The sequence below is a fragment of the Carassius auratus genome, chromosome 34 (assembly GCF_003368295.1).
Source record: "Carassius auratus strain Wakin chromosome 34, ASM336829v1, whole genome shotgun sequence".
Lineage (NCBI taxonomy): Eukaryota > Metazoa > Chordata > Actinopteri > Cypriniformes > Cyprinidae > Carassius > Carassius auratus.
In genome coordinates, this window is record NC_039276.1 from 14,766,528 (window position 1) to 14,838,616 (window position 72,089).

The 72,089-nt window shown below is 37.7% G+C and overlaps 1 protein-coding gene across 1 annotated transcript; it reads right to left on the reverse strand.

Moving 5' to 3' along the window:
* Positions 1-11,552: 11,552 nt before the first annotated feature.
* Positions 11,553-59,791, reverse strand: LOC113053280 (interferon alpha/beta receptor 2-like). Its single transcript, XM_026218182.1, has 7 exons — positions 59,564-59,791; positions 35,792-35,885; positions 31,325-31,445; positions 25,292-25,461; positions 24,957-25,114; positions 20,199-20,358; positions 11,553-11,760 (listed from the first exon to the last, which is right to left on the reverse strand). The coding sequence occupies exons 2-7, from the start codon at positions 35,841-35,843 to the stop codon at positions 11,711-11,713; spliced, it is 711 nt and encodes a 236-aa protein (XP_026073967.1). The 5' UTR covers positions 35,844-35,885; positions 59,564-59,791; the 3' UTR covers positions 11,553-11,710.
* Positions 59,792-72,089: the final 12,298 nt, after the last annotated feature.

Here is a 72,089-nt window from a genome sequence, read left to right on the forward strand (position 1 = left end):
AGGGGGCTTACATATAAACCCAGTGTAAACCAGACTCAAAGCCAGCAACAGCAAACCTAACCCTGACACTGCTGCTCCTAGTGACCAACTCATTAAATAGAACACTGTAGAGAGACAAAAGTACAAAACAATCAATTACAACACAATGCACAAAAAGTATACATACTGTAGCTCTACTGTTTTTCTTCTGGATAAAATTCCATGGCAGGCCACAGAACCATATGGTAAAAAAGGGTACACTGACTGGGACGGGTCTATATAGACCGCAATAGTTTCTCACTAAAACCTTATAGCATCACATATAGCACAACTTTTGCCTCATGCTAAATTCACAGCTTGCCTTGCTATTAGGGGTGCTACTTGCTATGATGAGATGTTTTGTCTTTTAATGTCACCAGTGTTATATTCCTATCCTATTCATGAGCTTGACAAGAGCATTTTACTCAGAAAATCCATATGTCCACTTTAACTTCATTAAAGTTATCAACATATGTTTTTAACACTGCTGCTGAGATGCAGTACAGTTATTTGAATTTGTGACATATTTTGAACATATGCTCTTCTACCATAATCCATTTCTTTTGGAAAGTTGTGAAATCACAATAGTGGATTAATACATATATATTTAATTACATTTTTACAAGTAATAATGAATTTGATGAAATCTGTAGTTTTATTTAGGCTACTCAATTTCACGTTTAATTTTTTTTTTCATAGATACTTTTCTAAAATCCAAATAATAGTCACAGATCTTTAGAAAGGGTTTAAACAATTTGTTTCATTCTTGTTCAATAAACCATTAACTATTCCTGCACATGCTAACTGTGGAACAGTTCGTAAGACATTTATAGTTTACAGGTGGCAGGCAATTAAGGTCAGTTACAACTTTAAAGTAAAGAGACTTTTCTACTTCTGCAGGAAGCATGATGACTGCAGATGTGGCCAGAGCGATAAACTGCAATGTCTGTAATGTAAGAGGCCTTAGATCTTCTTTGCAGTGGCAAACCACAGTGATCATGGTAACATCTCATAGTAAAACAGTTTGTAAACTTTATTTTTTTTGTGTGCGTGTGTGTCTGTCCCCTGAGAACAAATGTGCGTGCTCTCAGTAGATAGTCACGTGGAATGAAGCAATTTCTAAAAGAAAACAGAAGCATTACTCTCCTCCAGCTCCTGCTGTAATATATAAAGTTTATGTTCAGACTGTCTCCACGACTTCATCCAGACCTTTTTCTTTTTTTCCCGCGAACTTTCGGTAAAAAGATATCCAGTTATTATAATCACCATTTCTTTTTGCAAATCGTCCATCATTTGTTTACTCTGAAGTCACGTTTGTCCACGCAAGATTTCCCGTGTTTACAGTTATAATTTGTGATTTTGACATGAACGGAATCTGTTAAGTGTGTACTGTCACACTGTAGGAACAAAACTATTAAATCTGTTTTTGTGTGTTTTGTTTTGTTACTGGTATGCCTTAATCATGTTAATGTAACAAGACGGATAGAGGAATGCAGCGTTTTATTGCCAGGTAATATTAAGACAGCGGGAGAGATGCAGGTACGTGGATACTTTGATGAATGGATGTGAAGAGAGGAGGCGATAAATTAAATCTAGTGTATCTTCTTTTAGAATGGGGGTTGCCGTGTGATAGGGCTGCCGCGTGATAGCATACACCTCAGTAGGAGTTGGATATGGAGACTTGGAGGGATCGTTCGTTGGAGAATCACAGGAGTCACTAGGAGGTGAGGAGAGATTCGCTGGAGAGAATGTAACCACAAAGAGGTAAGTTAGAGGAGTCAATCCAGGTAACTATGACAGAGGAACGTTCCGCTGTGTAGCCACGAGATTAGACAACTTGGTGAGTGAGGTGTGTGCATTTATGTGCTGGGGAATTGAGTTGAGAATTGAGACTCAATTGTGAACAGGTGCCGGTGATCAGTATTCAGGTGAGGGAGTGCACTGTGATGAGCCTGGCCTGATTTGTCACTGTTAATAAACAGTCTACATATATAAGTTATAGTGAATCTTTAATGTGACTCGGGAAGAACGAGTCATCTCGGGGAGTGATTTGTTCAGTCGCTCATGTGCAATATTCTATAGGTTCTGTTCTGCTAGTAATTCACCTGTGTCAGTCAATGTAATCTTGATTGATTGATTAGTTTATCTTTCGGGATTTTGACTCGTTCCTTAATCACGTGACAGCCCCATACGCTAAACCAATGCAGTCTCAGCCAGAAAGAGAATCGATTAGTTCATAGTACGGGTCTTCGTGTTGTTCATTATTTTGTCACGTGACGTGACTGTCAGGGTTTGCAAGGGAGGAACTCAAGTGCAGACAGGATTCAACACAAAAGGGTTTATTAAATACAAAAAAGGGAAAACAAAAACCCACGAGGGGGAAAACAAGGGCTAGGGTAAGGACTAAATAACCAAACAAGACAGGGCTGACCAGATAAAGACACTAAACACTAACTATAAACAAACACTCACGGTATACAGGATACAATCACAGTCACCAGTGTGGAACACATCTGAGAAGCACATAAGTAACACAATGAACCGACGCAAGACAGAGCACACTAGGAGATCTAAATGGGGTACTAATCAAGACACGACAGGTGTTACAGATAGGACAATCAAGACACGACTAGGTTAACAAGGGGGGCGGGGCAAGGGAACGAGACAACACAAGCACATGGCCCAAAGACAAGGCCATGCGCTTGTACACAAAACATGGGTCTGTCATGATCCTGCCTCAAGACTAGGAAAAATCAAGGACACGAGGGCAGAATCATGACAGAACCCCTCCCTTAAGGAGCGGCTTCCAGACGCTCCTCAAGGGAACATCAAACACGGGACACGACTGACATGACAGACTGGGACACAGACACAAACCAACAGGACATGACAAATAACAACAAAGGCAAACATGAGTACACAACGGCAGGGTTGGGGTGACAAATCAAAAAAAACAAACAGGGAAGGGGAGGGGGCGGGACCACAAAGTTCATGGGGGACAGACCAGGGCGGGTGGGAGGGGTAGGAATCCTAGGAGGACAGGACAAAGGCTGACGACGGGGGGTACGGGCAGGTCTGGGTGGTGAGGGACGGGGAGGGGTCTCGGGACAACTGACAGGGGACATGACAGGACCAGACAAGGGACGCGGGACAACACTTACAGGACGCGGGGAGACGACATCTACTGGACACGGGGGGACCACAGGACACGGGGCCACATCAACAGGACACGGGGAGACAACGGCTGGACACGGGGAGACCACATCTACTGGACACGGGGGGACCACATCTACTGGACACGGGGGGACCACATCTACTGGACACGGGGGGACCACATCTACTGGACACGGGGGGACCACATCTACTGGACACGGGGGGACCACATCTACTGGACACGGGGGGACCACAGGACACGGGGGGACATTAACGGGACACGGGGCCACATCAACAGGACACGGGGAGACAACGGCTGGACATTTGGGACTTCTGGGGACAGGGTCAGGGGACAAGACAGGACTGACGGGGATTTCTAAAATTTGGACAAGACGGGACAAATAATCAGAAAATGCTTTAGCAGCTAGGACAATTGGCATCTCCTTATGAGATGAAACCGACTGTACAAGAGTCTTTGCTGCAGAGTCGGCCGCGGCTCTCTCCTCCGCTCTCACGACTGCCGACTTGCATACAGCTTTCTTTCCCGGCTCGGGCACGCTAGCGCTCACCGCTGCTGACTCGGACACGCTCACTGCTGCTGGCTCGGGCACGCTCACTGCTGCTGGCTCGGGCACGCTCACTGCTGCTGGCTCGGGCACGCTCACTGCTGCTGGCTCGGGCACGCCAGCGCTCTCCGCTGCTGGCTCGGGCAAGCTCACCGCTGCTGGGTCGGGCACGCCAGCGCTCACCGCTGCTGGCACGGGCACGCCAGCGCTCACCGCTGCTGGCACGGGCACGCCAGCGCTCTCCGCTGCTGGCACGGGCACGCCCACCGCTGCTGGTACGGGCACGCCAGTGCTCTCCGCTGCTGGCACGGGCACGCCAGCGCTCTCCGCTGCTGGCACGGGAGGAAACGGGGTCACAGGACCGGCAGGCCCCCTCTTCCTCCTCTTCCTCCTTGGGCGCGGTGCAGAGACCACAGCTGGGTCAGAGGCGGGTTGGGGGAGTTCGGTCTCTGGCAGGGCTGACTCCGACGATTCCGAGGCAGACTCCCACGATAACCGTCTCCCTCGCTTCCCGGGGAGACCGACAGGTGTGGGAGGCACCTCAGGACTCGGTGAGGGATGTGCCTGATCCCCCAGAGTGGCCACGGCCAGGATACGACCCTCTGGAACCGTTGGCAGCTAGGTAGGTGGGGACCTCTGGGGCTCCTCCTCTCGCCCGCTCGCTCCGGAACGACCTCCCCTGGTCCCCCGGAACACCACAAGGCGAGAGCCCTCAAAACAATCTCGCTTGCTGGCTGACAACATCCAGTATTGCCTCCTGTCTGCTGAGTTCCCTTTTGGTCGGTTCATTCTGTCAGGGTTTGCAAGGGAGGAACTCAAGTGCAGACAGGATTCAACACAAAAGGGTTTATTAAATACAAAAAAGGGAAAACAAAAACCCACGAGGGGGAAAACAAGGGCTAGGGTAAGGACTAAATAACCAAACAAGACAGGGCTGACCAGATAAAGACACTAAACACTAACTATAAACAAACACTCACGGTATACAGGATACAATCACAGTCACCAGTGTGGAACACATCTGAGAAGCACATAAGTAACACAATGAACCGACGCAAGACAGAGCACACTAGGAGATCTAAATAGGGGTACTAATCAAGACACGACAGGTGTTACAGATAGGACAATCAAGACACGACTAGGTTAACAAGGGGGGCGGGGCAAGGGAACGAGACAACACAAGCACATGGCCCAAAGACAAGGCCATGCGCTTGTACACAAAACATGGGTCTGTCATGATCCTGCCTCAAGACTAGGAAAAATCAAGGACACGAGGGCAGAATCATGACAGTGATAACATTGGCTAGATTAATTAGTTAATTTACAACCTTCCTTACAAATGGGTGCATAGTACTTATTATTATTTTGTATTATTATTATTGGTTATGCTTTAAATGTTGTCCACATGATGGTGAAATCACTCTGATGAAGATTTTTTTTTTTTTTTCAGTGGATTCTATTCTTCAAAAATGACCTTGTTGTATGATTTATGTCTTTTGGATTCACCCTTCAGATTAGACTATAGAACTGTAGTGTTACTTGTTTAGGATTCAAAATGTTATTTGCTTTTAATTTATGTCATTATGTTCTTTTTGAGCAATATTCTTGCACATATATTAGACCAAAATGTCAGGTCTGCCTAGGAATAGCAATTATTATACCAGCAAACTCAAAATTGGATTAAAAATGAACAAACTAGGCTATAAATACTTTGTAATGTAGGCTTGGATTATTATATTATTATATAGCCTAGTGTTTATTTACTGATAGACAGTAAAAAAAAAGACAAATTAATCAATATTTTATTTATAACAGGGTTTTATTTATTTATAAAAATAATAACACACCACAGATCCTGAAGAAACTGTAACAAAAACACAGTGACAGAAATGTCAGAAATAGTGCATGGGTCTGTCACGTGATTAAGGAACGACTCGACCTGAAGACCCGAAAGATGAAATAATCAATTCTCTTTCCGGCTCAGACTGCATTGGTTTAGCGTATGGGTCTGTCACGTGATTAAGGAACGACTCGACCCGAAAGATGAACTAATCAATTCTCTTTCTGGCTCAGACTGCATTGGTTTAGCGTATGGATCTGTCACGTGATTAAGGAACTTGAAGACTTGTCAGACAAGAGATGAGGTGTGCTTATCACAGACTGAAGACCCAGGTAAAAAAATTTATTAATCTTTTCTGTATCTTATAGCATTTTTAGTTTTGTATTGTTTGTAGTGTGATCAAAGTTTGCATAAGTACTAGATGTTTTGGGAAGTACCACATCAATTTTTTTATTACATTTTGCTATAATGAACAAAATGACTCGAAAAAAGATTTGTTTATTTTGCTGAACGAGACTCAAAAGTCTGTGACGGTTGGGTTTAGGATAAACACAAGGAGAGGGTAGGATCCAATTGCAAGTATGGGTTTTATTAACAGAAGGGAAAAATACAAAATAAACAGTCATGGGAGACAAACCAAACAAAAAAGGGAACCGGATGAAACAGATAAGAACTCGGAGGAACAAGAAGTTAACGGGAAGACTCGGGAGACGAGCACAACTCACACATAGGGTAAGGACTCAATACATATGAGAGAGAAAGACAGCTATACATAGGGAGACTAATGACAGAGGATTGTCAGCACCTGTGCGATTCTAATTGGAGTGCAATTACTGTGAAGACAGAACCAGACTAGAGGAATTAAAGTGCCTATGGTGAAGTGCCTAAGGAGAAGTGAGCTCACTAGGGAACACCCAGGAAAACAGAGACTGACAGCGTGACATTACCCCCTCCCCTACGGAGCAGCCCCCAGATGCTCCACCTGAAACCCCGGAAAACCCAACAGAAAAAGAGGTAGGAGGGAGGTGAAGCGGCGGACTAGGGGGAGGGACGGAGGGTCAGAAAACAGGGACAGGAGAACCAGATAGAATGGACAGAGACAAACAACCAGGTGGAATGGAGAGACAAAGACAGGACAACCAGGTAAAATGGAAAAAACAGAGACGGAACAACCAGATGGGATGGAAAGGCAGAGACAGGAAAGTGTAACACAAAACAAGGAGTCCAGGAGGGTGGTGGACCGGCGGAGGGAAAAAGGGGAGGGACGGAGGGCCAGGTCCAAAGGAGGAAAATAGACAAACAAATGCAAACAAAAACATGGGTAAATGGAGGACATTAGGTGATTACCACCCGGGTGGAACAGAGGGCCATCACACCCATGTGGTCAAGGCAGAAGCCCCCCAGGGCGGAGCGGAAGACCACCACATCCTCGTAGTCAAGGCCAGAGTCCCCCAGGGCGGAGCGGAAGACCACCACATCCTCGTAGTCAAGGCCAGATTCCCCCAGGCCGGAGCGGAAGACCACCACATCCTCGTAGTCAAGGCCAGAGTCCCCCAGGGCGGAGCGGAAGACCACCACATCCTCGTAGTCAAGGCCAGAGTCCCCCAGGGCGGAGCGAAAGACCACCACGTCTTCGCGGTCAAGGCCGGAGTCCCCCAGGGCGGAGCGGAAGACCACCACATCCTTGTTGCCGACCCCATGGGAGGACGAAGATCACCGGTGACTTGACTCAGTCCTTGAAGATCACCGGTGACTAGCCTTGTCTCTGGAGAGTTCATGGGAACCTGAGTCGACTCTGAAAGGTCAATAGTGACAAGCCCTGACTCTGGAAGGCCATCGGTAACTAGCCCTGACTCTGGAAAACCATCTGTGACTAGCCCTGACTCTGGAAGGCCATCTGTGACTAGCCCTGACTCTGGAAGGCCATCTGTGACTAACCCTGACTCTGGAAGGCCATCTGTGACTAGCCCTGACTCTGGAAGGCCATCTGTGACTAACCCTGACTCTGGAGGGTCCACGAACACCTGACTCGACTCTGAACAGTCAATGGGCACCTGACTTGACTTAAGACTGCCTGTGGAGACGTGAGACACCTCTGCTTCGTGCACTGCCTCTGGAACGGCCTCGGGCACCGCCTCAGTCACCACATCGGGAACGGCCTCGGTCACCGCCTTGGCCTCCGGAACAACAGCGGGCACCGCCTCGGCCTCCGGAACAGCAGTGGGCACCTCCTCGGGAACGGCGTCGGGCACCGCCTCGGCCTCGGGAACGGCATCTGGCGCCGCCTCGGGAACAGCATCGGGCACCGCCTCTCGAACAGCATCGGGCACCGCCTCGGCCTCTCGAACAGCATCGAGCGCCTCCTCGGGAACGGCCTCGGGCACCGCCTCGGGAACTGCATCGGGCACCGCCTCGGGAACTGCATCGGGCACCGCCTCGGGAACTGCATCGGGCACCGCCTCGGCCTCTCGAACAGCATCGAGCGCCTCCTCGGGAACGGCCTCGGGCACCGCCTCGGGCTCTCGAACAGCATCGAGCGCCTCCTCGGGAACTGCATCGGGCACCGCCTCGGGAACTGCATCGGGCACCGCCTCGGCCTCTCGAACAGCATCGAGCGCCTCCTCGGGAACTGCATCGGGCACCGCCTCGGGAACTGCATCGGGCACCGCCTCGGGCTCTCGAACAGCATCGGGCACTGCCTCGGGCTCTCGAACAGCATCTAGCGCCTCCTCGGGAACTGCATCGGGCACCGCCTCGGGAACTGCATCGGGCACCGTCTTGGGAACTGCATCGGGCACCGCCTCGGCCTCTCGAACAGCATCGAGCGCCTCCTCAGGAACTGCATCGGGCACCGCCTTGGGAACTGCATCGGGCACCGCCTCGGGAACTGCATCGGGCACCGCCTCGGCCTCTCGAACAGCATCGAGCACCTCCTCGGGAACTGCATCGGGCACCGCCTCAGGCCCTCGAACAGCATTGGGCACCGCCTCGGGCTCTCGAACAGCATCCTGTGCTGTGGCGCTGGGCTGGCGGCCATCCTGTGCTGTGGCGCTGGGCTGGCGGCCATCCTGTGCTGTGGCGCTGGGCTGGTGGCCATCATGTGCTGTGGCGCTGGGCTGGCGGCCAATCTGTGTCTCCCCTCTCCTCTCGGGACCTCCTGGGGAAATGGCAGTCCCCAACCGAATCCCGGTTCGACGGGAGCCCACAGTGGCGATCGCTGCCGGACCTCCTCTCGACCACTTGCTCCGGAGCGACCTCCCCTGGTCCCCCGGAACACCACTAGGCGAGAGCCCTCGAAACCATTTCTCTCCCTCTTGCTGGCTGGGGAGGGAATGGTATTCAACATACTGCTGGATCCAATGTGGATGGAGTCCTTCTGTGATGGTTGGGTTTAGGATAAACACAAGGAGAGGGTAGGATCCAATTGCAAGTATGGGTTTTATTAACAGAAGGGAAAAATACAAAATAAACAGTCATGGGAGACAAACCAAACAAAAAAGGGAACCGGATGAAACGGATAAGAACTCGGAGGAACAAGAAGGTAACGGGAAGACTCGGGAGACGAGCACAACTCACACATAGGGTAAGGACTCCATACAGATGACAGAGAAAGACAGCTATACATAGGGAGACTAATGACAGAGGATTGTCAGCACCTGTGCGATTCTAATTGGAGTGCAATTACTGTGAAGACAGAACCAGACTAGAGGAATTAAAGTGCCTATGGTGAAGTGCCTAAGGAGAAGTGAGCTCACTAGGGAACACCCAGGAAAACAGAGACTGACAGCGTGACAAAGTCTGAGTCGGTAAAATGATTCGAGCTTCCCATCACTAGACATCAGTTAATGTTGGACTAGTGTAAACTTTACAATAAGTTTTACAAATTAATTCCCTTAAATAATGGTTTGTTAGTAATAAGTCGTGTTAATAAACAGTCTACAAACATGAGAAGCATTATCAGTTGATGTTTAGATGATTTCCAAGTTTACCAATAGCCCAAATCAGTGTCCAATTGGGCAGTTAGTATTGTTTATTCATTGTGTGTGTTAGCTGCTCAAGTCAAGTCTAAATAAATGTATGTGTACATACTGTATTATAATTAAATAAAGCTTATTAAATAAAGCTATCAACAGGCATAGTTCATTGTTAGTTCATGTTAACTAATACATGAACTAAAGCATTAGTATACAAATTAAACATGAGCAAAGATAAAGTAATGTTGAACAGATGCGTTGTTCATTTATAGATCATTGTAAATAATGCTTTAACCACAAAGTTAACTAGTTAATGTTAATGTGAATAAACTTGTAAAGTTAACATTAAAAAACATTAAGTAATCCTGAACAGTGTAGTTGTTCATTGTTAGTTCATGTTAACTAATGTAATTAACTAATACATTAGTAAATAAATAAGTTAACATGAAGAAAGATTAAGTAACATTGAGCAGATGCGTTGTTCATTGTTAGTTCATGTAAACTAATGCATTAACTTAAGTTAACTAATACAACCTCATTGTAACGTGTTGCCAAGAAAATGCCATTGCCATCAAAATTTCTGAAGACGTCAGATTTTATTTTATTTATTTTACTTTATTAGTTTATTTGACAGGGACCGTGCACAGTTCAAGCCCTGTACCAGAGTTAGCTGTAAAGCTAATTTACATCTGTGGTCCCTGGGCAAGGAAGATAAAAATAAATAATAAATAAATAATAAAAAAACAAGAACAATACAGACAGTGTAGACAATACTATCAAAACAGATAAAAACAAACAGCATGTGACAAACAGTACTCGGATATAAACCAAAACACAGATATAGATACTCATTCCATGGATTAATGATCACATAATTGATTTGCCTTCAGCCAAGTTTTTAAGGATATTTTAAAACTGTGAAAGCTTTCACAATCTCTAATATAAGGTGGAATTAAGTTCCACCTTTTTACTACAGAAAAGGAAAAAAATGGTTTTCCAAATTTTGTCTTTCTAAACTGGGTGTAAGAGTCACCTGTTACAGAAGCCCTGGTGACCCTTACATTTTCTATGCAAAATGACACACATTGCTTGAGTGGGGGTGGTGCAAGATCATGGATCAATTTATACATCAGGCACATGTCTGCAAAACAGAGAAAACTATCAAAGGTTAATAAATTGTATATTTTTTTTTTAATGGAGCAATGGTGATAGTTTCTTGGTTTTTTGTAGAGAACTGTCACAGCTTGTTTGTAAAGGGTACATAAAGGTTTTAGTGTGGTCCAACCCACCTGGGACCAGCTTGTCGAATAGTATGATAATTGTGAAAAAATCACTGAATGCAAAAACAGTTTAGCTGCGGCTATTGGTAACTGGTGTCTTATATGTCTAAAATTAGCCAAATTAGCGCTGACACAATTGGAGATATTTTTTATGTGTTTTTTAAATCTTAAATTAGAATCAAGAATTATGCCCAGATACTTGAAATGATCAACAATATGTATCAACTCTCCCATAATACAGATATCGGGTTGATGTTGTGTAACATTCCTCTTAATAGAGAAATACATACCCACTGTTTTGCTTACATTAAGAGTAAGACAATTGAGAGTTAACCAGTCTTATACTTTGGTCAACACTGCAGTAAGTTTTGCTGCAGCTTGTTCTCTAGTTTTCGCATGGGTGTAGATAACTGTATCATCAGCGTACAATTGGATGTGAACTTCTGGGCAAATCAATGGTAGGTCATTAATATATAAACTAAATAAAATTGGTCCTAAAATTGATCCCTGAGGGACTCCAGTAGTGCAATTAGCAAAGGAGGAGCATCTATCATTAATCCTGGTGCACTGCTTTCTATAATCTAAATAAGATCATTTTGGGATAAATTATATAAACCTCCACTACCACTTTATTATTTATTTTTCCTTCCAGTATTTTGCATAATGAACAGTGAGATTGCTCTGCATGATACAGTATTTTATCATCGTTGCTTTAATCTTAGACTTCTGTGAGAGTCCTGTTTAAAAGACAAATCCGGTTCCAGACAAATCTACAGCATGATTTTGGCTTCTTGCCCGTTGCCTTTGTCTAATTGTACAGGAAGAGAGCTGAATTGGATGATGACTGGAATTATCTGTTTTTATCCTCTTGCATTATTGTCAAACAGTTTTTCTGTTTGACACTGTAAAGGTGACTGTCCCAGTAGTTCCTGAAAATAACTAACAAATACAGGTTGGCCACCACTGGACTAAAATATTAAAATATCAGAACTGTATAATGTCTTTGCCAGTGCTATACTTATTTTTTCCCATAAGAACTGGCGTGGCAGTTTGTAAATTTAATGTGTAATCTTTCGTTGTCATCTGCATCCAGCTATTTTTATAACAGAGTAATCATAATTTTAATTCTTCTCATTATTTCCCTAGAGCAGCTAAGGAAATGGAAGTCTTGCACATTCACAGAAAACAGCTTACTTCCGTGTTGAAAAATTAGGTGGATATATTTTCACACATCACACAAAAAAAAAACAGATTGAATTGAAAATTGACAAGAAATTATGCCTGTTGATGCTTTCCTGTTTGGAAGAATTTGCAAAGGTCAGTGGTTGTAGATATGAGATCAGATCATAGGCATAGGGCAATGTCAAGCACACATCACTTTTATTTAGTAAATCTTTTTGAAAATAGACACTTAAGCATTTTATGTCCTAATATATATGTTTAGGTTTTGTGCTATGTAAATTAAATAACATTTTGATGTAAATGGTCCTCCACCTGACATAAATGTACTGGGCTACTACAATCGGTCCTGTGGATCAACTGTATCAGAATGTCAAGGTACAGAATGAACATCATGAGTATCTTAATTTGATGTTTTATTATTATTTTTTTTTAGAGTAAGGTGAAAACTTTTTTGTAATAATGGATGTTGTCAAAAAATGCTGAAAATCCATTTATTAACAGGCAAATAGTATATTCCTTAACCCATTATCCATGAAAAATGCTGATTTATCACAGGACAATGTCTTACATAACTGAGTCTGCAGAAGTATTAGTAAGTTTGATTTGATTTATAAATTTCTTTACAAAATAACCCTACAGTCCTGTTTTGTGTTGTACATGGTGTCAGGGTTTTCCACTGTATTATTATATAACGCAATTATATTTATCAATTAGAATGATATATTTTTAATTCTTGTTTTGTTCTGATAAATTTGTTAAATTTAAAGGATTCGTTGTAAAGTGAAGGGAACTAAAAATATCCTGTTGGCACATTTTAACATTATTAGGCCAGCCATTATTATTTCTGAATGTAAAAAAATGCAACTTATAAATGACTTATATATACTTTATTTATTTTTTAGTGTCTTTAAAAAAAACCAAAAAAAAACCAAAGCAAATGAAAACAGGCTATTAATCAGTTACAATTTGTTATTGTGGGTTAACAGTAATTATAATTATGAAATAGGCTACTTAGGAACAGTCTGGGACTAAGCTAGGCTATCCAGGTTTTTTATTTTTCTCATTGCATCTGAAAATGACTTTGTGCAGCAAATTCACTTAATGCGGTCTGTCGCAGATTCGCCTCTTGCATTGCTCAGCTGTGGACGTTTTAAAAATGTTTGATATAAAGGTTGCTGTCCCATTTTATACAGAAATTGTTTATTTAACACCCCTTTACGGTCAAGGATCGTCAAAAGCCCCAGATTATTATTGTTTCACATTCACAGCATGTTAAACATCACTCTTTTACTTGATCTGGACAAACTGTGCATCAGTTGAAAGTTTAAAGACTCTAACTTCGATATTTGATCAATGTTTTGATAAAACATTGTTGCAGTGACGGTTTAGTAATTTATGTCAGGAGTACAAAATAATGAATATGTATATTTTTAGAACAGAAATTCACCAAGCATTCATATTCAGTCATGTCTGCAGAGGTTTAATTGTGTTTACATAGATTCACTGAACAGCGTCAATAAGGGTTTATAGTCCAAAGTTGCATATCTGCTGAGATATATGGATATATTTACTGCTGTTTACTTCATATTTCTTCAGACAGAATCATAATTTCTATTCATGTTCCACTGATTTACATGATCTGATCATAATGATCTGCACCCAGTGCTGTCTATGTGTGTTAGTGAGCCTTGTGCACGCTGCCGCTGACAGAGACCTGATTCGTCCATGTCTTGTCCATCATAACTGTGCTTCGTATCCCACCCCCTCAGATCCGCTGATGTATTTCCTGTACACTTCAGTGTTGATATCTGCCCACAACAACACAGATAAACCTCTTTACCCATGAAATATCCAAATAATAAACACACGATTACGATAGAAATGGTTGGTATTTGATTTTCTTGAGATTTGGGGCATTTGTTTGAAAAAATATTGAAAATGTACATCTGAAATGCTAACTTGTGCAGCAATGTAAAAGGCTATAAATAGCATATTTTTACAACAGTAAACGGCCAAATTCCACCCGTGATCACTGTTAACGCGCGAAACGCTCAATTGAAACGGGTAAACTACATGATAAGACGAGATCTAACGTGTGACCATGCTGTGACGAGTCTCTCTATTCTTCTTGCTACAGCTGGTTAGTGGGTGTGGCTAGGAGATTCGTCAACGGAATGATGTCCACCTGTTCATCCCTCTGTAAAAGTTTAGGCTGGCTAGTGTAGGAGTGGGACTTTCTCTGGGTTTATTTTGTGTTTGCTTTAGGCTCTGGTTTGTTATTTGATTTAGTATTTTGTTTCTGTAGCTATTACATTTACACCCATGCACCTGACAGACATTACAGATGACCACGTTTTCTTGTTTAGATATATATTATTTTATTTGCATTAATAAATGTTTATTTCTTTCAATCCAGTCACTGTGTTCTCCATTTCATTTGCCACGGCTTCGAGCCGGTCGTGACAAATGTGGGGGCTCGTCCATAACTTTGTTTGTTTGGTTAAATAGTTAAATAGAAATTTCGTGGAGGATTATAATGATTGGTTTGGATTTTTGGGGTTTGGTCTACTTTACGGGAGTCTGGATTTGGTAAGTGTTGACTATATTTGTATGTTTGAGGGGAGGTTTCTTGGATATGCTTTCCCTGTTCAGGTTTAGCGGGGTATCCTTAACGGGATGCTCAGAATTTTTTTTTATTTTAGTTTGTTTTGTTTGTACGGTGAAAGCAGCTAGGGCAGTTGTCTCGGGAACACGTCCGTGTTTTGTAATGGTGACTTGTTAATCGGTTGCCATTTCAAACACTGGTTTACAGTGTATAAAAACCCGCTGCAAGTAACTGTATGAAGATTAGGGATCAGTTTAAATAGTTTGGAAATTTAGGTAGAGGGAATTGTTTATCCAGTTTTTACCCCCTCAAATATATATATTTTTTGGAAATCAAGTAGCCGTACGCTTACCTTTTACCATGGATTCAAAGGTTGAGGAATTTATTAGTGCTCCATCTGAAGATCTGTTGAATGGGTTTTCTAAAAAGAAACTGGTAGAACTTGCAACTCATTACAAAATTAGTTTGTCAAGTCAAGATAAACGTCTAAAAGATAGTATTAGAACTATGACTAAGACTGAGTTGTCTGAACGTGGAGTTTTGAAGTCTCAATCTTTGGAAGATGCTTCAGCGTTTGTTAGTGCTGCATCAATGTCTCATCTAACATTTGAACAACAAAAACAGTTGTTGTTAATTCAAACCGAAACGAAAAAAGAAACCGTAGAAGGATCGCATTGAGATGTTTAAACTACAGTTACAACAACAACAGCTTGATCTGGAATGTTATCGGTTAGATCTGATCAAAGACGGTAAACTTAATTTAACGGAAGGTGTAGAACGTGGTTTGGCTTTGTGTAAATTTGATGTTGCGACTAATATGAGCTTGATCCCTAGATTTGAAGAGGAAGATGTGGAACGTTTCTTTTTATTGTTTGAACGTGTGGCAAAAGCGCGAAAGTGGCCAGATGAGGAATGTACGCTTATGTTACAGTCTGTTTTTACAGGAAAAGCTCAAGAAGCGTATTTGTCTCTGTGTGGAAGATGCTAAGGACTATTTGACTGTTAAGAATGCAGTATTAAGGGCATACGAGTTGGTCCTTATACTGTTACTCTTCAAATTTCTGAGCTTAACTATTTGATTAATACGCCAGATCGGAAAAAGAAGACTAGAGTGTGTCATGTAAATTTGCTAAAGCCTTTTTATGGTTCTGAAGATGTTGACACTAAAATAAATCAAGTTAACATCGATATATCCAATTCTGGTATTAAACCTGTGTTGCTTACAGGTTCATTTGGCTGTGATGCTGAATTGTCAACTAATTCAATTCTGATAGGAGGGGATCAGGATGAGATTGATCCTGGAGATTCTATTCTTCAGGGTCGTTTACACAATTCAGAATCGTTAAGCTCTTTGCCTGATCGTTTTAGTCACTTAATAGAGGTGCAGCGTACCGACTTGATTGATTTGATTTCTGAATATATTACATTGTTTGCCGATACTCCGTCTCGTACAAGTCTTATTGAACACGACATTGATGTGGGAGATTCAGCTCCAATTCATCAACGCTACTATCGAGTATCTGCGACTAAAAAGCAACAATTAGGGAAATAAACTATATGTTGGAAAATGATATCGCTGAACCTTCCTTTTCAAGTTGGGCTTCTCCTTCATTGCTGGTAAATAAATCTGATGGATCATTCAGATTTTGTACTGATTACCGAAAGGTAAATGCTATAACAAAACCGGATTCATTTCCATTACCTCGAATTGAGGACTGTATTGATCAGGTGGGAAACGCTAAATTTGTTAGCAAGTTTGATCTGCAAAAAGGTTACTGGCAAGTGCCTTTAACTGAAAGAGCTCGAGAAATTTCTGCTTTCATTATACCATCTGGATTATTTTCGTACAACGTTATGAGTTTCGGGTTGCGCAATGCTCCCGCAACTTTTCAGCGTTTAATGAATAAAGTTATTTCTGGTTTGAAGGGATGCACTGTGTACTTGGATGCAATGTTGTTTTCATCAACGATGACGACAACAAAATGATTTCGTCGACGTACCTTTTTTTATGATGATAAGGCGACGATGACTAGCTAAAAATGGCTATAATGTGACTAAAACATGATGAGATGTTTTCGAGATTTTGTTGACGAGACGAAAATGATTATAAGTCTGACGTTCACAATGCATATCATTTCTGCCTGTTTTGGAGAAGCACCCGGCTGCAGCCTGCAGATCGAGGCAGGGCTGCACGTACTTTTAAATGCACACTTGAGCAGCGCAGCGCACTGTGACTCCATGTTGCTTTGAGCACATCATTCTGCACCCGCGATGTGCATATGCGCTTTGTGCACTCTGTTTTGAAGCGTTTCATATTATCATGGTTTTGCGCACTGAAAGATTATTAAAAGCCTATATTTTTATACCTAGCCTACACAATACATTTAAAATGAGCATAATTTAATTGTATATTATTTGTGTGTAGTGTAGGCTATATAAATACATACACTTCTTAGCTCTTGACATCCATATATAAATATAAAATTGTGATATTTGCTGCGGGGTGAGGGCTTCGATAACTCTCTCTTTTTTGACCATACATGTGTTTGCATCCCTGAATGTTTGTGTCACTTTTATTAGACAGGGTTGTATGGTGTTTGTGTTTACAAATAATATGCATCTTGTTGTTGCACTGGCAGACAAGTTGAAGCACAAGTTGTAGAGCATAAGTATGTGTTCCTCAATAGCTTATATTTTGGGCACATTGTTCATTGCACTTTAGCAATTTCTCAAATAAAGCCACAATTGCCAAAGTAAGAATGTTTTTATTCCTGGATTTTTTTGGAGTAAAACAGTGATTCCACTGTTACCACTTTATCTGTGTGTAATGTTGTAGTAGCTCAAAGTTTTTTGCTGTTTAAACTTTAAACCATTCCTTTATAACTGTGATTACTGGTGAAAATAGGCAATGTGCTGAAATCTCCATCAATGAGAAAGTCTAGTTTATTATGCAAAGCTTTTAAGGTTAACTGTTGTTTTAGGAATTGCAACACTCGTTACAACCTGTCAAACATAAGTCAACTTCCAATACTTTTTAATCTAAATTAATTTGCTAAAGACTACTTTTTTGTTTTTTACTAAAATTGACTAAAACTTGACTAAAACCTTTTTGTGTTTTCGTCGACTAAAATTTCACTAAAACCCTTTTGTGTTTTCGTCGACTAAAACTTGACTAAAACTATCAAGTTTATAAGTGACTAAAATGTGACTAAAACTAAAAAGCATTTTCGTCCAAAAGACTAAGACTAAAACTAAAAGGGCCGCCAAAAACAACACTGACGTCGTCGTGTATAGTCAGACTTGGGAAGAACATATTGTTCAAATTAGAGCACTATTCGATCGATTTGTGGGGGCAAATTTGACCGTTAATTTGTTAAAATGTGAGTTTGCCAAGGCCACAGTAGTTTACTTGGGGAAAGTGGTTGGGCAAGGCCAAGTGTGCCCTGTCCGTGCAAAAGTAGAAACGATTGATAACTACCCTACTCCTACCACAAAGAAAGAACTTATGCGATTTCTTGGAATGGTAGGGTTTTATAGTTGTTTTTGTAGTAATTTTTCTACAGTGGTGGCCCCCCTGACAAGTTTATTGTGGGGCGGAGTAGACTTTTGTTGGACATCGGTTTCTCAGCAAGCCTTTGAAAAGGTAAAAATCCTTCTTACAGGGGATCCCGTTTTGAAAGCTCCAAAATTTTATCAGGCGTTTCGTTTCGTGGATGCCAGCAATGTGGGTGCTGGTGCCGTGTTGTTACAGACTTATGAAGATGGAATTGATCATCCAGTTGGATTATTTTCTAAAAAATTTAATTCTTATCAACTTAACTATTCTGTGATTGAGAAGGAGGCGCTTGCTCTGATTTGGGCTTTGCAACACTTTGAAGTGTATGTGGGTTCCTCTGAGGGACCCCTGGTGGTTTTTACTGATCATAACCCTTAGTTTTTCTTCACTCGTTGCAGAACCCAAACCAGAGGTTAATGAGGTGGTGCTTATTTTTACAGGGATACCTATTAGATATTCGCCACATTAAAGGTTCAGAGAACATAACTGCTGATGCCTTATCTCGTTGCAGAAATTGATATTAAAATCGCCAATAATTAAAATCCTGTCATAATTTGCAGAATTCCAGAACAAAATTCCTAAATTCCAGACAAAAAGTCAGTAAAGTCATTGTTGTACTTGATATTGTGGTTGTGGTTGATATATCACAACGCAAAGCACTGGCTGGAAACGACACAGTTCAGAGATAATCAACTCAAAACTGGAATTATTGTTTAAAAGACAGTTGGCGACAGTTAAAGGTCCCATTCTTCATGATCCGATGTTTCAAACTTTAGTTAGTGTGTAATGTTGTTGTTAGAGTATAAATAATATCTGTAAAATTCTAAAGCTCAAAGTTCAATGCCAAGCGAGATATTTTATTTAACAGAATTCGCCTACATCGAACGACCCGTTTTGACTACATCCCTCTACTTCCTGTAGGAATGACGTCACTAAAAACATTTTTTTGACTAACCTCCGCCCACAGGAATACACAAACAAGGGGGCGTGGTCTTGTTGCGCTCAGACGGAGAAGAAGGAAGAGTTCCTTTTGTGTTTGCTATGTCATTGAAACGTTGAAACAATTTATGTTTAACTCGGTTCCCGAAAATTATAATCCACATGTAAAACTATGTGCAGCACTTTTTTCTGGGGACAGCTTCCTCAATCTCAATCAGTTTAATGCCGGGTTCGCACAAAGATTATTCATGAAAGATGGAACAGTTCCCTCTTTGTCTGGAGAAGGCTTTATTTATGGATCACAACCGGTATGTGTATTTTATTATTTAAGTTGGTGCGTTTAACAGTTTCTGTAACTTATTACACAAATGTCAACACTGTTTAGCTTTGTTAACTAGACGTTAGGGCTGTGCAAAAAAATAAAATGTGATTTTCATGCGCATCTCGTCAGTAAAGGCTGTGATTAGAAGTACACTTCAGCATGTGCGTTCAGATCAGGATTCATCATAACACATGTTATATTGAACAATGTAAACATAATCAAAGCTTCAAAAAAACACAAAAACGTGACCTTTGAATTGTTCTTTAAAAGTAGTCGCTATTCCTCCTCCTTGTCCAGAAGACCTCGGAGAGTTAAAATATGTGCAGTCTATAGGTAAAACCTCCGAGAATGTGCTTTAATCACTCCCATTAAACCAAGTTCCAGTTTCATCTGTGGGCATTTAGCGAGATTAATTTTCATTTTCATCAGCATTCCCCTCCGCTTACCCCAGTGTCTGTTACGCCTCCTCTGGGAAAGAGGAACTGGCGCATGCTAGAGCTCCAAAGGAATGACATTTAAAAATGGAGATGATTTCTGCTGTCCATCCTGTTCATACTGTATCAAGTTCTTTGCATCAAATCCAATATTTAGCAGTGCTTGGCGATCATATACCAGTAGAGAATGGGTATTCTTACAAATAATTGACAAAAACAGCACAAATGGGACTAGGAGCAGCAGACAGCATGCCACTGGCACCATCTTGCCATTTTGTCAAAAAGAATAAAAAAATAATACAATGCTATGGTTAAAGGTATTTTCTTACTTCCTCTTGGCTCTTCTTTACTGGTGTATCCACACTGCCAAGCAGAAGGGTGAGTGTTGAGGTTAGAAATGATTTGGGGAAATACTCTAACACAGTACTGTTCACCAGGCTGAAGATTCTGCAAGACATACTGTTTACCGGATATAGAGATCTGGTTGGCCTAGGCAAAAAAAGAACATAATCAAGGAATATGCAAGCATTCAGTTATCAACAGTAATTAAATGAATTAAATTATAAATATTAAATCGAACATTATTTCATTGTTAAATTATTTTATAATATCTTAAAATCCACATTCATTTTTGAGCAAGAGTAGTATTTATTCTGTACAAAGTGATCTCAACCAGCCTAAAGCAAATTCTAAATCCATAAATCTCATGAAAAAAATAAATTTGTAAATAAATAAATGTGATAATAAACAGTGATTAAGAGGTGTGGTGGCCAATGCTGATCATACAACCTTAACTTTCCTTGTTACACGTAATAAATCAAAGTAATGTAAATTAACATAAATGAGAATGTCAGCTGACCAGTCTGAAGGATTTGTGAGATATACACTGACACAAGGATAAAAAATGCTAACACTTTAGAATAATGGTCCATTAGTTAATGCTAGTTAATGTATTAATTAACATGACCAAACAATGAACAGTACATTTATTACTGTATTTATTAATCTTTGTTAATGAAAATATAGTTATTCATTGTTAGTTCATGCTAATTCAAAGTGCATTATCTAATGTTAACAAGCACAACATTTGATTTCAATAATGCATTAGTAAATGTTGAAATTAACATTAACATCAACTAAAATTAGGAAATGCTGTAGAAGGATTGTTCTTGCTTAGATCATGTTAACTAAAGTAGTTAACTAACATTAACCAATGGAGCATTATTCTAAAGTGTTACCTAATTTTAATCTACAAATCAGAGAAATTGCATAAAATGGATATATGCAAGTGATAGAGTTGGACGTTGATATGGCAGTTACATTGTATTTGTTGTCAGCTGATCCCCTTGAAGAAAACCTGAGATTTTAAGCTAATATTACAATTCCTTAGGTTTGATGGATTTCCTGTCAAGTCTTTATCATGGTCAAAAATATGGGTCTGCTATCTGATAGCAATTTATTTAAAACCTAATTTCTAGAATTTGTAAAATAGTTTTTCAATGTGAAAAACATCTCTAAATTACAACACATTCTCTCAATCTCAATTGCAGAAATGTAAGACCTTTAAGATCTCAAGGCTACATAACTGTAATGCATTATGGGCGGTTACCCTATAGCCTTTATAAACAAACTTTTGCTTGAGCAACCAGAAGCTGTACGTTACAGTTTATAAAGTTTTAATTATCTATATTTTTCTTAAATTAATGCATTGTTTTGCTTCAGAAGGCCTTTATTAACACCCCAGAGCCGTGTGGAGTAGTTTTATGATGGATACTTTAAAAAAAAAAAATTATTCAGAAACAAGGACAAGATTCAATGCAATTATACAGACTGGAACAGACAAGACAATGACAAATATAACTTCAAATGTGTTCATCTGAAAGATGAATGTCAGACAAGCCTAGGATGCCATGAGGGTGAGTGAATCTTGGACTAATAAACATTTTTGGGTGAACCATCCCTTTAACTGTTAGTATCAAACATCTGCAATGTTCGTGTTGGTGTTTTTTTTTTAACAACTTGACTGTTGGTGTGCTGAAGTTTGCAGTTTGAGGGGGGCTGATGGTTGTTTGTTTATCATTCTCTCCTCCTTTGATGTCTGTTTTGCTATCTCAGCAAAAAGAGAGTGGGTCTGCATTTCTCTTCACAAGCTGCAATTAGAGCATTGTCCCAACAACCACAGCAGAACTGCCTCAACAGACAATGGTGTCATTCACTCTCAGCAGTGGTGCTGCTAGTGGTGGGGGTACAGATGCTATCCACTGTGCGCACATGAAATGCAGTGCCTGCATCAGTGAGCTGCTGCTGACTTGCATTTTACGAATTAACAAGCACTATGGATTCAGCTAAAAATCATATTTACTGTTGTAGTCAAGAAAAAAAAGTCAGCCATCTTGGATGGTTGGAGGGTGAGTTCATTAACAGCAAATTTTAATTTTTGGGTAAACTATTCCTTTAAAATTTTGTATTATGAGTTTAAATATTTTTATTACAATTAAGCACATTTTCCCCTACATTTCCTTTATGCTAATTATTTATCATAAAAATGTCACAATGCTAAATGAATAAATGATTTGTGAATGATTTGCATTTTATGAATCAACAAAATCAACAAGGCCTTTGCCTGAAAATAATAAGGAACAACATATATTAATATCCCCTATTGGGATTTGTAGAGCAGTGATTTATATACAGTATTGTTCAAAATAATAGCAGTACAATGTGACTAACCAGAATAATCAAGGTTTTTAGTATATTTTTTATTGCTACGTGGCAAACAAGTTACCAGTAGGTTCAGTAGATTGTCAGAAAACAAACAAGACCCAGCATTCATGATATGCACGCTCTTAAGGCTGTGCAATTGGGCAATTAGTTGAAAGGGGTGTGTTCAAAAAAATAGCAGTGTCTACCTTTGACTGTACAAACTCAAAACTATTTTGTACAAACATTTTTTTTTTCTGGGATTTAGCAATCCTGTGAATCACTAAACTAATATTTAGTTGTATGACCACAGTTTTTTAAAACTGCTTGACATCTGTGTGGCATGGAGTCAACCAACTTGTGGCACCTCTCAGCTGTTATTCCACTCCATGATTCTTTAACAACATTCCACAATTCATTCACATTTCTTGGTTTTGCTTCAGAAACAGCATTTTTGATATCACCCCACAAGTTCTCAATTGGATTAAGGTCTGGAGATTGGGCTGGCCACTCCATAACATTAATTTTGTTGGTTTGGAACCAAGACTTTGCCCATTTACTAGTGTGTTTTGGGTCATTGTCTTGTTGAAACAACCATTTCAAGGGCATGTCCTCTTCAGCATAGGGCAACATGACCTCTTCAAGTATTTTAACATATGCAAACTGATCCATGATCCCTGGTATGCGATAAATAGGCCCAACACCATAGTAGGAGAAACATGCCCATATCATGATGCTTGCACCTCCATGCTTCACGGTCTTCACTGTGTACTGTGGCTTGAATTCAGAGTTTGGGGGTCGTCTCACAAACTGCCTGTGGCCCTTGGACCCAAAAAGAACAATTTTACTCTCATCAGTCCACAAAATGTTCCTCCATTTCTCTTTAGGCCAGTTGATGTGTTCTTTGGCAAATTGTAACCTCTTCTGCACATGCCTTTTTTTTAACAGAGGGACTTTGCGGGGGATTCTTGAAAATAGATTAGCTTCACACAGACGTCTTCTAACTGTCACAGTACTTACAGGTAACTCCAGACTGTCTTTGATCATCCTGGAGGTGATCATTGGCTGAGCCTTTGCCATTCTGGTTATTCTTCTATCCATTTTGATGGTTGTCCCGTTTTCTTCCACGTCTCTCTGGTTTTGCTCTCCATTTTAAGGCATTGGAGATCATTTTAGCTGAACAGCCTATCATTTTTTGCACCTCTTTATAGGTTTTCCCCTCTCTAATCAACTTTTTAATCAAAGTACGCTGTTCTTCTGAACAATGTCTTGAACGACCCATTTTCCTCAGCTTTCAAATGCATGTTCAACAAGTGTTGGCTTCATCCTTAAATAGGGGCCACCTGATTCACACCTGTTTCTTCACAAAATTGATGACCTCAGTGATTGAATGCCACACTGCTATTTTTTTGAACACACCCCTTTCAACTAATTCAACTAATTGCCCAATTGCACAGCCTTAAGAGCGTGCATATCATGAATGCTGGGTCTCATTTGTTTTCTGAGAATCTACTGAACCTACTGGTAACTTGTTTGCCACGTAGCAATAAAAAAATATACGAAAAACCTTGATTATTCTGGTTAGTCACATTGTACTGCTATTATTTTGAACAATACTGTATATATATATATAAACTTGGACATTGACTTGGACATGTTTTCATCAGATTCAGTAAAAAAAAAAAAAAGCTGTTTTGCTATCTCAGCAAAAAGAGAGTGGGTCTGCATTTCTCTTCACAAGCTGCAATTAGAGCATTGTCCCAACAACCACAGCAGAACTGCCTCAACAGACAATGGTGTCATTCACTCTCAGCAGTGGTGCTGCTAGTGGTGGGGGTACAGATGCTATCCACTGTGCGCACATGAAATGCAGTGCCTGCATCAGTGAGCTGCTGCTGACTTGCATTTTACGAATTAACAAGCACTATGGATTCAGCTAAAAATCATATTTACTGTTGTAGTTCAAGAAAAAAAAGTCAGCCATCTTGGATGGTTGGAGGGTGAGTTCATTAACAGCAAATTTTAATTTTTGGGTAAACTTTCAACTAATTCAACTAATTGCCCAATTGCACAGCCTTAAGAGCGTGCATATCATGAATGCTGGGTCTCATTTGTTTTCTGAGAATCTACTGAACCTACTGGTAACTTGTTTGCCACGTAGCAATAAAAAAATATACGAAAAACCTTGATTATTCTGGTTAGTCACATTGTACTGCTATTATTTTGAACAATACTGTATATATATATAAACTTGGACATTGACTTGGACATGTTTTCATCAGATTCAGTAAAAAAAAAAAAAAAAAAGTAAACTAAGCAAAGTCTTTATCTTTTCATCTTTTTCTTTTTCTGTTTGAGTATACAAAAAGACTCACAGGAATACTTACCTCTTTCTGTCCAGATTTCTTCCAACTTATATCGAAGGACACAGAATTATAAAACGGATGCAGATGATCTATCTTCATTGATTCACTGGGTAGAGAGATGCTGATATTCAGACAATCTCCACAGCCAGACATAAATATAATGGGTGGACCTATAATAGCTAAAATAAAAATAAATAAATAAATAAATAAACACAAACATACATACATACAAATAAAGCCATTTTAAAAGACTAAAAACTAGATCTTGACACATGCATATTCAAAATGACGAAGAAAAAATTGGTCTAATTAAGTGCATTAACTGTAAAACTAGCTTCAGATATTCAAGTACTTACTGTCTTCATAAGGTGTAATACTTTTATTAACTATTGATGATGTCATGTTGTCAATCGATGCCCAAAGAAAGAATGTGCAGGATGTATAGATGTCTTTGAATGTTTCAGAGACATCTACTGCCGTATTTCTAATGTTCAGTTGCAGATGTTCAGGTTTTCTGTTACCACAGCTATGAAAAAAAAAATCAGTCTCTTTAGTAAGATGGATATAAAGGGAAAATAATGTGATTGCCATTTTTCACAATAGAAACTGCCTCAAATTTGTGCAACACTGACAAAAGGAGAGTTGTCTTTTACAGTTACAGTGGGTTCAGGATGCATTTCTGCATTTGAAAATGTTGGTGTGAACTTTCCAAACTCGATGGAGAGTATTGGTGGAAAGTGACATCTGGATTAATCTAAGATACTGAACTTTCTCTAAGCTCCTGCTGGGAAATAATCATGAAAGTAAATGCTAGGAAATAATGACTCTTTCAGGACACACCTATATTTGGCTCTATCCAAGTTGCAACCCCCCAGGGCATAATGTTGCCACTAGGGATGCGCAATATATTAAAATAGAATCAATATTGCAATATGCCTTGTTGCAGTGATCAAATCACAATGTATGGAATTTAAAAGCACCACGGGTTTCAAAGTGAACTGTGTGCCACGGTGTTCATTTATAAGTACGTAACTCATTATACATTTTTGAGAATCTCAGAGCAGCTCAGTTCATTTACTATAAAATAAGCCGCTCTGCCTAGTTCTCAAACAAATTAATTCTCAACCAGAGCTTTTCTGAATTGCTTGAAAAAATTGTGTCTCAAGTTAGCATTTCTCGAGTCAAAAGTACACTTAATAGATCCTGGCTCTTTCAGATAGATGTGGTTTTATTAACAAAGTTCGGAAGGAGCACGATCAGATAATCATCCAATTTGGCACCGGTGCATCTCGTTTAGCTAATCATCTTAACTAGCACACAAGCGTGTATATATCCAGTCTTCCTACCTCCTTTCCCACTACAGTTTTTCCGCATGGACGGTTTATCAGCATTCAGTTCGCTCTGTCTGTCATCTTATCACAGACCCAATTTGCCTTCCAACGAAGAGATCCAGGGGTGTAGATTACGCGGGGGACGTATATATATATATATATATATATATATATATATATATATATATATATATATATATATATATATATATAATTCCACATGTGTTAATTCATAGTTTTGATGCCTTCAGTGTGAATCTACAATTTTCATAGTCTTGAAAATAAAGAAAACTCTTTGAATGAGAAGGTGTGTCCAAACTTTTGGTCTGTACTGTATATATGCCATATATATGCGATATTGAGCCACTTAATTCCCGCAAAGGTAATTAATTCACCGCAACAATCAATCAATCAATCACCTTTATTTATATAGTGCTTTAAACAAAATACATTGCGTCAAAGCACTGAACAACATTCATTTGGAAAACAGTGTCTCAATAATGCAAAATGATAGTTAAAGGCAGTTCATCATTGAATTCAGTTATGTCATCTCTGTTCAGTTTAAATAGTGTCTGTGCATTTATTTGCAATCAAGTCAACGATATCGCTGTAGATGAAGTGACCCCAACTAAGCAAGCCAGAGGCGACAGCGGCAAGGAACCGAAACTCCATCGGTGACAGAATGGAGAAAAAAACCTTGGGAGAAGCCAGGCTCAGTTGGGGGGCCAGTTCTCCTCTGACCAGACGAAACCAGTAATTCAATTCCAGGCTGCAGCAAAGTCAGATTGTGCAGAAGAATCATCTGTTTCCTGTGGTCTTGTCCTGGTGCTCCTCTGAGACAAGGTCTTTACAGGGGATCTGTATCTGGGGCTCTAGTTGTCCTGGTCTCCGCTGTCTTTCAGGGCAGTAGAGGTCCTTTCTAGGTGCTGATCCACCATCTGGTCTGGATACGTACTGGATCCGGGCGACTGCAGTGACCCTCTGATCTGGATACAGATTGGATCTGGTGGCTACGGTGACCTCGGAATAAGACAGAAACAGACAAATATTAGCGTAGATGCCATTCTTCTAATGATGTAGAAAGTACGGTGTTATGTGAAGTGCTTCCGGTTCCAGTTTACCTAATTAATGCAGCCTAAAAATCCTTTAACGGATTTGGATATTAAAAGCATATTAGTATGTTATGTGTATGCCAGGTTAAAGAGATGGGTCTTTAATCTAGATTTAAACTGCAAGAGTGTGTCTGCCTCCCGAACAATGTTAGGTAGGTTATTCCAGAGTTTAGGCGCCAAATAGGAAAAGGATCTGCCGCCCGCAGTTGATTTTGATATTCTAGGGATTATCAAATTGCCTGAGTTTTGAGAACGTAGCGGACGTAGAGGAGTATAATGTAAAAAGAGCTCATTCAAATACTGAGGTGCTAAACCATTCAGGGCTTTATAAGTAATAAGCAATATTTTAAAATCTATACGATGTTTGATAGGGAGCCAGTGCAGTGTGGACAGGACCGGGCTAATATGGTCATACTTCCTGGTTCTAGTAAGAACTCTTGCTGCTGCATTTTGGACTAGCTGTAGTTTGTTTACCAAGCGTGCAGAACAACCACCCAATAAAGCATTACAATAGTCTAACCTTGAAGTCATAAATGCATGGATTAGCATTTCTGCATTTGACATTGAGAGCATAGGCCGTAATTTAGATATATTTTTGAGATGGAAAAATGCAGTTTTACAAATGCTAGAAACGTGGCTTTCTAAGGAAAGATTGCGATCAAGTAGCACACCTAGGTTCCTAACTGATGACGAAGAATTGACAGAGCAACCATCAAGTCTTAGACAGTGTTCTAGGTTATTCAGTGGTGGAGGAAGTACTTAAGTTTAGTACTTAAGTAAAAGTACAACTACCCTGCAAAATATATACTTAAGTAAAAGTATAATTACTACATCAACATCTTACTTAAGTAAAAGTCATAAGTACATACTTTTAAATTTACTTTAAAGTATTTTTTTAAGTAAAAGTACAATCAGTTGTCTCAATGTCTGGGCTGTTCAATTGTAACAATCACAAACAATATCTATTGTGTACTGGAAAGAGTTGTTGTGCAATACTGACACTGTAAAAATCTGGTTATTTACTAATTACTCATTAAATAATAATTAGGCTAAGCCAATTATGACGTACAATTTATTATGACATACAATTTTTTTTTTTTTTTTTTTACTATACTATTAAGAGCAGTAAAAAAAACTCAAAAGTACACAGGTGAGTGTTATTCTGAACACTTTAATCAAATTTGTATGACCAGTTTATTCTGCACAATATTATTCTGCTCAATATTACATTTATTTCTGTATTTTTGATCAAATAAATGCAGGCTTGATAAGAAGAAGAAACTTGTGTCAAAAACATAAAAAATAGTAATGTTTCCAAACTTTTGGCCTGTACTGTATGTATGTATATATATATATATATATATATATATATATATATATATATATATATATATATATATATATATATATAATATCATGATATTGACGAAAAACCACTGTCATAGTTCAAAATTGTTCACAATCGAATCAAACCAAGATATAGTTTTGCCTGCATGCTTACTTGTGAATGTCAAATATATACCCAATGTTGTATGGTAAAGAAGCTAGGAGCCGACGACGTATAAATAGTTTGAACATTTTTTCATCGAGTCAAAACAAACAGCTATTTTAGCCAACTACGAATGTACAGATATAGCAGTAGTTTGCTCATCTCCAAAAATGTAACGTACTAGCAAGCTATCGTCCCTGCTGTGCTAATAACCAGCTAAAGAAGTTGCCCTGTTAGGGTAACAGTTACCACTAACTTACGTCAAACAAATATTATAATATCTTCGATTTACATCAGTTCCGCTTGTGTTGTTTCAAAACACGCGCTGAGCGCGTGAGTTCTTTGGCCAATTAGATCTCCGATCTGTTTCAACGTGCATTGGCCAGCAACGCCAAAACGTCAGTCGACCAAAAAAAAATGTATGCAAGATTCGGAAGGATGTAACGACACGCATTTTAATAATGTAGTGGAGTAGAAAGTACAGATAATTGCTGAAAAATCTACTTGAGTAAAAGTATAAGTATGCATTATTTTTTTTACTTAAGTAAAGTATAGATACGTAAAAATTTACTTAAGTACAGTAACGAAGTACAAATACTTCGTTACATTCCACCACTGAGGTTATTACAAGCAGAGTTTTTAGGCCCTATGATTAACACCTCTGTTTTTTCTGAATTTAGCAGTAAGAAATTACTCGTCATCCAATTTTTTATATCGACTATGCATTCCATTAGTTTTTCAAATTGGTGTGTTTCACCGGGCTGCGAGGAAATATAGAGCTGAGTATAATCAGCATAACAGTGAAAGCTAACACCATGTTTCCTGATGGTATCTCCCAAGGGTAACATATAAACCGTGAAGAGTAGCGGCCCTAGTACTGAGCCTTGAGGTACTCCATACTGCACTTGTGATCGATATGATACATCTTCATTCACTGCTACGAACTGATGGCGGTCATATAAGTACGATTTAAACCATGCTAATGCACTTCCACTGATGCCAACAAAGTGTTCAAGTCTATGCAAAAGAATGTTGTGATCAATTGTGTCAAATGCAGCACTAAGATCCAATAAAACTAATAGAGAGATACACCCACGATCAGACGATAAGAGCAGATCATTTGTAACTCTAAGGAGAGCAGTCTCAGTACTATGATACGGTCTAAATGATACATCCCTAAAGGTGATACATCCCTAAAGGTGAATGATATGAATGCGAATGTGGTGTATTTTTGCTTATTTTGTTTTGCACATTTGCAATGTAACAAAAAAATGTCTGAAAACACACAAGTAAATAAATTGTATTAAAAAAAGAAGAAAATATGTTTTCCTGTGCCCTGACCTCATTCAGATGATGCTATCAAAACAACTCAATTATTTACAATTGGAAACAGTAGGGAGGGATTCCATTAAATTGGTCAAAAGTTTTAGGAGCAATTACCAAAAAAAAAAAAAAAAAAAAAAAAAAATGATCTAATAATAATTTATGTTTGGAGGCAGGTTGCTTTTAGGATCTTGAAGTAAGTAAATGCAGAAATCCAGATAAGGGCTCACAATCTTAGTTTTGCAACTGTATATAAAGAACACAAGAATTGTTTAAATGCAGTAATTATAATGCACATACAAGCTGAACTAAGAACTGCACACTTGAGTCATGAGTTTGAGTTTACACAATGTCAAAATGTCGAGATTATGGAATGAAATTAAAATAACTTAAAAACAAACATTTTGAACCAGTTAACAAACAAACCATTTGAAAGAACCAGTTAAGACTCAGTACAGACAGTATAATAAGTTGCATGTCCGCACGACACAGTTCGGTGTTTTAAAACCTGCAGAGCATTTATTTATCTTGAAGTACATAGTTTGATCATTTAAAAATTAAAATGGATTTTCAAATACATAAATATTATTATTGTAGCTTGACAGATTTAACGGCTAATTACTCTTCTATCTAATTACTTTTACAAGGTGGTAACTGAGTTACTAACTCAATTACATTTTGGGAGAAGTAATTTGTAACTGTAACTAGTTACTTTTTTCAAGTAAGATGACCAACACTGATAGATTGTAGATTAGATTAGATTTAATTGTAATATAGTGAAGTAAATGTAAGTGTCCCGGGATGACAGTTAAAGGGTTAAGATATAATTGTTTGTATCAAACATAATGGCACATTAGAAGTGATCGTGCTATGTTTTGCATACTTTTTAATAATGTTTCTAGAAAGTTTCTAAACTTTCAGGACTTATCAAACGTGATGTTTGGAGCAAATTATGAAAAAGACAAAAAGTTATATTAAGGCCAACATAATCTTTTCCCCCTTTTTTCCACTTAATTTCAGAGTGCAAACTAAAATACCTTCTTATTCCGTCCTTCCCAATGAGGTGACCACAAAGGTTGTATCTACTTGTATCAGAATTGCTTCCAGACTTATTTGTACTTTGAGAACACTCACCTTTGATTTAAATTGAAAACTGTCTGTGGAGGAGAATTTATTCCAGGACTCCACTGTAAAATGTGCTTGAAGTTGTGAGACAATATTGTAAAGTTGACAGGAACAGGGATTGTGTCAAGCACTAGAAGAAGAATACCATAAAGAAATATGACATACCACAAACAATCAATGGTTATCTTTTATTATGTGTCATACTAAGCAACAACATAATCACAAACAGTGGTAGCTGGTGATAAAAAATAATTGCAAAGGCAGCAACAAACTGAATCACACTGTTAAGGCAGCAGGACTGAATGCAATTGTTAAATAACCATTTAAAAAGTAACATTATAACGTATATTGTAGGGGTGCTCCGATCACGATCGGCCGATCGTTAATGCGCATCTCGTCAGTAAAGCCGGTTCTCTAATCAGCTGTCAATTCCATCAGGTGCGTGATTTCAAATACAGCAGCTGTTACTACACAGAGCCGTTTGTTAACTGAGAAGATGCGCCAAAAAACACTGAAAATGAAGTGGATTTGCGCATCTTCTCTATTAACAACGGCTCTGTGTAGTAACAGCTGCTCTATTTGAAATCACGCACCTGATGAAATTAACAGCTGATTAGAGAACCGGCTTTACTGACGAGATGCGCATAACGATCGGCCGATCGTGATCAGAGCACCCCTAGTATATTGCTTAGCTAAAAAAAATCTAACTGAAAATTCAACTGTTAAAGCATGAAATAAGATCCCTCAAATCATTGAGTTTGAGTGTAATGTTTGGTGTATTATCAGTAAAGTAATCATTAAATGTTTAATCATAAAAAAAATAAAAAATAAAAAATAAAAACCTGTTCATATAATACGATTATCATGAAAAAGTTTATTCCACTAATTCCATTTAAAAAGTGAAAATTGTATATTATATCAATTCATTACACACACACACAGACACAAATGTTTATTTATTTTAATTTTGATGATTGTAACTGACCACTAAGGGAAAATACCAAATTCAGTATCTCAGAAAATTATAATAATGTGAAAAGGTCTCTAATCAGCTAATTAACTCAAAACGCCTGCAAAGGCATTTAAATGGTCTCTCAGTATAGTTCTGTAGGCTACACAATCTTGGGGAAGACTTCTGACTTGACATTTGTCCAAAAGACGACCACTGACACCTGCACAAGGAGGGCAAGACACAAAAGGTCATTGCAAAAGAGTCTGGCTGTTCACAGAGCTCTTTGTCCAAGCACATTAATAGAGAGGCGAAGGGAAGGAAAAGATGTGGTAGAAAATAAGTGTAGAAGCAATAGGGATAACCGCACCCCAGAGAGGATTGTGAAACAAAACCCATTCAAAATTGTGGGGGAGATTGACAAAGAGTGGATTGCAGCTTGAGTAAGTGCTTCAAGAACCAATACACAAAGACGTATGCAAGACATGGGTTTCAGCTTCGCATTCCTTGTGTCAAGCCACTCTTGAACACCAGACATCTCGCCTGGGCTAAAGACAAACAGGACTGGACTGCTGCTGAGTGGTCCAAAGTTATGTTGTCTGATGAAAGTAAATTTTGCATTTACTTTGGAAATCAGGGTCCCAGTGTCTGGAGGAGATGCACACAATCCACGTTTCTTGAGGTCCAGTGTAAAGTTTTCTGAGGTCCAAGGTAAACACAGCCGTATACCAGGAAGTTTTAGAGTACTACATTCTTCCTGCTGCTGACCAACTTTATGGAGATGCAGATTTCATTTTCCAACAGGACCTGGCACCTGCACACAGTGCCAAAGCTACCAGTACCTGGTTTAAGGACATTGGTATCCCTGTTTTTAATTGGCAAACTCGCCTGACCTTAACCCCACAGAAAATCTATGGGGTATTGTGAAGAGGAAGATGTGATATGCCAGTCCCAATAATGCAGAAGAGCTGAAGGCCACTATCAGAGCAACCTGGGCTCCCATAAAAACCTGAGCAGTGCCACAGACTGAACGACTCCATGCAACGCCGCATTGCTGCAGTAATTCAGGCAAAAGGAGGCCCAACTAAGTACTGAGTGCTGTATGCTCATACTTTTCATGTTCATACTTTTCAGTTGGCTTAAGTAATATTGTAATTTTCTGAATTTGGTGTTTTTCTTAGTTACATACATACATATACTTATACCACGATGATTGCCTAAACGTAAACTGCAATTATTTTGGTAATAAAAATAGACCTAAGTGAAAAAACTTTAAGGCTTTTATATAACTACATTTATATATATTAAACTAAGACAAGACAATAATAATTGGTTTGAATAAAGAATCAAAACCAAGTAATGTACAACAGGCAAAATGTGCAAACAGGTTGACACTGTCAGTATGTCAAAGTGAGGTAGTGAATGATGAAGATCTTACTGATAAAGTGAATATTTAGGAGTTTAGGAGCCTGATGGCCTGAAACGCAAAGATTCCTCACTTAATGTTGAAAAGGAAGATCAGGCAAAAGAAATAGAGCATGCAATGGATATTGTTGTATAAAATAAGAGAGATCTTGGAAATGGCTGTAACAGCCAAAACTATGTAGTTTGCATGCATCACATTATAGTGTGGTGTGCTCTTTAAGAGACTGATTACTTAACTTATAACGCACGCTATGTGGTGATAATGTATAAGGACTAGGTGACTATGTAATAACAACCACTATGGATGATAAGTTCACTCTGGCGCCTTTTTATTATTCTGTCTTTGCTTTATTTGTAACGGCAAGAAAGAGTTAATCTTTGTACCAGCCATTAAACGTGTAGAAAACCTCTTGTTTTCTATCTCTTTCATTTCATGGATTTAATGAGTTATCCGAGTCAAAGCGTTACAATTGGCACCTGGACAACTGAAGCTGGATCCTTCATCTATGTGGAACATGCGGAACATTTGCTATAAATTTCCTGGTATGTTTTTTTTTTTATTTTTGTGTAGATGGTTGAAACCTAAATCCAACTTCAATTCAATTTTGTAATAAGGTAAAACTCTTATACAAATCTTTAAAATTAGTTAAGAACAAGAAAGCCCATAAGTTGATTTTTCTTTTGGTATTTGTATAATTTAATTTAAAAGGCTTATTTTTTTGTATCTAATACACTTATTTTCTTTCTGGTTCAGTTTGGTTTATTTTCATGCTTTTTATTTTTATTTTGTTGTTGTTCTTGTGTTTATGCTCAACAAAGGCTGAATAAGACTGGATTTATTTTGTAATGTGATTATTTACCTTGTTTGGTTGTAAAGTAGATGCATTAATAAAAAAATAAAAAAAACTGGGTGAAGTGACAAGTGACTCTGTATTTAAACATGATGCATTGTTAATTTAGCGAGAAAAGACAAATTTCATATATAATGCCAGCACCAAAAAATCAGCACCAATTTCATATATAATGCCTTTTAAAAATTCAAGTACTTCAAGCACCTTGTACGAACCCTGTAAAAGGCATGACTTACATTGCATCCAGCTAGCCAACTCCAAGCTCCATGATCCATAATTTTATTTTTATTTTTTCCTTCATTTAAATGTCTTGTGAAAGATTTTGTAAAGATCAAATTGACTTTCATCTCGGAAGAGATATCCAATCACAAGGCCAAATATATCTAAAAACAATACTGATTCACTAAAATCAAAAGTGGGAGGTTCTGGGGCACAGAGTACAATTTGAAACAAGCCAATTAGAGCTCAGCCTCAAGTCACATATAATTCAAAAGTTCACGGACCTAATAGACACCCATTTGTCCAGTGCCCTGCACAAACACAACAGTCTTGAATGTTTTTGCAGCATATTATTAACTAATTTTTAACATGAAGTAGGCTTCTTTCCTGGCTAACTTGAGGGGGGCCGCACCCCAGCACCAGCTTTTGACCAGCCGCCACATATAATTCTATATATAGTGTTCCTGTAGCTCAATTGGCAGAGCACTGCTTAACAAGCGCAAGGTTGGGGGTTCAAATCCCAAGGAGCACATGATAGGAGAACATTTTTAGCCTGAATGCAATGTAAGTCGCATCTGCTAATATAAATGCATTTTAGCAATTCCATAAAAATGGAAAAGAAACATGCCAAAATGTATCTTATTTTATATATATTTTCCAGATCTATAAACTGTTATTTCCATTCCCAGTTCCAGGGTCTCAACCAGATTAAATCTTTATCTTGCTTGACCTTAGGATATTTTTTTTTACTTGAATCACACTACTGCTGGTCCTTAAGTCATTAGATTATCAAACATACCCACAAAACCTAAAAAAAAAAAAAAAACTTCAAATGAGAATGGAAGCATTTATTCAATCCTTAATCGTGGATTAGTACAGTATCTAGTCTGTGATTAAAATTACAAACAACTTTGAGACACAAAGCATTGGTTGCTATATTTCACACATAATGTTCAACATGAGAGCCACTCGTTTAAATGTAATTCACCTGACATTCTAAGACCCTAGATTCCTTACCCCCAAGCATCATACCTGTAAAGTAGAGAGACATGAGGAAAAGCTGCCCCATGTAAGTGGTCGTCATTTTGATTGTTGATTATAATTCACAAACAGCAGCAATCTCAAACTGAAATGAAAATACAAAACAGAAATTATTCAGATAGACCACCAATGGAAGAAAACAGGAACTGAGAAAAATACCTTTATTTACCAAACCTGATAGGGGTCATATGACGTTGCTAAAAAGAACATTTGGTGTATTCGGTCTAATGCAATGTGGTTTAAGGTTTAAGTGTGTGACGCCCCTTACGGTGATGCCGTCTCCCAGCACGATGAGACAAAACCAATAACACCCATTACAAACTAGGCATTTGTTGCATCCAGTGGGGACATTATAACATTATAAATTACTTCTACTGTCTTTTTATGCACTGCGTATCATGCTAAGTAAACATAAAACTATGTCTGCATTTGTGATTGGAGAAACAACAAACAACAAGTGCTACTCTACACTGATCAATCACTCATCAGTGGCAAATTTATGAAGGTATTTTTGGTGCAAAACAACTGAGCGTCTGTGACAGTGGAATTTGTAGTTGTAAACGTGTACACGTGTACCGGTAATTTTGAAGTAGTGTTGCATGGTGCAATGATACTTCAAAAGTATCGCGATTCTCGGAAACTAAAAACGTCACGATTCCTAAATGTATTAGTACTTCAATTAGATACTTCAAAGAATGACTGCGTTCCAGTTTTGTAAGAGACGTATTTCATGTTGGTGTGTGCAACGCACGCTTCCAGTGCCTCCCTATGGACATCTGTGTTTTTTCTCCTCACGCAAGCAGCAAAAAAGCACTACAGCGAGATGGCTGCATTAGTGGCTTTAATAAGCTGATTTGGCTTTACTAAAATGTGCATAATCGCATTAAATAGTTTAAATAAATTGTTCAGATGAACAAAGCACAAGGTTTTCTTGCATAATTATCATTTTAATTGTTTGGTCAGACAGTTATATATATAATATTCACATTAATCAGGGATTAAACATAGAGTTATGTTCTGTATGCTAAATATGAAAATGAGCATATCTGCACAGCACTTATAACTGTGCTTTGTATCTGCTGATTGCTGATCGAGATTTACATGCTTGGCTCACTGACCCTGTATACTCATTCATTTAGTTCATAAACGAGATCAGTTCGTTCAACTTGTTCACGAATGAAAAGATCTCTCGCTCTCGTTCAGTGAAGGGCGTATGGGTTCACTACATTCAACAAATCATATGCTCCGTCACATCTTGAGTAACTCTTTGACACTATTGAAACAGTTCACAGACCTGTTCACTATCTGCACATGCACTGCCAATAGCGTCGTGCTCGCGTGCTGCTGTGGAGAGAGGAACTTTAGTGAATGAGAAATATGAGTCAGTGGATTACATGAACGAGAACGATTCGTTCATGGACAAACCATCACTAGTGCAATTTCGTATAGCCTATATTAAATATTTGGAATATATTTTCATATTTTATTAGGTTCTTTGATAAGGTTACAATATGAAGGTCTAAGTAGACACGTATCTTCCGTGATGTCCCGAATGCACAAAAGAAATTTTACTTTATGTGCGAGCACAAGTGATACGGTGGCCACCGGTCCATGACTGGTAGAAAAAGATGACGCTCATTAAAGCTCACTGGCTGAGTTTTCTCTTCTGAAAGAAAAGGTTGCACAACTGACAGAATAAGTTACAATATCTGAGATATTGCTGCTAAATTTTATTTGCTTTATTTATTTATTTTTTTTACTTGAAAGCCATTGCTTAAATTGATATTATTTATCTTTTGACATTTAATCTTCTGAGTTCAGAAACATTGTTTAATATAATTGCTAATCATATTTTTATTCAAAGATAAATACAGAGGGCACTGTTCAGAGATCAGAGAGTTTGGGCCAATCAGAAGAGATACACTATCCAATTTTTATTATGTTACAGTTTGTGAATCTTATCATTGTAGGGTGTATTTTGTAGCCATCGTGATGGTGATTACATCAACTGGTAAGTTATAACATCACTTAGTCAAAGTAAATTAATCAGAGAAGCATTATAATTCTTCGCTGCCTCTTTATCGCAGGATGTCAGACATATGTTGCATAACAGTGAACTGTGAACTGCCAAAATACAGACAACATGTTACATGTCCCACCAGAGACTGCAACATATTGGATCACTGTTACACCACAATAAAGGGTGCATATTACTCTGTTCCAATTGCAGCTTTGGGACTGTCTGATCACTGTCTGGTTCATCTTATAACCATCCTAAACCAGAAACTTAAATCTGCTAAACCTATAGTAAAGACTGTAAAGCCATGGTTTTCAGCAAAACTCAGACATCTTTGTCAGGCCAAAGAGGACGCCTACAGAAATGGGGACATAGTCTTGTACAATCAGGCCAGGAACACACTGAACAAAGAGATTAGAGCAGCTAAAAAGACCTATGTTAAAAAGTCGGAAGACCAGTTTACTTCCAATGCCTCAACTTCAGTGTGGAGAGGACTGAGAGCCATCACTAACTGCAAGACACCAACCTACTACACTGAGGCTAATCAACGACTTGCTAATGACCTGAATAAGTTTTATTGTAGATTTGAAACCCCCAACACCCATTCTGACTAACTCCCAACTGTTAACACCTCCTGCAATCCCCCTCTCTACACCTCCTGCTCTTCAAATCTGTGAAGGTGATGTGCGCCAGATCTTCAGGAAGAACAAAAGAAGACACCAGCCTGTCTGAAAACCTGTGCTGACCCCCATCTTTTGTGTGAGTTGTGTGAAGTGCCTTCCTGCTTCAAACGCTCCACCATCATCCCTGTTCCAAAGAAACCCAAGATAACAGGACTTAACGAGTACAGACCTGTGGCCTCTAACATCTGTTGTCATGAAGTCATTTGAAAAACTGGTTCTGGCTTATCTGAAGGACATCACTGGACCCTTACTGAACCCCCTGCAGTTTGCTTACCAGGCAAACAGGTCCATGGATGATGCAATCAACGTGGGATTGCACTTCATCATGCAACATCTGGACAAAACAGGGATTTATTTAAGGATCATGTTTTTGGACTTTATTTCTGCTTTCAACACCATCATCCCAACAGCCCTCCAGACCAAACTGACCCAGCTCTCTTTTCCTAGATCTATCTGTCAGTGGATCACCAGCTTTCTGACAGATAGGCAACAGTTAGTGACACTGGGGAAATGTCAAACAGATGCTCCACCAACACTGGTGCCCCTCAGGGATGTGTTCTCTCCCCACTGCTCTTCTCCCTGTACACCAACGACTGCACCTCTAAAGACCCCTCTGTCAAGCTCCTGAAGTTTGCAGATGACACTACAGTCATCAGCCTCATCCAGGACGGTGATGAGTCAGCATACAGACAAGAGGTTGTGCAGCTGTCTGTCTGGTGTAGTCTTAACAACCTGGAGCTGAACACGCTCTAAACAGTGGAGATGATCGTGGACTTTAGGAGAAACCCGCCAGCACTCCCCCCACTCACCATAATGAACAGCACTGTGGGTGCAGTGGAGTCATTCAGATTCCTGGGAACCACCATCTCTCAGGACCTGAAGTGGGACAATCACATTGACTCCATTGTGAAAAAGGCCCAACAAAGGTTGTACTTCCTTCGACAGCTGAGGAACTTTAATCTGCCTTAGGAGCTGCCGAAACGGTTCGATTCAGCCATCATTGAGTCTGTACAGTGCACTTCAATAGCTGTCTGGTTTGGTTCAGCTACAAAATCAGACATCAGAAGACTACAGAGAACTGTTCGGACTGCCGAAAGGATTACTGGTGCTCCCCTACCCACCCTTCAAGAACTGTATACATCTAGAGTGAGGAAAAGGGCTCAAAAAACACTCTGGATCCCTCACATCTAATTTACCCCATCTTTGAAATTTTGCCCTCTGGCCGGCGCCTTAGAGCCACAAATGCCAGAACAGTCAGGCACAAGAACAGTTTCTTCCCCCAAGCAATCAGTCCAGTTAAAATAACAGTTAAATATCCCCCACTTATGCAATAAAAATGTGATATATCCTTACATTTATTTGTTACCCCTCCATCCTAGTACATCTCTGCATCTTACTCAATCCTATTCCATTATCTTTTATGGCACAATTGTTTATAAACTTATTTATTTGCCTTTTTTTGTCTTTGTGTTGTTGTGTCTGTGTACTGGAAGCATATGTCACTAAAACAAATTCCTTGTATGCGCAAGCACTTCACTTTTATCCAAGGAGACAGAACTATTTGCACTGTATTTATCAGTGGGACAAATATTCACACAATACTATAACCTAGAAATAAATTAAAGGGGTCACTTGCAACTTGCAGCAGCACTAATTATGTGCCCAGCAACATCTGATTCAATTATTATGCTAATTAACAGTGAGCGGTGGTTTCAGGCATTACAGTGCCGCACTCATGCTGACTCTTATTCTGTCTGAAAGAATGAAAAGACGGTGCTGAAGGAGGAGCGATTCGACCAATCAGATGAAAGCAGCGTTTCAGCTCCACCCACAAGTGCGACTGAAATATTGAAGCCATAAAACTGATTTGTAAACCTTAAACGAAAAATGAGAAATCGATCCAAAATCTCATTTTACGTTTGTTAAACTAAACGGAAAAACGAATAAACAAGCCATTTTTCCATTTCTTACATTGCAGTCTAAATAGGAAATGAAATTATCATGTCGAGTTGGATAACTAAATATCAAAATCAGATTCATGGTGAATCAGGGTATCTTCCGTCCATTCCAAATCCGTTTCCAATTAAAAAACAGAAAACGAAAGACTCAAGAGGATTCAAGTGAGAGAACATGAATTCAATAACGAGAAATGGAAAAATGGCTCGTTTATTCGTTATCCCATCTAGGTTAACAAACGGAAAATGAGTTTTTGACTTGATTTCTAATTTTGTCATTTGGGGTTTAAAAAACGGTTTATGGCTTCAATATTTCATTCGCACTTGTGGGCGGAGCTGAAACACTCCTTTCATCTGATTGGTCGAATCGCTCCGCCTTCAACTTGGTCTTTCATTCTTTCAGAATAAGAGTCTTATAAGAGTAGTGTCTGAAACCACCGCTCACTGTTAATTAACATAATATTTGAGTCAGATGTTGCTGCGCACATAATTCGTGCTGCTGTGACTTGCAAATCACCCCTTTAAATTATTTCTAGGTTATAGTATTGTATGAATATTGTCCCACTGTAAATACAGTGCAAATAGTTCTGTCTCCTGGGATAAAAGTGAAGTGGAAATAAAAATCAATAATAGACTGAACATTTCCATGATAATATGTCTGTAACATTTACCACTCTCATCTTTTAAGTCTAATGGCACTAGGTAGGTGTGTGTGACATTAATAATTAATTGCGGAAATTAATATAGTTAAATTTATTAAATAAATTAGAATTATTAGTTTTATTACAGACAAAATTGAATGATGTTTCTCTTTTAGTCTTCTTTGTTGGCCTTGAGAAAGCCAACATATATTTGAACATTATTATCATTTATTATGAGAGTAATTGACAACGACTAAAATTTCATTGTTTCACCAAATTCATCTCAGATCTTCAGACTCGTTTGACTCGTTGCTGTAACTGGTCAGACTTTTTCCTTCTCAAAAAATCCTAGTGACTTTCATTATCTGAGCGATGAAGGTCTTACACTTAAGGTCCACTAGAGGGGGAGACAGGATTTCTGTTTATGTAAGTTTAAATGACAGATAAATACATTAATTTCATGTGAACTACCATGAATATGCCATATCTGTGTAACACAGGTTCTTCAATGATAGATGGGGTGGGAGGTGGGTATACCTTAGCTCAATGATAGCTGTATAATATAAAACAACATTAACTACTGCAGCTGGTACCAAATAAAAATGATTAAGTTTTGGAAAACTGCAAGTCAAATGTACTTGCACAAATGACTTGCTGTTACATAATACCCCATATGCGTTGTTGGGGACGTTTTCGTCCACTAGGGGGTAAAATTGAGTCTTATTTTGGCCACAACTTTCTCTGTGTTTCAGCTAATGGAATGATTGGTGACTAATCTTATTTTGACACTTATTTTGGGAAAATGCTTGAAATTTTTCAAAAACTCAACAGTATACTGTGGGTAAATTCACTACCCTTTTGTTATGTTCGGGATGAAAACACCCACTAAATTAAAATGCTGTAAAAATGTCTCAGATAAAGTTTTTTTTTTTTTTTTTGCATAAATCTATTAATCACCCTAAGTCCTGATCAAAACTACCAAATGTTTCAAAAAAAATCCAAGATTTTAACTCTTTAATTACCAAGTTCATAAATGATGTCACTGATTTGGGAAGAAAAAACACACACAAAATGACATATTTTCAATATAAAAAGTAATTGTGGACTGAATATTTTTTTTACCTTTTATGACAGTCTTGGGCATGTCAAAGATTAGTAACTGTAGATTGGCTTTGATGTATTGTTAGTTTTTGTGCAGCATTAGATTTTCATTTTTTCTCCCTCATTTATTGTTTGTGGCTGTTTTTGCCCCATTGACTTCCATTATAACGACATTTTTTGATTGCAAAGCCATAACACCATATTATCATGCACTCTTGATTGTTGGTGGTTTTCCCTGTTGGGAAGAGGTAACATTTGTTATTTTTACAGTTGATCACTAGGTGGGACCATTAACGCTTTAGATAGGCCTGTGCAAAAAAAGGCTTAGTTTCTGGCCTGTATATAGAGTTATATGGAGTTTAACAGCAAATTATAGTGTGTGTGTGTGTGTGTGTGTGTGTTTGAGAGAGAGAGAGAGAGAGAGAGAGTGTGAGAGAGACCTTTGTGCACTTACCTTGATGTATCTGAAAAAATCCAAATATGCACCTCATGCTCTCAGAACTACATGGACTAAACAATAAAAAAAGAAGTGTGTTTATGCACCTGCTGCCTTTTGATGGTGAAAAGTACGGATGGCCTATGTGTGAAATGCTTGTCTTTTCTTGATGGTGAAGCCAGTTTAAAACCTTTAAATCTTATAAAAAAACTACTTTGAACATAATTGATTATGGACCAAAATGCAATACCAACTTCAAATAAGCAGCAACTCGCTGGAGGGGTCAAGCTGCATAATCATTTCTAAATCTCTGGTTCAAGTCAAGCCCTTTCTCGTATTGCTTGCTGCTCTTCTCACCATCAAATGACCAGAAGGATGGCATGCAAGTGTTTAAATCCATGTACTTTGTTTTTGTTTAGTCTATACTTATCACCACAATTAAAAGGCAGCAGGTGCATAAATACACTTTTGTTTACTCCATGTAGTTCTGAGAGCTGAGGTGTACATTTAGATTTTCTCAAATACATCAAGGTAAGTGCGCAAAAGTCACTCTCTCTCTCTCTCTCTCTCTCTCCCTCTCTCTCTCTCTCCTACACACATACACACAATATAATTTGCTGTTATACTCCACATAACTCTATATACAAGTCAGAAACTAAGCTTTTTTTTGCACAGGCATATCTAAAGGGTTGATGGTCCCACCTAGTGATCAACTGTAAAAAATAACAAATTTTACCTCTTCCCAACAGGGAAAACCACAAACAATCAAGAATGCATGATTATGTGTCATGGCTTTGCAATCAAAAATGTAATTATAATGGAAGTCAGTGAAAAAAAAACATCCACCAACAATAAATTAGGGGGAAAAAAAATTATCTAAGGGTATCTAAAGGGTAGTGAATTTGAACAATGCACAAGGGATACATAATAATTTTTATTTGGCACCAGCCGCAATTAATGTTGACAGCTAGCAGGAGTGTGGTGGGGTGCGAGGTCTGTTTTGACCAATGGATGGAGACCTCAAGGCAGTGGCCTAAATGCTTATCTGAAGATTTTGTCTTTATAGATTACAGTTTACATTGTACTTACTGAAGTACACCTCTGCATGCAGACACCCAACTGTACAAATTCATTTATAGATTTAAAACCCAGTCCTGAACCGGGAGAACCATGTTCTGCAGAGTTCAGTTCCAACACACTTGCTTGGACATTGCTACTGATCCTGAAGACCTTGCTTAGCTTAGGTGTGTTTATTTGGGGTAGCTAAACTTTGCAGGACACTGGCCATCCAGGAGGAGGACTGAGAGTCCTGACATTAGCACTTTACATTCAGTGCATGTGATTTATCAACACTGAGTACATCTTAAAATGTACAGCTCATGAAAAATACAAGTTCCAGATGGACAAACATTAAATGCATAAACCAGTGTGAATAAAAAATAAATCTTAAAATAAATTTGGAGGTACGTTGAAAAAGCCAGAATGGGAAGTTTTAAGTACAGCTTGAAGTGTGAAATTTATTCTTGTACACAGATATGGCATATTCATGGTAGTACACATGAAATTAATGTATTTATTTGCCATTTTACGTAAATAGAAATCCTGTCTCCCCCTCTAGTGGACATTAAGTGTAAGACCTTCATTGCTCTTCATGAAAGTCACTAGGATTTTTTGAGAAGGAAATTTGGTGAAACATAAAAGTGAAGTGGAAATAAAATTCCAAATTTTAGCCGTTGTCAATTACTCTCATAATAAATGATAATAATGTTCAAATATATGTTGGCTTAAGGCCAACAAAGAAGACTAAAAGAGAAACATCATTCAATTTTGTCTGTAATAAAACTAATAATTCTAATTTATTTAATCAATTTTACTATATTAATTTCCACAATTAATTATTAATGTCACACACACACCTACCTAGTGCCATTAGACTTAAAAGATGAGAGTGGTAAATGTTACAGACATATTATCATGGAAATGTTCACTCTATAATTGATTTTTATTTCCACTTCACTTTTATCCCAGGAGACAGAACTATTTGCACTGTATTTACAGTGGGACAATATTCATACAATACTATAACCTAGAAATAATTTAAAGGGGTGATTTGCAAGTCACAGCAGCACGAATTATGTGCGCAGCAACATCTGACTCCAATATTATGTTAATTAACAGTGAGCGGTGGTTTCAAACACTACTCTTATAAGACTCTTATTCTGAAAGAATGAAAGACCAAGTTGAAGGCGGAGCGATTCGACCAATCAGATGAAAGGAGCGTTTCAGCTCCGCCCACAAGTGCAAATGAAATATTGAAGCCATAAACCGTTTTTTAAACCCCAAATGACAAAATGAGAAATCATGTCAAAAACTCCTTTTCCGTTTGTTATCCTAGATGGAATAACGAATGAACGAGCCATTTTTCAATTTCTCGTTGTTGAATTCATGTTCTCTCACTTGAATCCTCTTGAGTCTTTCGTTTTCAGTTTTTTAATTGGAAACGGATTTGGAATGGACGGAAGATACCCTGATTTGGTCCGTGTATCTTTTGCTCATTCGATTTTCTATTTAAAAATAAATAAAGATAAATGAGAAACGGTTTGATTTTCGTTTTTTCATTTTCTTTAAGAAACGGAAAACGAAAATTTAGCTGGATTTTTCGTATTTTTGTTTGTGGGAAAAAAATGAGATTATGCTTTATATGTTGTTTGAATGTGTGGGCGGCGCTGAAGCGCCCCTTTCCTCCCTTCTGTACTGCACCGACAAGCGGCAACCGGAAGCTCAGTTCATCTTCACCAGGAGAGAAGCGGCAGACAGCAGAGTTGATTAATCCTGCGAATTATTTGCTAGTGGTGCTTGCAAGATAAAATAATAATAATAATAATAATAATAATAATAATAATAATAATAATAATAATAATAATAAATTAATTAAATTAATAATAAAATAAAAATAATATAATATTTTTCCGGCTGCTGACAAAGCAGACTTGACAACTTTATTCATAAAACACCATTTGAATTTTACTGTAGCCTGTGATCTACAACGACATGGAATAAAATATAGGCCTACTACAAATTTTTGCCTACTTATTTTATTCTAGGCCATTCAAAAAAAAAATAATTAAATGAGAAAAATCCAACCCCACATTTATAATAAAATTTATATTAAAATAAGTTAAGTTTTCCCCATAATTAGTCTACTTTAAATGTTTTAATTATAGGCTATAGGCTACTTAAAATTATGAACTGAATTCACGAATTCTGTAGATGACCGTATGAATATAGTGATGGTGTGACATCATTACAGATAATGAGTTCAGACGGGAAACACTGCACCTCTGGTTGGTTTCATTTGAATTACATAAGCCTAAATATAAAATTATTATTATTATTATTCTATTTAAATGGCTTATTTTAAAAGTAGCCATGTCCAGCTAGACATGGTTCGTCTGATGCATGAGCCTGGTTCATTTCTGACGTTTCAGAAAGAAGTTAATGTAGACCGAGATGGCAGAAAGCAAATCCTGTTGAGTTTTCATGTTATTTAGGGTGTCTTACAACCCAAACTGATGGAGCTGAAGCTCTTTCCTCTTGTTATCGGGATGGGAGCTGTGGATCGGGATCCGCCGATCGGAGAAGTGCAGACTACACTCTACAAGATAAAGCTTCAGTTGCTGTTGTTTGTATAGCAAATGAAAACATGTTATGCTGTGAGGTTTTTCTTAAATAGGCATAGAATAAAATTAGTAGGCTAAAAATCTGCATATTTCATGTCATTGTAGATCTTACAGTAAAATTCAAATGTCATTGAATAAATTAATTTCTGTTTGGTCAAAAAAAATATATATATAAATATATATATATATAAAAAGCTTGCAAGCACCACTAGCAAAGAATTCGCTGTCTGCCGCTTCTCTCCTGGTGAAGATGAACTGAGCTTCCGGTTGCCGCTTGTCGGTGCAGTACAGAAGGGATGAAAGGGGCGTTTCAGCGCCGCCCACACATTCAAACAAATATTAAAGCATAATCTCGTTTTTTACCCACAAACAAAAATACTAAAAATCCAGCTAAATTTTCGTTTTCCGCTTCTTAAAGAAAACGAAAAAAACGAAAATCAAACCGTTTCTCATTTATCTTTATTTATTTTTAAATAGAAAATCGAATGACCAAAAGATACACGGACCAATAATCAGGGTATCTTCCGTCCATTCCAAATCCGTTTTAAATTAAAAAACAGAAAACGAAAGACTCAAGAGGATTCAAGTGAGAGAAAATGAATTCAATAACGAGAAATTGAAAAATGGCTCGTTTATTCGTTATTCCATCTAGGTAAACAAACAAAAAATGAGTTTTTGACTTGATTTTTCATTTTGTCGTTTGGGGTTTAAAAAACGGTTTATGGCTTCAATATTTCATTCCCACTTGTGGGCGGAGCTGAAACGCTCCTTTCATCTGATTGGTCGGATCGCTCCGCCTTCAACTCGGGCTCCTCAGTCTTTCAGAATAAGAGTCTTACAAGAGCAATATCTGAAACCAGATGTAGACACATAATTAGCGTTGTTTGACTTGCAAGTCACCCCTTTAAATTATTTCTAGGTTATAGTATTGTATGAATATTGTCCCACTGTAAATACAGTGCAAATAGTTCTGTCTCCTGGGATAAAAGTGAAGTGGAAATAAAAATCAATAATAGACTGAACATTTCCATGATAATATGTCTGTAACATTTACCACTCTCATCTTTTAAGTCTAATGGCACTAGGTAGGTGTGTGTGACATTAATAATTAATTGTGGAAATTAATATAGTTAAATTTATTAAATAAATTAGAATTATTAGTTTTATTACAGACAAAATTGAATGATGTTTCTCTTTTAGTCTTCTTTGTTGGCCTTGACAACGACAAAAATTTTATTGTTTCACCAAATTCAGCTCAGATCTTCAGACTCGTTTGACTCGTTGCTGTAACTGGTCAGACTTTTTCCTTCTCAAAAAATCCTAGTGACTTTCATTATCTGAGCGATGAAGGTCTTACACTTAAGGTCCACTAGAGGGGGAGACAGGATTTCTGTTTATGTAAGTTTAAATGACAGATAAATACATTAATTTCATGTGTACTACCATGAATATGCCATATCTGTGTAACACAGGTTCTTCAATGATAGATGGTGTGGTAGGGGGGTATACCTTAGCTCAATGATAGCTGTATAATATAAAACAACGAACTACTGCAGCTGGTACCAAATAAAAATGATTAAGTTTTGGAAAAACTGCAAGTCAAATGTACTTGCACAAATGACTTGCTGTTACATAATAACCCATATGCGTTGTTGGGGACGTTTCCGTCCACTAGGGGGTAAAGTTGAGTCTTATTTTGGCCACAACTTTCTCTGTGTTGCAGCTAATGGAATGATTGGTGACAAATCTTATTTTGACACTTATTTTGGGAAAATGCTTGAAATTTTTCAAAAACTCAACAGTATACTGTGGGTAAATTCACTACCCTTTTGTTATGTTTGGGATGAAAACACCCACTAAATTAAAATGCTGTAAAAATGTCTCAGATAAAGATTTTTTTTTTTTTGCATAAATCTATTAATCACCCTCAGTCCTGATCAAATTACCAATGTTTAAAAAAAAAATCCAAGATTTTAACTCTTTAATTACCAAGTTCATAAATTATGTCACTGAGTTGGGAAGAAAAAACACACACAAAATGACATATTTTCAATATAAAAAGTAATTGTGGACTGGATATTTTTTTTTACCTTTTATGACAGTCTTGGGCATGTCAAAGATTAGTAACTTATAAGATTAGCTTTGATGTATTGTTAGTTTTGTGCAGCATTAGATTTTAATTTTTTCTCCCTCATTTATTGTTGGTGGCTGTTTTTGCCCCATTGACTTCCATTATAACGACATTTTTTGATTGCAAAGCCATGACACCATATAATCATGCACTCTTGATTGTTGGTGGTTTTCCCTGTTGGGAAGAGGTAACATTTGTTATTTTTACAGTTGATCACTAGGTTGGACCATTAACCCTTTAGGCCTGTGCAAAAAAAGGCTTAGTTTCTGGCCTGTATATAGAGTTATATGGAGCAAATTATAGTGTGTGTGTGTGTGTGTGTGTGTGTTTGAGAGAGAGAGAGAGAGAGAGTGTGAGAGAGACCTTTGTTTACTTACCTTGATGTATCTGAAAAAATCCAAATATGCACCTCATGCTCTCAGAACTACATGGACTAAACAATAAAAAAAAAGAAGTGTGTTTATGCACCTGCTGACTTTTGATGGTGAAAAGAACGGAGGGCCTATGTGTGAAATGCTTGTCTTTTCTTGATGGTGAAGCCAGTTTAAAACCTTTAAATCTTATAAAAAAAACTACTTTGAACATAATTGATTATGGACCAAAATGCAATACCAACTTCAAATAAGCAGCAACTCGCTGGAGGGGTCAAGCTGCATAATCATTTCTAAAACTCTGGTTCAAGTCAAGCCCTTTCTCGTATTGCTTGCTGCTCTTCTCACCATCAAGTGACCAGAAGGATGGCATGCAAGTGTTTAAATCCATGTACTGTTTTTGTTTAGTCTATACTTATCACCACCATTAAAAGGCAGCAGGTGCATAAATACACTTTTATTTACTCCATGTAGTTCTGAGAGCTGAGGTGTACATTTAGATTTTCTCAAATACATCAAGGTAAGTGAGCAAAAGTCTCTGTCTCTCTCTCTCTCTCTCTCTCTCTCCTACACACATACACACAATATAATTTGCTGTTATACTCTACATAACTCTATATACAAGTCAGAAACTAAGCTTTTTTTTTGCACAGGCCTATCTAAAGGGTTGATGGTCCCACCTAGTGATCAACTGTAAAAAATAACAAATTTTACCTCTTCCCAACAGGGAAAACCACAAACAATCAAGAATGCATGATTATGTTTCATGGCTTTGCAATCAAAAATGTAATTATAATGGAAGTCAGTGAAAAAAAACAACCACCAACAATAAATTAGGGGGAAAAAAAATTATCTAAGGGTATCTAAAGGGTAGTGAATTTGAACAATGCACAAGGGATACATAATCATTTTTATTTGGCACCAGCCGCAGTTAATGTTGACAGCTAGAAGGAGTGTGGTGGGGTGCGAGGTCTGTTTTGACCAATGGATGGAGACCTCAAGGCAGTGGCCTTAATGCTTATCTGAAGATTTGCCTTTATAGATTACAGTTTACATTGTACTTACTGAAGTACACCTCTGCATGCAGACACCCAACTGTACAAATTCATTTATAGATTTAAAACCCAGTCCTGAACCGGGAGAACCATGTTCTGCAGAGTTCAGTTCCAACACACTTGCTTGGACATTGCTACTGATCCTGAAGACCTTGCTTAGCTTAGGTCTGTTTATTTGGGGTATCTAAACTTTGCAGGACACTGGCCATCTAGGAGGAGGACTGAGAGTCCTGATATTAGCTCTTTACATTCAGTGCATGTGATTTATCAACACTGAGTACATCTTAAAATGTACAGCTCATGAAAAATAAAAGTTCTAGATGGACAAACATTAAATGCATAAACCATATTCATGGTAGTACACATGAAATTAATGTATTTTTTTGCCATTTTACGTAAATAGAAATCCTGTCTCCCCCTCTAGTGGACCTTAAGTGTAAGACCTTCATTGCTCAGATAATGAAAGTCACTAGGATTTTTTGAGAAGGAAATTTGGTTAAACATTCAAATTTTAGTCGTTGTCAATTACTCTCAAAATAAATGATAATAATGTTCAAATATATGTCGGCTTTCTCAAGGCCAACAAAGAAGACTAAAAGAAAAACCATTCAATTTAGTATGGAATAAAACTAATATTGCTAATTTATTTAATAAATTTAACTATATTAATTTTCCCAATTAATTATTAATGTCACACACACACACACCTACCTAGTGCCTTTTGACTTAAAAGATGAGAGTGGTAAATGTTACAGACATATTATCATGGAACTGTTCAGTCTATTATTGATTTTTATTTCCACTTCACTTTTATCCAAGGAGACAAAACTATTTGCACTGTATTTACAGTGGGACAATATTCATACAATACTATAACCTGGAAATAATTTAAAGGGGTGACTTGCAAGTCACAGCAGCACGAATTATGTGCGCAGCAACATCTGACTCAAATATTATGTTAATTAACAGTGAGCGGTGGTTTCAGACACTACTCTTATAAGACTCTTATTCTGAAAGAATGTAAGATCGAGTTGAAGGCGGAGCGATTCGACCAATCAGATGAAAGGAGCGTTTCAGCTCCGCCCACAAGTGCGAATGAAATATTGAAGCCATAAACCGTTTTTTAAACCCCAAACGACAAAATGAAAAATCAAGTCAAATACTCATTTTTCGTTTGTTTACCTAGATGGAATAACGAATAAACAAGCCATTTTTCCATTTCTCGTTATTGAATTCATGTTCTCTCACTTGAATCCTCTTGAGTCTTTCGTTTTCTGATTTTTAATTTAAAACGGATTTGGAATGGACGGAAGATACCCTGATTGACGGTCCGTGTATCATCCGATCATTCAATTATTCCATTTAATCTGGCAAACCAAAAACGAAATAACGAATCAATATTTTGTTTTTCTGTTTTTCTGTATGAACCAAATATAAAAAACTGACGTTTGTTTCATTGCTTTCAGCTCGAAACGGGAAATATAATAAACAAGGAAACCAAAGCGAAATAATGGATCAAATTTACGTTTTCTCAATTGTTCTTTATTTGTTGTAGTAGGTCTAACTATTTCCCACGGTGCCGTCCTGCTTGCTTTGCGCATGCGCAGTGGATAGTTTCAAAGGAATTGCGCTTACTTCCGCGTATTCCTCGCGGGGATAAAGAACATGTTTTTTTTAATGATCACAGGCATAGTTACAGTATGTCCAATAACAATACAACACGCTCTAATAGATTATATTGGTTAATATAATGTAATAAACCAATCAGAGATGGTATAAATGTCCTTTGAAATCACGCTAACCGCTTGTTTTGGTATGTGAGGCATTTTAAGCGATCATTAATTATTAAATACTATCTATCTATCTATCTCTCTATCTATCAATCAATCTATCTATCTACATACACACATACAATACAATACAAAAAAAAATATAAATAATTGAAAAAGAATACAGAAAGCTAGTGTTGGATGAAAAACTAGCAGTTAGAATAAATAAATAAAAATTTGATAAAAGTTCGAGGGTCAAAGATGAAAGAGATGCGTTAGATGTTTCTTGAAGATGCATGTACTGCATGTTATATATATTTAGCTTTGCACGATTAAAAAAAAAAATTAAAGGTGACAATGTAATTAAAAAGGTAATGGTTGACATACTGTAATAATGTTTGTTATAGTATTTTACAATTACTGTATCAGTTAAATATATTAAATCCTTTTATTATACTGAATTTATAGAATAGAACACCTTTATTGCACAGATGTACTTTGAAATGTAAGTTCTAGTAGCAATACACACTTACAAACAGTTCTAGTGCACATGTAAACAAATACTGTATGCACAGAACTACAAAGTTAAATATTTACATTATTTTACAGTTACATTGCAATCTGTACAAATAAAACAAATTCATTTATTCCTTGTGTTATGTCTAAACCTAGGATCAGCTTATCTACTGCTGTGTGCCATTCTTCAGTTATCAAATTATTGATGTAGTATCAGGGTTGAAGTAACTATACATTTAGTAGGCCTACTGTAAATCCATGGCTTTATCAGATCTCGTCTGAATTGGCGACAAGTGAGCAGAGTTCTGCTGCCTATTTCCTTAGGTTGGAAAGGCAGCAAGTGAAAAATTATATTTAGCAGCTATGTAGGAAAATAACTAATTACTTTAAGATAAATGCAGATCTTTGTGCTTTAATGATTTGTATTCTTCCAAATTCTGCCAGCAGAATATTTTTATTCTTAATTCTCACCTAAAATAAATGAATAGCCTAAAGAAAACTGTAGTTTTTGTGAAGCATAAAATCAGGGTTTCATCCACATCTTTTTTTATTTAATTTTGAAATCTGAAAAATGAAATTAATTTACTCCAAACCTGCACTCACTAGAAATTATTCTATCAGTGTCATATTCTATCACAAATCATTTTTATTAACCATTTAAACAGAATGTCGTATTAGGCCTAAATATAAAACCCGATTCCAAAAAAAATTGTGACATTGTGAATAAAAACAGAATACAACATAGATGACATATCAAATGTTTAAACTGAGAAAAGGTATAAATTTAAGGGGAAAATAAGTTGATTTTAAATTTCATGGAATCAACACATCTCAAAAAAAGTTGGGACAAGGCCATGTTTACCACTGTGTGTCATCACCTCTTCTTTTTATAACAGTCTACAAGTGTCTGGGGACTGAGGAGACAAGTTGGTCAAGTTTAGGAACAGGAATGCTGTCCCGTTCTTGTCTAATACAGGCTTCTAATTGCACAACTGTCTTAGGTCTTCTTTATCACATCTTCCTCTTTAAAGATCTGGACTGCAGGCTGGTCATTTCAGTACCCAGATCCTTCTTCTATGCAGTCATGATGTTGTAGTTGATGCAGTATGTGGTCTGGCATTGTCATGTTGGAAAATGAAAGGTCTTCCCTGAAAGAGACGACATCTGGATGGGAGCATATGTTGTTCTAGAACTTGGATCTATCTTTCTGCATTGATGGTGCTCATCTTTCCAGATGTGTAAGCTGCCCATGCCACACACACTCATGAAACCTCATACCATCAGAGATGCAGCTTCTGAACTGAGCGCTGATAACAAATTGGGTTGTCCTTGTCCTCTTTAGTCCGGATGACATGGAATCCCAGTTTTCCAAAAAGAACTTCAAATGTTGATTCGTCTGACCACAGAACAGTTTTCCACTTTGCCACAGTCCATTTTAAATGAGCCTTGGCCCAGAGAAAACACCTGCGCTTCTGGATCATGTTTAGATATGGCTTCTTTTTTGACCTATAGAGTTTTAGCCAGCAACGGTGAATGTCACGGTGGATTGTGTTCACCGACAATGTTTTCTGGAAGTATTCCTGAGCCCATGTTGTGATCTCCATGCAGCGCCGTCTAAGAGCTGAAGATCACGGGAATCCAGTATGGTTTTCTGGCCTTGACCATTACACACAGAAATGATTCCAGATTCTCTGAATCTTTGGATGATATTATGAACTGTAGATGATGATAACTTCAAACTCTTTGCAATTTTTCTCTGGGAAACTCCTTTCTGATATTGCTCCACTATTGTTCACCGCAGCATTGGGAGAATTGGTGATCCACTGCCCATCTTGACTTCTGAGAGACACTGAGAGGCTCTTTTCATACCCAATGATGTTGCCAATTGACCTAATAAGTTGCAAATTGGTCCATTTAACTTTTCCGGCGTCTTATTGCTACCTGTCCCAACTTTTTTGGAATGTGTAGCTCTCATGAAACCAAAATGAGCCAATACTTTCAACATTTGATATATTATATATATTCTACTGTGAATAGAATATAAGTTTATCAGATTTGTAAATTATTCCATTCCTTTTTTACTCACAATTTGTACAGCGTCCCAACTTTTTGAGAATCGATGATAATGTTAAATTGGAATACATGTAATAATTAAATCAGTATTAATTAAGCCTTCAGAGATAGCTGCGTCTGAAGTTGATTTTAGATGTATTATTAGGCCTGTTTACAGTTTAATGCTGATCAGACATGCCTTTACATAGCAATTACAACTGTATAATGAAATGAGATTAATGTTTAATACAACATTTTTAACACAGAAATATGTAATGACAAAATGAAATGATAGGCCTACTTTACGATACTTCTGAAAGTAATTTCGCCACTAGGTGTCGGTAAGTCACTGTGTTAATAAAGAAGCCTTTTATTCAATCTATTCGTCCAAGATTCAGATTCTTTCAGGAATAAATTCAAGTGTCTGTGTTTAATAATTTGTAACTGAACTGTCTATAATAATAGGTCTTTCAAAGACTGATTCATATCAGGATTCAGGAATGATACATAAGTCTACGCTTGCTGTTACTTTGGTTTGATGACGTCAAGAAAATACCCCCCACCCATTCACATCTGAAAACTACTACTTATATGTAACACAATATAACTGTAAAAATAATGTAAATATGTAACTTCACATAATTTTGTACATATTTGTTTACATGTTTGCATTTAAATAAAGAAAACGCTTGACCCTCTACTTGCTCTCTGTTCGTTTTCTATCTAGCCTACTTAAGATTAACAAAAACACTTTCTTTATATATTCTAAATATTTATATTCTAACTACTTGTTCTCTCTCTCTCTCTCTCTCTCTGTGTGTGTTTGTGTGTGTGTGTGTGTGTGTGTGTGTGTGTGTGTGTGTGTGTGTGTATAAAGTAGTCAACGTTTGAGGTAGATCAAATCTTTTAATCAAAGCTGTCCTAAAACCAAAACGAATATATATATATATATATATATATATATATATATATATATATATATATATATATATATATATATATATATATATATATATATCGTTTTGATTGCTTTTGTTGATCTCATTATTAATAAAATAATCTGCTAATATAAATGTTTTAATTAATGATCGCTTAAAATGCCTCACATACCAAAACAAGTGGTTAGTGTGATTTCAAAGGACATTTATACCATCTCTGATTGGTTTATTACATTATATTAACCAATATAATCTATTAGAGCGTGTTGTATTGTTATTGGACATACTGTAACTATGCCTGTGATCATTAAAAAAAACATGTTCTTTATCCCCGCGAGGAATACGCGGAAGTAAGCGCAATTCCTTTGAAACTATCCACTGCGCATGCGCAAAGCAAGCAGGACGGCACCGTGGGAAATAGTTAGACCTACTACAACAAATAAAGAACAATTGAGAAAACGTAAATTTGATCCATTATTTCGCTTTGGTTTCCTTGCTTATTATATTTCCCGTTTCGAGCTGAAAGCAATGAAAGAAACGTCAGTTTTTAATATTTGGTTCATACAGAAAAACAGAAAAACAAAATATTGATTCGTTATTTCGTTTTTTGGTTTTCCAGATTAAATGGAATAATTGAATGATCGGATGATACACGGACCATTGACCAATTATGGTGGAGGCGTTTTTCATATTTCCCATTTTCAATTTGAGCATGTAATCGAAATAATAAAAAAAAAAATCACTCATTATTTGTTTTTTAAATATTGTATTTGTAAACGAATAAGGAAATAACAACCTTTTTTGATTTTCCGAATTAGTTTTCTTAATTTGAACATGAAAAGAACGAATGATACACGGATTAGTTTCAAACGATTCAGTTCGATTTGGTGAACTGGTTCAAGAAGATCCGGTTACATTGAATGATTAGTCCGCGAACTGGATATCAATACACTGTTGTGTTTTGAACTCTCTCACAACAGACACGGAAGAGAAGACAATGATGAATAAAGTCGTAGTTTTTGCTATTTTTGGACCAAAGTGTATTTTCGATGCTTCAAAAATTCTAACTGACCCTCTGATGTCACATGGACTACTTTGATGATGTTTTTATTAACTTTCTGGACATGGACATTATACTGTGCACACAGTTTCATTTGAGGGACTGAGAGCTCTCGGACTAAATCTAAAATATCTTAAACTGTGTTCCGAAGATAAATGGAGGTCTCACGGTTTTGGAATGACATGAGGTTGAGTTATTAATAACATAATAATGATTTTTCGATGAACTAACCCTTTAATTCAGTCACAATGTCACCACAGGCATTACAAACAGACTTTTATGATATGGATTCGACAGCACCGCCACAAACAGTGAGTAAACAGTGTTCATTAATGCCTGATCTGTGATCAGTGATTTCTGATGTGTAGCTAATCACTCAATTTTACACAGACTTTCTTTCTAAATCATTTAATACTGTTTATGCATCAGTGAATCAAGCCAGTAACTAAACGATCAACTTCACGTTGTTTCTCTTAGTAGCATGAAACAAATCTGTTATTTACATTGTGATTTAACTACAGAGAGCGATCAAAGGATTCTCCCTTTATATTGTTCGGAGCTGCCAATCACACATCACCAGTATATCTGCACACTTGCCCAAACTGCCGTTATAATGAATGACGCTGTTATGCTGCACAACAGAGCTCTTACTGTATTCATGTCGATATTGTGTTTGCTGTTAGTTGGGGTGAAAGCATTTTGAGAGAAAACGCATTGCAATGACGAGATCACTGCATTCACGTGATAAACATTTATTTCTAAATTTTAAATGTAAAAATCATACTAACAATATAGGTACACTTCAGGAAACACACACAAAAAAAAAAAAAACATTAAAAAAAAAGATTAAAATGCACATTATTGTGGTCACTTCAACCCGCACCATGGACATGAAAAACAGCCCGCAGCAACAGCGAAAAAGAACCTCAATTCCACAGGAAAACCGCTGACTTGGCATTGGCAACACTGTGATGAATAGTAATGTCTACAACGGACATGAGCGCTGTCACAGCGCTAATTTGACAGTCTCTCTGCTGCATTAATAGTAGTATGGCTTTCCTTTGTGCAAACATATCCTTACAAGTAAAATTTTTGCTGGATTATTTGTATCCCCTTCAAAAATCGCTCGTGAGAAATTTTATGTTTATTGTCTTCCCTAACTGTCAAAATTTACACCCCTGCTTCACATTATCATTTTCTTTCCATTCTACTCCACTGGAACTAACAGAACTGCGAGACTGCCTGAGATATGTGTTGGGGCCCACTGGGCACACCTGCACCATCTCAGGCTCACCACATGGACACAGAAGACTTAGCAGAAGAAGCATAACAAGAAACAAACAATGGGCAGAACTGTTGGCTGAGCCTTTTTAAGTCTGAGACAGTTCACAGCCTCTCAGGATGGGCTTGTGCAATGAGAAAGGCTGAAATTCCAAGTGGGAAGTTGGAAATACTGGGGAGTTTTATGATCCTTTGTCTCAGAGCATGCAAATGTAACTGGATCAGAAGTTGACATACAAACTAATAGGGGTGTAATGGTACGTGTATTCATACTGGAACCTTTGCAGCATTATTTTATTTCTTATTCATTTTTTATTATATATATATATATATATATATATATATATATATATATATATATATATATATATATATATATATATATATATATATATATATTTTATTATATTTTATTAAAGTGTTAAAAAAAAAGTGTAAACAAATTGTTTAAAAAAGTTTAAAGTAATAAACAACCTGCAGGTTAATGTTTGAATTTATTTCCCTTACTGTACCGAAAATTAACCGAACCGTGACTTTAAAACCTAGGTACGTACCGAACCGTGATTTTTGCGTACCGTTACACCCCTACAAACTAATAAAGATTCTTAGAACAACTAATATGTTGCATAGGTATCAACATATAATATACACTCTCGTTTAGATCAACAGAAGACCAAAACATGTTATAAGTGAGGTGATATCAACTAGTGATATGTATTTGGAATGACATGAGGTTGAGTTATTAATAACATAATAATGATTTTTCGATGAACTAACCCTTTAATTCAGTCACAATGTCACCACAGGCATTACAAACAGACTTTTATGATATGGATTCGACAGCACCGCCACAAACAGTGAGTAAACAGTGTTCATTAATGCATGCATAAAACATTCAAATTCAACAGACAATATACAAGAACAGCACTAATATCCATGAAATAATATAATATGATCCGAAAGATATGTGTGTTCATTCAAAGAGAAGTTTTCTTATTAACTTAAAAGAGAAGAGACAATTTTATGGGCATTTTGTGTCTCTCCTAAGGGGAAATGAAGTGAGTTTTGCTCTGCCTGCATTCCTTTGGGCAATAAAACTAGTGTTATCAGATAAGCTGTGTTTCCACCACTGGTACTTTACCCAGTAACTAGGGACTTTGGGCTGGTACTCTGTGTGTTTCCACAGCAGTATCCAGGATCTAAATAAAGTTCTGGATAAAAAAAATGCCCTCAGAAAGTCCCTGCTGGCAAGGTAGTCATTTTTCAAAGGTCCAGATCTTTCTGGTGATTGAAACATGGTGATTGGTTGAGGTCACACAGCATTGTGATTTCAACCACCAATTATGTAAGGAATAATTGACGATGGGTCATTTCCCGTCATGGACGCATCACTACCTCGGTTTTCATTATTTTTCTAATAATTCAATGGTCTGGAGTCAATTATTCCGCTTATACTACGGTTACCACACCTCAAGACATCGATCCAATGATTTATTTTATTTTATTTATTTTATGTGTTCCTGTAGTTCAATTGGTAGAGCACTTGCTTTATCAAGCGCAAGGTTGAGGGTTCAATTCCCCAGGAACACATGATATGTAAAAATTGATAGCCTGAATGCACTGTAAGTCACTTTGGATAAAAGCATCTGCTAAATGCATAAATTTAATTTAATTTAATTAGTAGATATACTTTAAAAAAAAATGTCTTAACATGTACCATGTAGCACCATGGTATTATTTTAAGTGAATTGGTGTATCATGTAAAATCATGATAATAGAATGTCATGTAAAATCATGATAACAGTATATCTCTATCACACACAACATATAAAACAACCATACTTATCCCATCACTGTACCAATAGAAAGTGTCAAACACCAGATGTATAAACACTATTAAACACAGATTACATAGCATTAAGCGACCTGTATTTCCCTCAAATACGTTGCATTTGCAAATCAATTGTTATTAAACAATTGATTACTTTGTGCAACGGGCGAAATATTATACAAGTAAAAATGTATAAGGTTTCTGAACACTCATTTAAACCCCATTTTTAAAAGTTCTTCACATTACCTGTAAATCCGTCAGGTATATCCTATACTTTTGACAACAAGAGGAGACGTTATTTAAGTGTAAAAAAAATGGTAGTTGAACGGGCGTATAAGGAAGTTCCAACTCTGCTTTCCCAACGTCATACTGAAAAACACGTGCTTCAATAGATCACTGACAGGTAAGAACGGGTCACGTGATGTTTATTGCCAAATAGAAGGAAAACAAAGAGGAGTTAAACAAACACTGTATATTTGTACGTGTTTGTATCTTGACAATTGTTCTTGGTTATTGAATGAACCCTTTTTTTGTTTATTTGTAGATTAACAAGCATTTAAAATATAAGTCTTTTATTATAAATCAATTTATTTTCCCAGTTTTTATATACATAAATGCAAAAAAATTTTGTTCGTTAAAACCCCTTTTTTAATTTTTGTAAATACTTTTTGCACAAAGTATAGTATTTATGTTTTTTTTATAATGAGCTATAATGTATGGTGAACGAAACCTGCAAAAACAATAAATAAATAAATAAATAGCTACGCAAGTAATTAAATGTATATAAATATACGTTATATTTAATTTTATATATATATATATATAAATTATGCTAATGAGAGGGTGTCAACCATAGACTGTAGGCTCGCTCATGTCATAAATAATCCCCATCTGCAATCTCCATGTCACAGCTGGGAGCGTGCGCTTTCCCTCTGACGGGAAACGCATGTAAATCCAGTATAGCCCACGTAAAGTCACTTTTGCTTTTAGTTCTGTATCTGTGATTTTAAAAACGACCCAAGGGGCCAGAGCTAGACAAGTAGATAGCAAGAGGTGTCGTTTCCTGACGTTCGACATTCACAAGGGACCGTCTCTAAAGTTAAATACGAAATTGGTATACACTTGTCTCGCTTCAATAGCATTTGAGGATAATGAAGTACAGTAACACAACCAACTTTAAAGTGTTCATATAGTTCTCAGTTATAATGCACAATGTTTATATTTGTATTATTTATTCAATAAACGGTCAAATTATATGTAAATATTGCTATTTTTTATTTATCAAATATAGGCTCCAGCACAAAATATGCCATAATTTAAAGCTCTAAATCCCAATTTGAGGATAATTACTTACAGTCATAAAATCAACTGTAAAGTTTTCATGTACGTGTCAACTATAATGCACACCTTTTAGATTTTTGATATTTATTAAAATAAACTGTAAATTCATACATACACTGTAAAAAAATTAACTAGCTGGCAGCAGTTTGCACGTAACCTACTGTGATTTTATTTTATATAAAAAAAATATTTAATTTCGTTGTACCGTGCCATTTAACTTGCTGTAAATTTATGGTATAATGATTTTTATTGTTAAATATTTTATTATTGTTTTAATCTTTTTTTCAGAGTAATGCATTTTAAAACAATAAAACATACTGTAAAGTTTACTGTAATTTGGTTGGTTCACTTTTTGGTTACTTTAACACTAAATGCACAAATTGTAAAATTAGCAGTTCCATTTAACATCAGTCATCAACATTTTTTTACAGTGTACATATGGATTTACAGTTTATTTTAATATCAAAAAATCTAAAAGGTGTGCATTATAACTGAGACCTATATGAACACTTTACAATTGGTCGTTTTACTGCAAGTCATACTCTGCAAATGCTATTAAGATTTAAATTATGATATATTTTGTGTTTGAGCACATTCTGTAGTGAAAAAATTAAAAAATTAAATATATATATATATTGGTGAAGGGCGGCGATTTAGGACGGGGTGCCGGTGACAATCAGGGAGGAGGCAGCTGACTCGTCACATTCCCCCTCCCAAGCGACATCCCCGCCCACTCCAAACGGTCGGAGTGGGCGGGGATTCCTCTCCGGGCGGTCCTCGCTCTCGCAGCGCGCGGCGCAGGAAACCCGGTTTCTCTGTCCCTGTTCCTGCGCGCTGCGAGAGGGAGGACCGCCCGGAGAGGAATCCCCGCCTACTCCGACCGTTTGGAGTCTGGTTGAGGATGGTAGCACTCCCGTGTGGGTGGCGGGGGATGTCGCTTGGGAGGGGGAATGTGACGAGTCAGCTGCCTCCTCCCTGATTGTCACCGGCACCCCGTCCTAAATCGCCGCCCTTCACCAGGCTCCCGACTGGAGTGGGTGTGTGAGAGGAGGGGCGCTGGACGAGTCAGGGCTGGCGGCGTGTGATGGGGCACACCTGATGTGAATGGAGCCTCATCCCCGCCGCTGTTTAAAAGCCCAACGCGCCTCTCCTCGAGAGACCGGTCTCTTCCCCGTGCATGCACACTGGTGTCCTCCAGGAAGGGTGCATTGAGGGACTCCCGCGCCACCAAGACGTGAGCTGCCGGACCCGCGATCCGGAGGAGAACCGCACCCGTTTACACGGCCGACGGGCCAGGATGCCGGGCCGTCCATCCCCTACCAGCGCCGCGGCCAACGAGAGAGACGCGGCCGCTAGGAGAAGCCGCCGCCCCTCGCGCCCCGGACCGAGTAGGGGAGCGCGTGCGGCCGCCGGACTCCGCCCCTTGCCTGGACCCTTCCTTGATGAACACTGCCCGACCTACAGAAACCCCGCAGTACGACGAGGACACCAGATTCCCTGTTATTTTGGACACTTTCCCCCTTTGGCCACTTTTATTCCCTGTGTTATTTTATGATTTCTGTTAATAAAAGCCTCTCCGAGGCCTGACGCCACGCCCACTGTGTCTGTCTTGTGCTCCTCCCGTGACAATATATATATATGATTTGACGGTTAATTTTAATAAATATAAAAAGCGTGCATTGTAATTAAGACTTATATGAACACTTTATAGTTGGTGAGTTACTGTAAATCATTCTCCTCAAATGCTATTGAAGTTAGAAAAGTGTATACCAATGTTGTATGTAACTTTAGAAGACGGTCCATTGTGAATGTCTAATGTCAGGAAACTACACCTCAAGCCGTTCCGTTTGGGTTGTTTGTAAGATCACAGATACCGACAATAAGGCTCAGTTTCTCTATTTACATTGCTCTGCTCTGTCTCTCAGCAAAAGGGACTTTATGTAGGCTATACTAGATTTAGATGTATTTTGTGTCAGAATGAAAGTCGCGCCCCCAGCTATGAAATGAACGACCAAGGCATGGTTGACACACTCTCATTAACATGCTGCGCATAGGAAAAGTAAATGTGAAACTACATTCAGAAATAAATGAGTGATTAAGAAAAGAGTTAGGATGAGTTTAGCATTTGTTTAAACATTTCCCATTTACCCATCAATTTATTTAATTTATTTGACTACTTCCATCGCATGTGTAATTATTTATGCATTTAAACAAGAATAGGTGTATTTATACACACATTTATTTATTTGAGTATTTATTTATTTGTTGTTTTCACAGGTTTCATGTTATGGGTGGGATTCAGCCATTAATAATAATTTTTATTTTATAAATATTTTTTTTCTAGGTTTTGTATATCGTTTAATATATTATTGTAGTTATCATCTGATTTGAGCTGTAAATATGTCAAGTCAATTCAAGTCACCTTTATTTATATAGCGCTTTAAACAAAATACATTACGTCAAAGAAACTGAACAACATTCATTAGGAAAACAGTGCGTCAATAATGCAAAATGATAGTTAAAGGCAGTTCATCATTGAATTCAGTTATGTCATCTCTGTTCAGTTTAAATAGTGTCTGTGCATTTATTTGCAATCAAGTCAATGATATCGCTGTAGATGAAGTGACCCCAACTAAGCAAGCCAGAGGCGACAGCGGCAAGGATCCGAAACTCCATCGGTGACAGAATGGAGAAAAAAACCCTGGGAGAAACCAGGCTCAGTTGGGGGGCCAGTTCTCCTCTGACCAGACGAAACCAGTAGATCAATTCCAGGCTGCAGCAAAGTCAGATTGTGCAGAAGAATCATCTGTTTCCTGTGGTCTTGTCCTGGTGGTCCTCTGAGTCAAGGTCTTTACAAGGGATCTGTATCTGGGGCTCTAGTTGTCCTGGTCTCCGCTGTCTTTCAGGGCAGTAGAGGTCCTTTCTAGGTGCCGGTTTACCTAATTAATGCAGCCTAAAAATCCTTTAATGGATTTGGATATTGAAGCATATTAGTATGTTATGTGTAAACCAGGTTAAAAAGATGGGTCTTTAATCTAGATTTAAACTCCAAGAGTCAGTCTGCCTCCCGAACAATGTTAGGTAGGTTATTCCAGAGTTAAGGCAACAAATAGGAAAAGGATCTGATGCCTGCAGTTGATTTTGATATTCTTGGTATTATCAAATTGCCTTAGTTTTGAGAACGTAGCGGACGTAGAGGAGTATAATGTAAAAGGAGCTAATCAAAATACTGAGGTGCTAAACCATTCAGGGCTTTATAAGTAATAAGCAATATTTTAAAATCTATACGATGTTTGATAGGGAGCCAGTGCAGTGTTGACAGGACCGGGCTAATATGGTCATACTTCCTGGTTCTAGTAAGAACTCTTGCTGCTGCATTTTGGACTAGCTGTAGTTTGTTTACTAAGCGTACAGAACAACCACCCAATAAAGCATTACAATAATCTAACCCTGAGGTCATTAATGGATGGATTAACATTTCTGCAATTGACATTGAAGAGCATAGGCCATAATTTAGATATATTTTTGAGATGGAAAAATGCAGTTTAACAAATGCTAGAAACGTGGCTTTCTAAGGAAAGATTGCGATCAAATAGCACACCTAGGTTTCTAACTGATGAAGAAGAATTGACAGAGCAACCATCAATTCTTAGACAGTGTTCTAGGTTATTACAAACTGAGTTTTTAGGCCCTATAATTAACACCTCTGTTTTTTTCAGAATTTAGCAGTAAGAAATTACTTGTCATCCAGTTTTTATATCGACTATGCATTCGTTTTTCAAATTGGTGTTTTCCCGGGCGTTAGGATCGATCTAAATATCGATAGTATCGATGCCAACACTGGTATTGGTATCGGATCGATACAAGTGTAATTAAATTGATATTTTAATTTAAATATCACTCATCTACGTTCATTATACTTTGCTCGTGTCTTCTACCTCTACAATCCTGAGCAAACGCTGCTTTCACATCCTGGCCCACTTTGCTACTCATCCCCCTCCTGCTGCTCTGCTGTGATTCGTTGTTGTGTCATCACGTGACTCACTGACACAACATGCCGGGGAGCAGTGAACAGAGTGAGCAAAGCTGATAACATATCCAGAAGGGGGGCTCAGGAAATGTAATTGCACAGGTATATTTGTTCTTTGTTTGTTCTTCAGTAATAATTTTGTGCACTTTATTTCATTTGCTTTTAAAATCAGAAAAAAGAGAGAGTTTTTTATTCTTTATTTATCTTATATATTTTTTTAAAGTCTGTGAAGAATTCATTCTACAGTGCCTAATAACTAATCATTTTGTGGACTTCAATACATTAATAAAAAATATTGCCTAAATAATTGATCATTCATTCACCTGAGAAATAATGACATAGACCTACTGCACTCCCCTACACAAAAGTTTTTTTTTATTTTTTATTTTTTTTAAGTACCGGGCGGTGAAGAAATATAGAGCTGAGTATCATCAGCATAACAGTGAAAGCTAACACCATGTTTCCTGATGATATTTACCAAGGGTAACATATAAAGCTTGAAGAAAAGCGGCCCTAGTACTAAGTCTGGAGGTACTCCATACTGCACTTGTGATCGATATGATACCTCTTCATTCACTGCTACGAATTGATGACGGTCATTTAAGTACAATTTAAACCATGCTAATTCAGTTCCATTAATGCCAACAAAGTGTTCAAGTCTATGCTAAAGAATGTTGTGGTCAATTGTGTCAAACGCAGCACTAAGATCCAATAGAACTAATAGAGAGATACGACCATGATCAGATGATAAGAGCAGATCATTTGTAACTCTAAGGAGAGCAGTCTCAGTACTATGATATGGTCTAAATCCTGACTGGAAATCCTCACATATACCATTTTTCTCTAAGAAGGAATATAATTGTGAGGATACCACCTTTTCTAGTATCTTGGTCAGAAAAGGGATATTTGAGATTGGTCTATAATTAACTAGTTCTTTGGGGTCAAGTTGTGGTTTTTTGATGAGAGGCTTAATAACAGCCAGTTTGAAGGTTTTGGGGACATATCCTAATGACAATGAGGAATTAATAATAGTCATAAGAGGATCTATGACTTCTAAAAGAGAAGAAAAGTAATCGGATCTAGCAGTTTTTAATGCTTTTCTGTAGGATAGGTTACTTTCCTGCCAAGCAATACAAAATACCTCTAAGTTTTGTTTTCCTCCAGCTACGCTACATTTTTCGGGCTGCTCTCTTTAGGGTGCAAGTATGCTCATTATACCATGGTGTCATACTGGTTTCCTTAACCTTCCTTAAGCGTAAAGGAGCAACTTTATTTAAAGTGCTAGAAAAGAGAGAGTCCATAGTTTCTGTTACATCATCTAGTTGTTCTGAGGGTTTGGATATCTTAAGGAATTTGGATAAATCAGGAAGATAACTTAAAAAGCAGTCTTTTGTGGTAGAAGTGATGGTTCTTCCATACTTGTAAGAAGAATTGACAATTTTGGCTATATAAAGTTTGCACAAAACTAAATAATGATCTGAGATATCATCACTTGGCTGCATAATTATAACACTATCAACATCAAGTCCGTGTGACAGTATTAAATCTAGAATATGATTTAGACAATGAGCAGGTCCTGAAACGTGTTGTCTAACCCCAATAGAATTCAGAATGTCTATAAATGCTGATCCCAGTGCATCTTTTTCATTATCAACATGGATATTAAAATTACCAACTATTTGAACTTTATCTGCAGCCAGAACTAACTCGGATTTAAAATCACCAAACATTTTAATAAAGTCTGTATGGTGGCCTGGTGGCCTGTATACAGTAGCCAGTACAAACATAACAGGGGATTTATCATTAACATTTGTTTCTCTGGATAATGTTATATGAAGCACCATTACTTCAAACGAGTTATACTTGAAGCATGCTCTCTGAGAAATCCTGAAGATGTTGTTATAAATTGAAGCAACACCTCCCCCTTTGCCTTTTAGGCACGGCTCATGTTTATAACAGTAATCTTGGGGGGGTGGACTGTAAAAATAATGAAATCATCAGGTTTTAGCCAGGTTTCTGTCAAACAGAGCACATCTAGATTATGATCAGTGTTCATATTATTTACAAAAATAGTTTTCGTAGAAATGGATCTGATATTCAATAAGCTAAGCTATATCATTAGTTTATCCGTATTGCATCTGTTTTTTATTTGTTAAACCTAAATTAAATTGTTACTCTTAACTTGGTTTGGATGTTTTTTGTATTTTCTAGTTCGGGGAACAGACACAGTCTCTATAGTGTGATATCTAGGTGAAAGAGTCTCTATGTGCTGAGAATTAACTGACCTCTGTGACGGGAGGCAGCTAGCAGACGGTCGGTTTAGCCAGTCTGTCTGCTTCCTGACCTGGGCCCCAGTTAGTCAAGTATAAACTCTCAGACTATTTGCCATATTTCTAGAGAGAAGAGTGTGTGTAAATATGTGTATTTATCTTTATGCTTGTTTGTTAATTAAAAAAAAAAAAAAAAAAAAAAAAAAAAAAAATATATATATATATATATATATATATAGTGTAGGCAAACTAAATTATTTTGCCTATTCTAGAAACAGTATGTGTTGGGTTTTGCTTTGTTTCACTTTGTTTTAATATAAGATCACGTCAGCAAAAATGATGCCTGGTGTTACAACGTAATTATTGAACTCTAGGCAGTTCAAAATATAGGTAAATTTTAACATGTAAACAACATGTAAAAAACATATTGATAACGCATTGTTTTAGCATAAAAGAGACGTGTAACTTAAATAATTATTAATAGTTTGTTCTACTTTCATGTTATAAGCATTGTTTGAGTCAACATTACTTTACAGTTGAGTTACTTTAATCCCTTTTAAAACGTTTGCAAAAGTTGAGATAATTGTGTGGTTCTTTAACCTTTTGTAGAGATAAAGGCTCAGAGAGGTGAGTGTTTGCAAAAATTACCACTGCCCTTTTTGCTCGGTCGGTGTGTTTAAACCAGCCAAACTGGTCAAATTAAAAAGTCATCTTCAAAGCCACTTCAACAAGGCAGTTGTATGTGAAAGTTTGAATATATTGAGTTTCTTGTTTAATATGTACTCAAAATATATTATTGCATAATAGTTTACCAGTATACTTATTTATTTTAGGCTCTTGTACCAATGTGGACTAGGATGTAGTAGTAGGAGAGAGTAAAATAGGAGCGAATGTGAAAAGAGTCTTTAGCTGGTCAAAAGCCGCCTGGGAAACCTCTGACCACCTGAAACACGACATGACAGATGTAAGAGCAGTAAGGGGCACGGCGACTTGGCTAAAGTTACTTATGAAACAATGATAAAAGTTAGCAAAACCAAGAAAGCGTTGGAGTGCAACCCGAGAGTCAGGAATGGGCCATTCGTTGACCGCTCGCACATTGGCCGGGTCCATACCGACTCCTTCTGGTGAAATGACTGAGCCCAAAAATGTGACTGACGGAACATGAAACAAGCAGTTCTCAGCTTTGACAAAAACTAGATTCTCCAATAAAAAATGTTGGAGGACTCGACAAACATGTTGGACATGAACTTGGAGTGAGGGAGAGAAAATAAGAATGTCATCGAGACAAAAAAAAAAATATTTAGCATATCTCGTAGGACATTGAAGATGTCACTCGCGCTCCTTGGCAGAAATACCGAGGCCACCGAGCTGCATGGGTTCGGGGTCCATGTCAGAGGCTTGAGGGACTGTACCAGTAGATGAAGTCGAGAAGAGGGTGGCTTCGGTACGGCGTGCTCTATGGCGCAGGTCGAACTGCTTCTCAATCCGGATCACCTGATTGATAAGAGCATCAAGTCGTGCAGGTACCTCACGCATGAAGATCTCATCCTTGAGATCAGGATTCAATGCCTCCAGGAAGCGCGCAACCAGAGACGATTCATTCCACCTGCAGGATGTGGACAGAGTGCGGAACTCTATGGAGAAGTCAGTAACACCTACCCTGGCGAAGGGAAGAAAGGAGTCATGAAGCCTCCTCTCCCTGGGCCGACCGGTCAAAGACACGGATCATCTCTCGCTTGAAGAGAGTGAAGTCAGAGACGCAACCACTCTCTGCCTCCCAATCGCTCCCCATTCCCGAGCTCGTCCAGCGAGGAGGGAGTTAACGTAGGTCACCTTGGCCTGGTCCTGTGCGTAAGTAGCTGGCTGTAACGAGAAGACTATTTCGCACTTGGTGAGAAAGGAGCAGCATTGAATTGGCTCACCGGAGTAGACAGTCGGATTGTTGACTCGCAGTTCAGACACCTCACAGATCTCAGTGGTGGGTGGCTCATGGCGAATCTGATGCACGTGATGAGAGAGATCAGCCATCTGGTTGGCAAGGGAGTTGACAGCCTGGCGAGTGGTGGATATCTCCTGCTCATGTCTGCCCAACATGGCACCCTGGAGCTCGACAGCCGCTTGAAAGGGATTGCTGCTCGCTTGGTCCATAACTGGTCAGTTTATTCTGATAGGTGGGAGATAGAGGACCAAAAGGCAAGATTCTCAATCACAGTCTTTAATGAATATGAGAAACAATCATTTAATCAACAGGAAACATAAATCCACTCTGGAAACTGAGGTAACAGTCAAATAGATTTCTTCGCTCGTTAACCCTGAGCATAAACAGAGAAGTAGCAGAGAAACTAATTACTGGGATGCGGGATGTGCAGCAGGCATGGCAGGCGAAGTGGAAGATCCCAATAGAGAAAGCTGTGAGAGGCGAAGCCCACAGAGATAGTGGGTACCATAGGCTGGATATTGCATCCGTTCAGGACCACAGCATCTGAGTTGGTAGAGCAGAGTAAGGAGCGTAAAGGGGAAAGGCGTATGTGACAAACATTCACATATGAGGAGATGCCAACTAATTCAGTTTGTTTCCTTCTTCGCCATGGCTTGAACTACCTACTCCAACATGCTGCTAACGTTCTTGTCATCCAGAACTCAAAACACTCTGTTGAAACTCTGTGACTGCTGAGAGTCTTCAAAGTCTTGCAAACAATGAAAACTCTCAGAAGAAATTCCGAAGCTACTACGCAATCAGGTAACCAACCAATCACCAGGAAGATTTCCCCAAAAGATGTCATTTCCCCAAAAGATTGTCATCATCTTCAGTAACTGTGTGTATGTGTATGTATGTGTGTGTTCATTAGGTTTTAGATCCATGTAATAGAGTAGCTCAGTAAATTTTTGTTTCATTTGAAGTATAGTCTTGTGTGGTGTATTTTGAAGTTAAACTTTGCCCAGATCCTGTGCTACCTAGCTCATAGATAATAAATTATAATTCTGTTTGTATCATTGTCCATTAAGTAATTTAAACATAATTGTAAGGATATACAATTTTACATTTGCTGGACAAACGGTTGATGAAGTATAAACGAATTAAATTTGGAATCAATTCAGTTAAAGCAATTTGAATCTTTAGATTTGATTCTTTAAAAGAAAAGAGCTAAAATTTCCTTGGAACTGACTCTTTTCATAGCTTCATTCTCTGGTTTTCCTGATGGTATCATCCATCAAATCTCATTTGCCCTTTCTCCAGTATGAGTTATTGAATGTTTGTTAGTTAGACTAGTTTGCATTAATGTTTAGTTAATAAAACTCTTGTACACAAATTACATGAGTTTCTGATTCTGACTTACAAATCAATGTCCCTTTACGATTCTGATTTAGCTACATGGTCTAATGCATTAATACTGTATGAAAGTATTTTATCCTTTCGTAGCGCTTATATGAAATTATGTCAAATGTTCAGTGGATGAACAGATTAGTTTATGGCAATTTAATTCTGCTAAAGTTACTACTGGCAGTTCATGTAAATAAATCTAGAAATCTGTTATGGATGTGACATGTCTGAAATACACATAAAATCGATTTGGGAAATCAACAATCAAATCATCATGTCACTTTTGTTGACACATAAAATAACTCTGCTAATTTTGACATTAAGAAAACCATCTGAAATTATTCTAAAGATTTTTCAAAGGGCATTTTGGTTGTACCCCCAGGATTTGAACTCACACCTAGAATTATAATCACATTTATTAGATTGGATCCCACATAATAATACAATATGTAAAAAAAATGATAATGAGAGAAGATGAGGGTGAAGTAACTTATGTATTATAATATAAATATAAAATCGATTCTGAGCCAAGATTTTAACATCAGATGGCGCTCTAGGTTAGGTTTTAAATCACACATTCAAACGCTCAAGAAGAGTCATGTACTGGAAGTGGGTAACTTTACTTGCACCCCTTTTTTATGCTTTTATGACATGAGATTAATGTAAACAAATGCTTTTATATAATGAGGTTAATGTAAACACAGCCCACTGTGAACACAACTGTAATTCGCTTCAATCTTTTAGAATTTCATGAATGATTATTGTAGGTTCAAGTGGTGTGTTTAAGTAACTGGAACCAGGCACAGTATGGCTGTTTCTAAAGAACATAGTGCCATCTGCTGGTAAAAAACTAATCTCAGAATCAATTCAAAAGAATCGTGATGCATTAGGCAAATGGATCCATGGATCAGCTGACAACTAAATAGATGTCATTAAGACCCATCTTATTGGAGTTGAAAGAATAACTAACTTGGCTACCAAAGCTACTGAACTATCAGGTCAGGCTACATGATATGAGACATTAAAATAACTAGATTTCTATTCAACTTATTTTCCCTGATTCTGAGCTGTTTTTAGTGTCATCTTGCCATTTTTAGTCTGTTGTTTAAAATAGTTTTCCAAGCTGTCAAAACCTGAGCTTAAATGACAGGTAACACAAGCAAATCACAAACCCTATTCCAAAAAAATCAGGGCATCCCCTCTTCTTTTTATAACAGTCTGCAAACGTATGTGGACTGAGGACTCAATTTGATAATACCTAGAATATCAAAATCAACTGCAGGCGGCAGACCCTTTTCCTATTTGGCGCCTAAACTCTGGAAAAACTACCTAACATTGTTTGGGAGGCAGACACACTCTTGCAGTTTAAATTTAGATTAAAGACCCATCTCTTTAACCTGGCTTACACATAATACACTAATATACTTTTAATTTAATTTTACTTTTAAAAAGAACCTATAGTTATCTTTTGCCAACTTTATACGGTTCATTAAGGATTTAGAATTTTTGTAGATAGAGAACCTTATTGATAGAGAATGGGATTTTACCTTTTATTCTGTTTTTATCTATTTTATTTTATTGTAACTAACAAGTTATAACTGCCTTTTATGTTCACGATTCAAGTGAAAAAAAAAAAAAAGCACGTCACCCGATCCTGCCAAGGATTATCTCATGCACAACCAATTCATCGTGTTATGTTGTGAGTGAGCAGTGGCAAATGGAAAACAATTTAATGTGTTACAAACCTGATTATTTATTTTTTTCACTTTAGAAACAGGTTCCATTTTTAATATCAGTTAATGTATTAAT

Excerpts from the sequence above, each read along its gene's own strand:
- LOC113053280 (XM_026218182.1), bottom strand. The coding sequence starts at position 35,843 with ATGACGACCACTTACATGGGGCAGCTTTTCCTCATGTCTCTCTACTTT. Across the intron at positions 25,462-31,324 it reads GTTTTCAATTTAAATCAAAG|CTGTGGTAACAGAAAACCTG; the intron begins GTGAGTGTTCTC and ends TTTTTTTCATAG. Across the intron at positions 20,359-24,956 it reads AGAAATCTGGACAGAAAGAG|GCCAACCAGATCTCTATATC; the intron begins GTAAGTATTCCT and ends TTTTTTGCCTAG.